Here is a 70,157-nt window from a genome sequence, read left to right as displayed (position 1 = left end):
TATAGGTTAAAAAAAAATTTATTATTTAATATTCATATTATAAAAATCGTAAAATTAATTACTTTCTGGTGGAATTGTCATTGATGACATTCTTAAATTATTATAATAACATAAGGGTTGAAGAATTTTTTTTAATAAAAAATTAAAAATTAAAAAAATAAAATTTAAAACCCCTTAAATTTATTTAAATATATTTATGATCAGATTAAATCTGTAAATATAATGATTAAAGAATTTAAAATGTATTATTATGAAATTTAAATTTTCAAAATTTAATCAAAGTTAAATCTACCATAATTTTATTAAACATGATTTATTAAAATATGTTATTAATTATATTCCATAATTAAATTAAACAAGTCATTATTATTTTAAATGATCTTAATTTAATAAAAAGAAATGATAGAACGCCGACGATTGGACATCCTAGACCTAGACCCACCAAGGATATGCAGATCCTTGTAAGCTTGAAATTTCATCTAACATGTAAAGCTTTCTAAAGTTGCTTGTCTTTTAAGTCCAAGGTTTCAATATATAGTCCTCTTTTCATAATTTCATCTCAGAATATTTCATATTTTATTTATGTCCAAATAAGAAATTCCCCTACATACCTCCTCCTTATTATTGAATTAATTATTTAAGTATTAAACAGTATATATATAGGCTGCTAATTAATATATACGATAATAAATAATTAACAACTTAATGATCATCACCCTGCTTTCACGTACCATTAATCTTTGTATAAAAATCAGTAAGTCAACTACTTGACACCATCTCTTCCTTGAATTCACGTGAAGCGATGATTTGTCATCCAAGTAACTGGTTAGTAGAGTCTGGTGGGTCTTAATCTGCATGTCCTTTCTCATTGCTCACATCAAATCCTAATTAAATTATTTTTATTACAACTTGCAGGATGATTAATTTAAGCTTATTCACGATGTTGACATTAATTAATTTCAATTAATTATCAAAACTCTACGCCAATCATGTACGTACTAATTTAATTAATCGTATATAGTTTAGATACAGTTTCTTTTGTCAACGCTAACTCTACTACTACATCTTGCTATAGAAATGACAAGAGAAAGAGAGAGATGGGCTTCACAAAGGTTTTCCGAAAAATTAATTATGGTGAATTTATATAAAATTTATAATAATTAATAAGTATAATATAATATAACTGTATAATCCTTTTATTCATTTTTATCGTTACTATATTTAGAAAAATACTAAATAACTCTTATTTTTTAAATTAAATCTTACATTTATTAATTTTTTTAACCTTTCAATTCTCTCTCTCACTCACTCTTTCATCGTTTCTTCTTCGGCCACCCTTCTCTCTCTCAACGCTTTCTTTTTCTTTTTTTTTTTAGCTATTCGCCTTCATAAGCCACTTAAATCATCGGTTGTCATCGCCTTCTTTGATAGTAATAAAGAAGAATGTGTTAATATATACATTGCAGTAACTTCAGCAATGTGGCAATGACAGCAACAACAACAGCTTCCAGTAGCTTCCAGCAACTTTCAGAGCTTATTTGCTGTTATTTTACAGTTGTAACATATTTCTCTTAAGTAGACTTCTCTCTAAAGGAGTTACAACTAATTTCTCTCAAGTTACTTAGCAATGAAGTGTTTCAAAACAACTGTTTAATTTATGAGCCAAATTTAGCGCCAATTCTGTTTTAATAGTTAGTTAGAATGGAAGATTCTGGATTAGTTAAGAGTTGTATAAATAGTAAAAGCAGGAGCTTAGATTGACGGGTTGTACAATTGTAATCATTTTTTGATCATTAATGAGAAATTCTTCATTTCTTCTCATAATATCAGAGCAAAAGCTTAGACAGTTTGCTTTGAAACTCCATTTCTTCTTCATATTTTTTGTTGCCTTTTGTGATCATTCTTGATCCTTGTGGATCGTGTCTGAGATAGCTTTCTTTGTGATCCTTGTTGATTGTATGAGATGGAAAATGCTACAAACCCTACTGCTGCAAATGTAACGCTTAATCCAGAGCTTAAATCAGCATTAACACTGTCAAATTCAGATAATCCTGGAATAAAACTGGTTAGTAATCCTCTCACTGGTCCAAACTACTTGTCTTGGACAAGATCCATAATAATTGCCTTAAGAGTCAAAGATAAGCTTGGATTTGTTACAGGCAAGATATCTAAACCTAATTCTGACGCTCCTGAATATAAGAAATGGATAACAGTAGATTCTATGATCATTTCATGGATTTTAAACTCAATTACTAGAGATCTATCAGATGGATTTCTGTATGCACCATCTGCTCATGATCTATGGAATGACATAGCTGAGAGATTTGGGGAAAGTAATGGTCCTTTATTTTTCCAAATCAAGAAAGAATTGGCTAATATAAGCCAAGGATCTATGACTCTTGCTGCTTATTATAACAAATTGAAAAGATGTTGTGATGAATTGTCAGTACTTTGTCCCTTGCCACCATGTGCTTGCGGTGTAGCTAAGGAATTAACTGCTTTTGAAGAAAGGGAGAGATTGATACAGTTTCTCATGTGCCTGAATCATCAATATGAGCATGTGTCTAATCAGATTTTGTTGCTTGATCCATTACCTTCTGCAAGTAAGGCATATGGAATGGTACAAAATGTAGAAAAACAGAAAGAAATTCAAGTAACATTTCCTGAATCTTCTGACATCACAACTATTATGGCTGCTCAGAGATTCAACAACTCTAGAAGGCAATCTTCAGGTGACAGTAAGTTTAATTCTAAGAACAAAGCGGACAGGTACTGTGATTTTTGTCAGACCTCTGGACACTTGAAGGAGAAATGCTTTAAACTCCATGGCTATCCAGAATGGTTTTCTGACTTCAAGAAGCAGAAATATGGAGCAAAATCCAACAATACAGTAGCCTTTAATACCATAGCTGAATCTCCTTTGGATACTGAAACTACTAATGCTCCTCATACTGTCACTGACAATATGACAGATAGTATCTCCAGAATAGTGCAATTTGAGATATCAAAGGCTCTTAAAGGGAAATCTATCCAGTCAAGTGTTGAGGAGGTTGCCACTACACATCATGCTTCAAGCTTTGCAGGTATTGCTTCTGTTAATTGCTCTAGCAACTTTAAATGTATGGATAAAGGAACCTGGATTGTTGACTCAGGTGCCACAGACCATATGTCTGGTGACCTTGCCCTTTTTGATTCCATTTCCAAGCTAAAAACACCTAGACATGTCAGACTACCAGATGGAAGAACAAAACTTGTTACCCACATTGGAACCATTCAACTTTCACCTAGAATTACCTTGTTCAATACACTTTACATCACAGATTTTCATTGCAATCTTTTGTCTGTGAATTACCTTGCCTTTACCTGTAAAATCTTTGTTACTCAATATCCTGACCACTTTGTGTTGCAGGATTTGCAGAGTAAAGAAGAAATTGCTGTTGGATTAGTTGTTGGTAGTTTTTATCATATCAACATACAGTCCTTTTCCATTACAAAAGTAAATAATGCTTGTACAACACATGAACCTCACTTGTTTCAGCTTTGGCATAGCAGATTAGGGCATCCTTCTACCAATAAAATGAGGCATTTATCTGTTGTACCCATCATTAGCAGTGATGTACTTCCTTGTACTGTTTGCCCAATGGCTAAACAAGAAAGACTTGTGTTTCCCTCCAAAGTTGAACATTCTCTCACTATCTTTGAATTGTTACATATGGATCTATGGGGACCATATAGAATTAAATTTGTGACAAGTGCATATTATATGTTCACCATTGTTGATGATCATTCTAGGTTCACTTGGACCTATATGTTAAATTTCAAAACTCAAGTACCTTCTGTGTTAACCCATTTCCTTGCTCATATTGAAAATCAGTTCAAAACTCATGTCAAAACTGTCAGAACAGATAATGGTTCTGAATTCTTAAGCAATGACTGTTTTTCCTTGTTTAGTTCTAAAGGTATTAGACACCAAAGGACATGCGTATATACTCCACAGCAAAATGGAGTTGTTGAAAGGAAACACAAGTATTTGCTACAAGTGGCAAGGTCCTTAATGTTTCAATCCAAGTTTCCTTCACATTTTTTGTCAGAAACTCTTTTAACTGCCACACATTTGATTAATAGACTACCATCGGAAATTTTAAAATGGAAAAGTCCATATGAGTTAGTTTGTGGTCATAAACCCAAACTTGATTATCTGAGAGTTATAGGAAGTTTATGTTTTGCCACAAATCTGTCTCCTGGCAAAACAAAATTTTCTGTCAGAGGTCTACCAAGTGTCCTATTGGGCTATGGTCCATAACAGAGAGGATACAAACTATATAATCTTCATACCAAACAAATTTACATTTCCAGAGATGTTAGATTTCATGAAAATGTGTTTCCCTTTCATCTCACTAACCCTTCATCTGTTACAGACTTCTGTTTGCCTGAATGTATAGTAGATGAAATGGCTATACATTCTTCCTCTATTCCTATTGAACCTTCTTTCAATCCTCTTACATATCAAATTCCCAATGCAAACGTCTCTGATATATCCTTGTCTTTTCCAACCCCATCCATGGGTTTGTCATCACCAATACATAATTCAACTCCTGTTGAACCAAATATTGAGTTAGAACCTTTATCTACAGAAATTACTATGCCTGAGTCTTCACTATCCCAACCAGTTAGGACAAGCACAAGAGTAAAACAAACACAAAAATGGCTAACTAATTTCATTGTTCCTTCCAATATATCCAACAGCAATGCTGCCTTTACTGTCTGTAATTCTGTAAATTCTGCTAACACTTATCCTCCCCATATTATTTTTTCCACTTCTTATAATGCTTTCCAGGCACAAGTGTCTCAAATCCAGGAACCTTATTATTACAAGCAAGCTGCAAAAGAAATTAATTGGATCAATGCCATGCAAATGGAACTTGATGCCCTGGAGAAAAATAAAACTTGGACAATGTCTGCCTTACCTAAAAACAAGAAACCTATTAGTAGCAAATGGGTATACAGAATTAAGTACAAGCCAGATGGATCAATTGATAAATTCAAAGCCAGGTTAGTGGCCAAAGGATTTACACAGTTGTTGGGACTTGATTACACAGAAACTTATTCTCCAGTGGCAAAGTTAGTAACTGTCAGACTATTACTTGCTGTTTGTACAAGCTTAAACTGGCATTTACATCAACTTGATGTTAACAATGCTTATCTTCATGGTGAGCTTGATGAAGAAATATATATGGTGCCACCGGAGGGTTATGCCAAAGCTTTGCCGGGTCAGTATTGTAAGCTTAATAAGTCCCTTTATGGCCTGAAACAAGCAGGCAGACAATGGAACAAAATGTTTACTGCTACTAAGCAGAAATTGGCTTTGTGCATTCAACTCATGATAATTGCCTGTTTATTAAAGGTAATGGAGATCAATTTCTGGCTTTATTAGTCTATGTTGATGATATATTGTTGACTGGACCAAATGAACATTTAATTGATGATGTCAAATAGTTTCTAGACAAGACTTTTACTATAAAAGAGCTTGGTTCAGCAAAGTTTTTTCTTGGAATTGAGATTGCAAGATCACAGCATGGCATGTTTATTTCCCAGAAAAAGTTCATTACTGATATGCTTTCTGAGGCTGATATGTTAGATTGCAAAGCTGTTTCTACACCTTTAATACAAGGCTTGAAACTTGTTCCTGAAATGGGGGCTCCAATTGATAATCCAGAAATGTATAGAAGGCTAGTTGGCAGGTTGATTTATTTGAGTTTAACAAGGGCTGATATAGCTCAAGGTGTTCAACAGCTTACACAATTTATGCAGAGCCCTTGTTTTGATCATTTGAAATCAGCACTGCATTTACTAAAGTACCTCAAAGGGACACTGTCGCGTGGTCTCTATTATCCCGTTGAATCAAGTTTATAGTTAACTGCATATTGTGATGCAGATTGGGCCACATGCACCATAACCCAGAAGTCGGTTACAGGCTATTGTGTATTTCTTGGAGATTCTTTAGTTTCTTGAAAAACCAAGAAACAAGCAACTGTTAGCAGATCATCTGCTGAAACAGAATACAGATCAATGGCAACTACAGTTTGTGAACTTCAGTGGATTAGTTACGTTTTACAGGATCTTCAAGTCCCTTTACACTTGCCAATTCCTTTGAAATGTGATAATCTTGCTACCATACATATTGCGGCAAATCCAATGTTTCATGAGAGAACAAAACACTTGGATATTGACTGCCATATTGTTAGAGAGAAATTAAAAGCTGGATTCATCACTACTTCTCATGTTCCATCAAAATTTCAGATAGCAGATATGTTTACCAAGGTTCTTCCTGCTGCTGCATTCAAATTTCTTGTTTTCAAGCTAGGAATGGTTCATATTTTCCCATTCCAAGCTTGAGGGGGGGGCTGTTAATATATAAACTGCAGTAACTTCAGCAATGTGGCAATGACAGCAACAACAGCAGCTTCTAGTAGCTTCCAGCAACTTCCAGAGCTTATTTGCTGTTATTTTACAGTTGTAACATACTTCTCTCAAGTGGACTTCTCTCCAAAGGAGTTACAACTAATTTCTCTCAAGTTACTTAGCAATGAAGTGTTTCAAAACAGCTGTTTAATTTATGAGCCAAATTTAGCGCCAATTCTGTTTTAATAGTTAGTTAGAATGGAAGATTCTGGATTAGTTAAGAGTTATATAAATAGTAGAAGCAGGAGCTTAGATTGACGGGTTATACAATTGTAATCATTTTTTGATCATTAATGAGAAATTCTTCATTTCTTCTCAGAATGCTAGTGTAGAGAGAGTCTCAAAGGATTGGCATGTGTCAAATCAAGTCAAAGGATAAATTTTTATAGACGGCAAAAATGGATTCAAAGATAATTTAATAGAGATAAAGTCCAAAATAAAGCTAAAGCCACGAAGGAGATGGTGATGAGTTAAGGTCGTAAATGAGGCAAACATAAGCTTCTACTATCTCATCTCTATTCACTGTCCACATGTCAATCTCAATGAAGCTCTTAACTATGTATTGTTTGATTTTTTGTTGAAATTTAACTTTTGATTTTTATTTTTGGTACGCTTTAAATTTGCTAAATTTTGAAATTTTGATTTGATGTGAGAATGTTATTATTGAGATCGTTGATTTATGCCTTTATTTAAGTTTTTAATTTAAAAGCTTGGAAGGTTTTTTTAGTTTTCTGCAAATAAGATTTTATTCTAGCGATTCTATTATAGCGAGTGAGATGTTGAATTTTTATTATGGCTAAACTTTGCAATGAGTTTTTATAAAAGAATTGGACATGTATATATATTTGTATTATTGAGAAATTTTCAATGTTGTATCCGCATATGTTAGCATTATGAGAGACATTGATTGTATTGAATATCTAATAGTTACTTGATGCATTAGCTCCTCATTTTACTTTGTGATAACAAATGTGGAAGACCGGAGATGAAAAAGTTTAAGTTTTATAAAAAAAAATATGGTTATTGAAGAGTGCAAAATTAAATTTTAAATTTTTTTTATTTTTAACAAAAAATATTGAAGGACTTAATTATTAATTATTTAAATATATAAAAAAAATTAATATATTTTTTAAAATTAATTTATTAATAATAATAAAATTTAAAAATTAAATAATAAATCTCTATTATATCGTATGCGGTAATTATTTGTTGATCTTCAAGTAGATAAACATCAAATCATTTCTAATACTAGCTAGAAAGCTGAATATAAAGAGTTAGAAAAAAATCATATCGAAGCTTGAATCTTGTTGCTATTCTCATGATGAGGGATCAAGTAACTCGTGCAAGTTCATTGTATGAGTGGACTTTAGAATTACTTTTGACAATTATGCAGCTTCTGGTTAGGGTTTTATAATCTTTTTCCTTATTATAATCAATACTCAATAGTTAAAATAATACAAAATAACTTAATTTTTATATGTTAAAAAGTAAAACAATAGTTAAAATAATACAAAATAACATTATACGTTAAAAAGTAAAAAATATCAATATTTATCTTTCAATTTAAAAATTTATTTTTCAAATGATAAGTGAAATAAAGTATTATTTATCGATATTTAAAGTACAAATTACACTCTTCTCAATTTATTTAGTCTTATTAGAATTTAAGTCTTATTAGAATTTAAATTTATGAGCTATATTTTTTTCAATTTATTTGCTCTTATTTGATATTTTAGTAATAATTCATGTGTAAATTTAAAGTGAAATATAAAATTTAATATTTTAACCTTAAAATAATTACACAACTTTTTTTTTAAACAAATTAAAATAATTATGCAGATTTAGCTCTGGTTCAAACTTTTTATTAATTATAAATGAGGTAAATTTTCTATAAAAATAATTGAACATATATTTTATGAAATAATAAATTCTATCAATCCCTTTAATTTCTTTTATAGTAAAAATATTCAAACAACCTTTGATAGATTCTCTTACCTCACTTGTAGTCATCAAATTAGATTATAAAAATTTAAGAAAATTACTGTTGTGATAAAAATCATGGTCAAAATTTGAAGTTGTAATTTTTTTTTTTTTGTTTTCTAAATAAAAAGACATTCAATTCAAGCAACTGTCGCTTTTGTAGTGAGAAATTCAACTATAATTTGGAAAGCTAAAAGTTGATGAAACAGTCTTTGTAATAACCGGCTAGACTCCGGCATCGGAATTCCTACCGTCCGGTGGAATTTCGGATGTCGGGAACCTCTAGAAGGGTAAAATATATTTTTTCTAAAATGTTTTCAAGTGTTTTAAGGTTTTAACTAAGAAAGAAATTGAGTTTTTGAAAGAAAAGCACCATGGAGGAAAATCCAGGTTCGACCGCCGAACTTGGTGGAGTTTTGGAGTCACCTTTGGCTTCAAAGGTGGTCTAGCCAGCCACCTATAAAAGGCCCCATATCCGAAAATGGGCGAGTTTCTCCTCCATTTTCGGACAAAAGTGAGTTCATGCCCTTCCATGGTTGGTTTTGAGGTTTTCCTTCAAATCCTACAAGTTTTTAACAAGTTTTAACTTGGTTTTGAAGATTTTGAGCTCAAATTGAAGTTGTGAAGCTTGGAGACTTCCGGAACTCATTTTCCCCAAATCTCCAAATTGGGTCACGCATTCTCTCGATCTTCAAGAGGTAAGCGTCGATCCTCACGTCTTTGATGTTTTGAGCATGTTTTGAGGGGTTTTAAGGGGTATTAATGCATGTTTAGACTAGTTGTTAAAATGTTAGGGTTTATGTGAGTTAAGTATGAAATGCATGATTAATGAGTTGCTGTGTTCATGTTTGTTGGGGTATAGGATAGTTTGAGACCCCTATATGCTTATGAATGTGTTTATGCATGTTTAGGAGTGTTGTGTTTGAGTTTGGAAGGTTTGGGAGGCAAAATGTGCATAAGGGCTGAGTTCTGCCACTTCTGGAAGAACTCAGGTTCGGCAGCCGAAGGCACTTTCGGCCGCCGAACCTGCCTGTGGAGGCAAGCTTTTGACTGTCGAACCCTGCCCCCGAAAGTTGAACTTTCGGCTCTGGAGGGGAGTTTCGGCCGCCGAAGGTGCATGAGTTTCGTCTCTGGAAAGGACTTTTGGCCGCCGAAAGTGTTGCCGAAAGTGGCTGAGTTTCGGCTCTGGAGGGACTTTCGGCCGCCAAACCTGCCGTCGAAAGTGTCCTGTTCAGCCTTCCTTTGCATGTTTTCTATGATTGTTTTAAGGTGTTTTAGGGGGTTTTTGGGGAGTTGTTTAGAGTCATGTTAGTCTATGTTTGGTCCCTCATTTTGAGTCCACCTGTGTAGGTTCGGACCCGAGGAACCGAGGACCCCAGCAGTGAGATAGCTGCTTCAGAGTCAGCCTGAGGTGAGTAGAATGAATCTTTATGTTGCAAGCAAATAAATTTTGAGCATGTTCATGCATCACGAATGCCATGATATATTTTAGGTTGTTGCATTAGAATTTCACGAATATGTTGCATTGCATAATTTGATGTTGATGTGGATGGATGTTGGATGACCCATTAGTTCTCGATATGATATGATATGAAAGTCCAGGTGTGGCCTGCACTACGCCCCTGTCACAATATAAGAGAAAGACCGGGTGTGGCCTGCACTACGCCCCCGGCACGATTGGATATGTATGATATGTTATGTGTAAGAGAAAGACCAGGTGTGGCCTGCACTACGCCCCCAGCACGATTGGATATGTATGATATGTTATGTGTAAGAGAAAGACCAGGTGTGGCCTGCACTACGCCCTTGGCATGATTGGATTATGTAGAGGGCTATTGGTGACAAGTCCATCCTTGATGTGATTTGTTTGTGATGTGATGCATTTCATGAAAGCATAGATTTTAATATAATATTTTACTATTCTGCTCACTGAGCTCTAGTAGCTCACCCCATTCCCTTAACCCCCAGGTTTGCAGGTACAGACTAGACCAGGAAGTCAGCAAGAGTAGAAGTTTAAGTGTGTAATAGTTAGTAGTGGACATGTATTGGAAAATGCTATAATGTTATGTAATGTAAAGAAGTGTATTGAGGATAAAATTGTGCTTGGCCCTAGTGTATGGTTAATTCCTTTTGGGTACATGATCTTTTTAATGAAATATTTTAATGATGTTTTTATGTTAAACCAAGCTTAATGTATGATATGTTACCCCATTGGAGCATTTGATGAGGGCTCCAGTGTGGGGTTTTATGTTCATAGTTATGTGCATGCACAGATTAAGCTTGGGGATGAAAGAAAAAGTTTAAAATTTTTATGTATATGCATGATCATGTATGGGATTTAACAGGTATACAGGATGTATGTTAGGCTTGCTATGGGTCTCGGCGACCTTAAGTCGATCTGGATCCTAGCACCGGTAGCGGTCCGGTTTTTGGGTCATTATAGATTGGTATCAGAGCCCTAGGTTCATATGGTCGGACCTAGAGAGTATCGGGCTCATAGATGTTCTAGAAGGGCAAGCACAATAGGAAAATCATGTCCACTAGGATAGAATGTAGAGTCCTGTCTTGAATGATGATGTGAAATGCCATGACTTTATGTATGTGCATTAATGTTATGCTATGTATGTGATGCGGGTTCATGTGTTTCCACATGGACCATTTGATGCTAATGTTTTATGTGATGTGTTGTTTTTCAGTAAGCAAGATGAGAGGTACTCGTCGATCTGCACGATTGACTGGAGTCCCACCAGAAAATGAGGGCATGGATGCCCGTCCCCCTACATTGCCAAGGGCAATGTCATGTAGATCAAGCAGAGAGAGAGTGTCAAGGGACTCTAGAAGGTCTTTTGATACTAGCAGAAGGGGAACAGATCTAGGAGGAGGATCTTCTGATGTGAGGGAAGTGATGGATGAGGATCAGAGAAGGGATGGAAATTTGGATGTGAGCATGTCTGAGAAGGGTACAGAGGAGTCTCAGGGAGGTGCTCAAGCCTCGGGGTTTGGTTATCCACCCTAGTATCCACCCTTTCCACAGGGCCCAGGGTATCCGATGGGGGTACATCGGATTACTCCAGCTTTAATCCCTACCCTACCTTCATGCCTTATCCACCTTGCTATCCACCATACCCCCAATACCCAATGTATCCACCCTCACCTTTCTATCCAAATGTAACAAACCCTAATCAAGGGAATGTTGCACCTCCTCCACCACCCCCTGAACCTGTAGCTCCTGAAGTCCAAATACCCAAACCTAGCTCATCTAGGGGGAGCAGAGTTAAGATGACAGATTACTTGAAGTTGGATGCTCCCAAGTTCAAGACGGGAGATGATCCTTTTGAGTACTTGAAGACAGTGAAGATGATTACAGATGACAGTAGAGCCATTCAGATGGCGGGGTTCACCCTTAAATGCAAGAAGGCCCGTGAGTGGTTTAAAAATTATGTGGACCTGAGATTGGACAGCTTGACTTGGGAGGAGTTCGCAAATGAATTTGCAGGATGGGCTTTCCCTGATAGTTCAAGGGAATTGAAGATGATTGAGTTTGAACAGCTAAGGCAGACAGAGGAGATGAGTGTAGATGAATTCACTAATAGATTCCTGGAGCTGTTGTCGTTTGCAGGGCAAGCTTTTGACACAGACCTGAAGAAGTCTAGGAGGTATGTCATGAAGCTCCACTCTAGGTATTCCTCTTTGATCCAATCAGCAGAGAGGGAGAGTTTCCATGCTATAGTGAATATGGCCCGGAAGATGGAGGCTAGCGCAATAATCGAAGGGAAAGTTAAGCAGTCAGTAGCACAGTCTTCGAGTTCCAAGAGCCCTGGCGGGGGAAGGTTAGACTCCTCTTCTCTGGATGCAACAATTTCAGGTGGAAAGAAAAAGTGGGACAGAGGCTCCAGGAAGCCTAAGAAGAATAAGTTCTGGAACAGGTTGAAATCAAGTCTGGGACTCGGTGGTGGCTCGAGTTCGGGTTCAGATGGTGCTGAATGTGTGAGGTGTGGCAAGCTGCACAAGGGAGTGTGCCGGTTTGGGACCACAGCCTGCTTCAGATGTGGGCAACAGGGACACATGGCACGGGAGTGTCCTAGGGCACCTTTCATGGCGCAGTCCCAGCAGACAGCTTTTGGTAGTGTGGCACAGCCAGCAGCTCCAGCCGTGGCTCAGGGCAGTGGTAGAGGCCGAGGGAGAGGGGCAGCATCTTGTTCAGTAGGTTCCCGAGGTGAAGGTCCATCAGCTCCAGCTCGGATCTTCACTATGACACAGCAGGAGGCGAACACATCCAACACCGTGGTGTCAGGTAATCTCATCATTAGTTGTTCAAATGCGTATGCTTTAATGGATCCTGGTGTATGCACAGGTCAAGCTTGGTAGAATGGAAAGTTTAAAATTTTTATGAAAATGTTTGATCATGTATGAGATTTATCAGGTATGATAGGTTGTATGTTAGGCTTGCTATGGGTCCCGACGACATTAAGTCGATTTGGATTCTAGCGCCGATAGCGGTCCGATTTCGAGTCGTTACAGTCTTTAACATTTAAGTGGGATCATATTCAAATGTGAGTAAATCAAAGTACTCTACTTTTTCAATGATTGCAATTCATTCCTTTTGACAAATTTCTTTGAAATCTTAATCCCAATACGAGAAATGGAGGCTCCATAGATTCTTACTTTTCTACTAATGTCCTTATCACAATTTCAAAACCACCCTTCTCTTATTTCTTCAAATCCCAAATGGTTGACTACAGGGATTTCAATTTCGAAATATCAAAATAAAAAATGGGTGTATGGTATAATTTTTCATATTTTTTTAGTAAAATTTTAGACGGCATACCCAATTTTTAAACATTTTTCTCTCTACTGTATTGTCCCTCAGTGAACATGTTTCAATACGTTACTGCCACTTTACAAAGTCGGACAATTCCCTACCTTCCCCAAGCCAAAAAATAAAAAAAACAAAAATAGAAAAATCAAACTCCATATTGGAAAAAAAAGATATAATTAGATGAAAATTGACACGTAACAAATTATTCAAAATGATCATAATGATGACAATCCTGTTTACTACCGACCATTTGAACTATACATATATATTTTTCTCACCTGGGATAAAGAAACGAGGTGGAAATTTAGATTTGACACGTACCCAAATTAATAGTCCAAGTCGGCAAACAAATAAAATCGTTGATTATTCAATTTTTTTTTTTTTTTAAATGAAAGTGTTGAATTGAATTGATAGATAGTTGCAATTAGTGGTGGGTTCAAAACTCCCAGAAATGGGATCGGCTGGAATTCCGGAAACCGTACTGGATTGCGACACTGTTATTCCCAAGTCTCAAATAATTGCAGAGATGTGGTCGTTACTTGGCCATTTCCTTCTTCCTCCCTTTTTTGATTCTTTCTCACATTTCCTTTTCTCCATCTGTCGGCATTTCTCCTGTTATCTCTTCTCCTCCGGCCAGCTATCACCATCAATTTCACTTTGAAATCTGGCCTTACTTGTTGCTATGTTTGCTTGCTATGATTATGGGCTCCTACATAATCAATGACCTCAATTTTTTAGAGTATATTTGTTATTTGTAAAATAAATAATAGAGATATATATCAATTTATTTATTATTGAATATATCTATACATAAAAATTATTAATTTATACATTAGAATATGAATATTTTTATCATATAGAAATCAACATAATAACTATTTTAATGATTATGTTTAATAATTTTATATTTATTATTATTTTTTATAATTTAAAATAATATATTAATATTAAACATTAATACAGCGAGCTAATTCAAATTGGTATCTTATTTTTTCTTTTAAGGTGATCAATTTGATTTGGGTTTGAATTTTTATTTTTAAAAATAATTTTATAAATGAAAATTTTTTTCGCGACTTCCAAATGATAATTATATCACTGCAACTCGTAGTAAATTTTAATTATAATAAATAGTTTAAATCCAATCATTTAATTAAATGATAATAAGTTGCTCAAACAAAGTTTAATTATATTTTAATTAAAATATATAATTACATATTATGAAAGTTTACTTTATAAGTTAAGCGAATTACTATCAATACAACACGTTCTTTCTTGTCACAATTAGAAAATACCAAACTCACATAATAATATCATGAACAATTTTATCTGTACTATTATTAGTTACTGTTAATTACTGAAGTAGTATTAGACAAAAATTTAGTAGTAAAAGAAAATTTATCATTTTTTGACATATTATAATTAATAATTAAATTTAATACGTGATAACACTCGGCCGTAATTAAATAAGATCTAGATGATTGAAAAAGATGATCAATAAAAATATCAATTTGTTATAACCAGTCAAAATAACAGAGTTATATCGTAATATAATTGATTGAATCGAATTGTATAAATTCAAAAACACTTTTTTTAAATATGTCCTAAAGTATAATTAAAGTCAGTAACTAAGGTTAGGGACAGAGCCACTCATGGCCAAGGAGCCATAGGCCTCCTGAAGTTTTTGAAATTTTTAAATTTTTTAAGGGTATATAAGTAATTTTTCTTACAACGTGAAAAATTATCATTAGATTCCTACATATTTAAAAAATTTACCAACTCATTCTTATTTCAAAATTATTTAATTAAATTATTATTATATTTTATAATTTCAAATCATTTAATCTATTTATCAAAGAAATTTTTACTATTTAGTTCCTATTTTCTATATTATTTTTCAAATTCAAAAAATTTACTTTTCCTTTTCAAGATTTTAAGTTCAAATCTCCACTTAAAATATTTTCTTAGTTATTCACTTATTATTTAATTTATTTTTATATATAATTTTTATTATTAAGTGATAATTTTTTTTATCTTACTTAATAATTAATCTATTTATGTGATTGAAATTATACAAAAATAATTTTTAATGGATTAAAATATTTATTTTAAAAATTAAATTTTAATAGTAAAATATATATTAAAATATTATATTATTTTAATATTTTTTTTATAAATTTGTATGTTATAAACATAGAGAAAAGAAAATTTTTTATAGTAAATATTATTAAAAATTGACTCTATAGTGATAAATTATAAATAATTGATCGATAACTTATATTGAAAGATATATTTATAAATACTAATAATAATATTATTAAAAATATTTTTTAATAAATAAAAAATAAATGAGAATGAATATAATTTAATTATTTTTATAAAAATTTATTTTTAAAAATATTTATTTTATATTTTCTTTATTCTATATTTTTTATTCATTTCAATTTTTCACACATAATTTATTTTATTAATTTTTTAATTACACTATTTTAAAAATATTAAATTTTATTAAATATTAAAAAATATTTTAAATAATTATTTAAAAAAATGATAATCAAGATTGATTTGAAAATAACATAAAATTGAATAGAATTATAATAGTGAATTATATATTTCTATAATAAAAAAATAACAATTATTTTAAAATAATAAAAATAAATGATAAAATAATAAAACAAGAGATATTTATTTAAATTGATTTTTAAATTGAATTTATGCACCCGTCGCTACTAAAAACCCTTTAAATCCAAATAAAATCTTACTAGTACTTTCTCATATCAAATTGAAAAAATAAAAAAATCTCGATATAACAAACCATTAAAAGTAAACCTATTCTAAAATTTAAGATAAAAATAGATAAGAGAATCATGTAAGATAGTTCGACAAATTAAATTTACGGAAACTCATAATGCAAAAAATTTTTAATTTGAAAAAAATCTAAAGAGACCATATATATTGTTCAATGTACTGTATGTATAATGGAAAAAGAAGAATATATAGATGTCATCTGGTATGTAAATGAATAACATATGAAATGTCTATAATTAAACTAGTACGGACATAGCTTAGCCAAGTAGTGAATAACCGTGGTACGACGTGATGGTTTTGTTCCAAAATTCTATGATCAATTAAATGAAATTCATGCAACTTTATGTATTGTTCATGGCACACGCCCTGAAACGGAAGGGCCCGCGTCCTCGTCAGTTGACACTTCACAAGAACATTGCACTTTGCATAGGAATCAACCTTTCCTCAACCTGATAAAGTTGCACTTCGCAAACCCTGTCATGTGGTGTTACATCCATGAATAATACTATAATAAATTATCATATTATTTAAATTTAATAGTAAAATCCATTTCATCCCTTATCTTGAATTTTATGGAAACCTAAATTCATATTTCTTATGCTTTTCAAGTAAAGTTACTTGGTCCAAGTTTAAATTCATGTATTCAAATCTATATATTAATTTTTTTTGTATTAATATATTTTTATTACTCATTTCACATAATAAAAATAGCTCTAAATAGTTTTGTGAATTCTTCCTCCATTATTAATTATATGTGATCGGTAACCAAATGACTACTTAGAAAATCACTAATATATAATTGAAGAAGAATTAAGGCATAGAAAATTTGTCAACCATTGAAAAGTATTTAAAAAAAAATAAATTTGATTGATTGAGGAGGTGGCTACACTACTACCATCAACACACAAGTTGACTGACAATGTTTAACAACTACCACTAGACCTCGGAGTTTCCTAGTTGATCACATTTCTGAAGAAACTCACACGAAACAGACACCGACGAACTTGAGAAAATTAAAAATAATAACAAATTGGTCCAATAATAGAACTTGCTTAGATTACACTCCCCTTGGCTTAACTACAACTCCACATCACATTTATTAGAGATTATCATTCAAACCCACAGGCCCCAACGCAGACACATCATGATCAAGTATTTTAATTAATTAAATTTTGCATTATAAATTTGAGAATTAGGTAATATTTAATAAAATGGAAAACCCATATAGAGACAAAGTGAACATAATACGTACACAATATATATATACTAATTTAGGGTTTTGATGGTGGAGAAGGTTAATTAAATTAGCAGCAACCTAGGTTTTTTAGTTCTAGAGCACTGTTAAAAGTGGAACCCACAAATAAACTAATTAAAAATTGGATTAAATTAATGATTGTATTTGAGGTTTATCCCAATTTTTTAATACAGATTTGGGAGTTTAGGTGAGTAATAGGACCAACATGAGGTGATGATGAGAGAAGTCTATGTTGTTAAGAAGCTTATTATATTACAACAGTATTATGATTATGTCTGTTAACAAAAACCATGTAAAATACTTCAAGTTGTACATGCACATGACAGGCGTGCTATAGAGAGAGTTTCTTGAATTAATTATTTTTTTCTGCTAACTTAACCTTAGCTACTGTTTATTCTGTCAACGTCACATAGATTAATCATTCATGGGTACTAATTGGGTTTCTGTTAAGGTTGCGTTTTGGGCCTCTGCTGTTGTCCCATGAGACCATCCAAGAAGTGCTACTTATCCAGAATGCATAGGCAGACTCCATCTTCGGCTTAAATAGCTAGGATTTGCATTAAATTTGATTCTGCTGGAATATATATAAAATAAACTTTATATCCTTTCTAAAAACCATAGCTGCATATTCATCACCTGCTAAGCTGCTGTACAGCTTCTTTTCTCAGATGAAGTCATATTAGTTTTAGATAAGTAGGCAATACAGTGGATAAGAAGACCAAAACAAAATGTGAAATATTGAAGATCAACTAGGAGAAGCAAATGCTCACCTTATCCATGGGAAGAGACATGTTTTTGCTCAGCATTTAGATTGAGAATGCTATGCAAGAGAAAGAAAATAGAAAGAAGCAAAGTGCAGGTGTAAAGACAGAAGCTATCTTCACCACAATCTGAACTTCAAATGAAGAGGGCCTGTGTACTGCATGCAACTGTGGAATATGCTTCCACATAGCCAAACCATATGCAGCTATTGAATTACTATTGGACGATATTTCTTTGATCTTAGTGAAATTTGACAAGCAAGAGAACCAGTCAATCATCTTTGCCAGATTTTATGAAACCAAATTGCATGAACCTCTGCATGGACAAGGTGATATCTCTATAGCCTCATATGGCATTCTAGTGAGAGTAAAATCAAAACCCTTTTCGGAAATTAGAGATGTACAGAAATTCAATTCAATTAAATATTATTAAAAATTACATGCAATTAGGCAACACGTGTACAACACAGATATAAAAAAAGATTTTTTTTTTTATCTTTTGTAAAAAGAGAAGAAAAGGCACAATTAAATATTGGTAGGATATTAATTATCATCCAACGATTAGAGAAAACATGAGTTCTCTTTGTTAAAAGGTAAAAAGTTCATTAAAAGGCCATGAAAAGCCCATTTATTACAGCCTAGAGTTAATAGTAATCCAAATAAAACAAGCCCAAAGACAAAGGAAAGGAAATAACAAACGTCCACTACCCTAATCTACCTAGGCCCAGCCCACACACAAGACAAGCCCTAGCTAACTAAAGCAGCAGTTCAGACAAAACAAATAAATAAAGCAGCTAGGCATTATATCCAAGGTCTTCATTTGGCTAAACAAGGCAGTAACTTCCTTGTGATACTCGTTTTTGACATGGCCTTTAAACATTTTCTTCCAGCTGGAGAATACGGGTAAGGAATTCCATCGAACATTTAGCAGGCATATTCCATTTTCTTGATTCTTTCAGTTTAATTCAATTTTTAACAGAAAATTGATTATAAACTAAACAAATTGAAATTGGGCAACAATTAATCCTAGTAGGCCCAAGTCATTTGCAGTCCAGTGAGCTTATCTACATGGCCATTTGAAGAAAAAGCTTTCTCATCTCTTCTCAATGTCTCGGCCATTTTCTTCAAAAATTGGTTAAAAAAGTTTTAATTCAAGTTTAAACTGGCCCAAAATTATAAAAATAGCTTATTGATTTTTTGATGTAATCAATAATTAAGAAATTTAGTAAAAAATTAAAAAAAAATTAATTACTAAGAAATTAAAAATTATAGTTCAGAGATTTTATTTTTAAACTTAAATTAAAAATTTAAACTAATTCAAATAAAAATTTCAAAATTTATCCAATTGAACTTCTTAATTTCAATTTCTTTTATGGAGAATTTTCAAATAAGTTACATATATTTTTAACTATAAAATTATTATTATTATTATTATTATTAGCCAATATAAAAGATTATATATCGAATAAAAAGGCTAAGGGACATTATAAAAATACAATTAGGCTTAGGGAAAGGTTTGCTAAAAGCCTAAAAAGAAAAAAATGAAGAAAGGCTCAAAGCCCATAACATCTAAACCTTGTAGATGGAAAGGACTAGGGACTATCGTTGCTACCTACAGTAGAGACCAACACCACCAGCCGACTATTGTCTCGGTTAAAAAGAATAAAGAAAATTATACAGAAAATATAGCAGATCGAAAGAATCGGGTCTCAAATAAAAAAAAAAAAAAAAAGGATTTTTATCTCTCCAAAATGTTTAGATAGAGACAAATGCGTTACCAAATTATTACTATTTCAATTGCTAATTCAACTAGTAATTCCCACGTGAATCACTCGCTCTCATTGTTGAGGGCAAATTCAATCCTGCCGCCCATCCCGATGAGAAAATCCCACCTCGCTTACGCCAATGAAGTTAGGGCATGAATTTTTTTTGTTTTTTTTCTTTTTCAGTAAAGGATTGATAAATTGGAACCCAATATTTGAGTCAAATGAACGATATCATTAATCATGGGATTAAGTGAGGTTAGGCATGGGACATGGTTTTCCCTTGATTTTAAAATATTTTAAATATGATTTTTTTTAGTTTTGTAAGAAAATAATATTGATTTTTTATATATAAAAAATACAGTTATAAATATTATTAAAAATAATATTAGAGAAAAAGTATAGTAATAATTAATATTTACTTTTAAAAAATTTAATTATATATTTGGATGTACTGAAAAATAATTAAAAAATTGGATGTATCTAATATAATTTCAATTTTATAAGAGAATGTATATAAAATTAAATATTTATATCATAATTTATATAGAATTAATTAAAATATTTATAAAAAAATTATAGTATACAATTTTAATTTCTATTAAATTTATTTTTTCCAACTAATTACTTGTTTAGTTTTCCTTTTTCATTATAATAAAAAAAGGAGAGATAATGAGTTTTAGTTTCTCCATTGAGATTATTTATTTGCTATGTTAAGCATTAATTATTCCACATAAATGGGGCCTCAATTAAAATAATTTTTAAAAAAATAAAGAAATTTATTTTTTTTATTTTTGAGACATGTCAAAATTAATATATATATTTTTCTAAATTTAAAATTCAATAATTTAATTTCTATATTTTAATGCTGTCAAATTGAAGATCTCTTAATAATATTTTTTTAGTTTAATAAAATTAAAATATAGGACTAAACCATTTATTTTTTAAAAATTTAAAAATATAAATATTAATTTTAACAAAATAATTCAGAGATATAAAAGTAATTTACTTAAAAATTAAAAAATAAATATATTAGGTGGAGTTTATATAATAACGGCTGCATATATTTGGCAATGGAAAATCGCACTAAGAAAAGGCATTTCACGTGTGGTTTATAAGAAAACAAAACAAAACAAAAGCCGTTCATCTCGATCAGAGAAGCAGTCAACGGTTACAGTGTATGAATAGATGAATATAGAAACCGCCGAAGTGAGATCGATGGAGAATGAATCAAACATCAATTTCTAAGGATTCACGTTCGCTGTCGGTGATGTAAGACGAACACCAACAACAGAATTCAGATGCCATCTTCAAATCTAAATCGATCAAAAAATATGTATAAAAGTAGTGCTCAAGGACCAGTCGCCACTGAACCACGTGCTTCACTGCCTTCAAAAAGCAGCTGCCCACTTCTCTAATTGGCCAACTATATCCACCAATTGCTTCATCCTTCAAACCAATTTCTCATTCCTGTCCACATTTTTTGTCATGGATCTTTCTCTTAAACTTAGATCCTCCCCCTCCAGCTTTTCTCTTACTTGCCGGAAATTTCACTCTCCGATTAACCATCCACTTAGACACCAACTACCCATTGTTCCTCCACCTAGTTTGAAACTCAAGCCCAGAACTTTTTTAACAGCTTCTGGAAATCGCCAGTTAACTGTCATGGCCAAGTTAAGCAAGTCCCTTGAAGGTGTTAGTCAAGAGCTCAATTTAATTGCTTCGCAGAATTTGGACCATGCGCCAGCTCGCAGACGGGTTCGATCGGCTTTCACTCAGGTGCAACAGCAGCTTCACCATCCTCTGTTGAAGGTTTGTTTGTTTTCTTGGTTTGATCATGATAGTGAAAGCTGTTTGATCTGTTGGATGCGGTCTTTTATTTGATTTTGAGCCGCCTTGTTAATTATTTATTATATTGATCAATGATCTTATGCCTTTTCTTTTCCGTGTTGATTTTTGAATTTAGTTGGCTCCTGCTGGGATTAAAACAGAGGAGGTAAGATCTTTTATCATTTCTGGGATTAAATTTTCTATATTTCTTGGTGGAACGGGAATGGAAAAGTAAATAAGTTATTGAATTTTGGTATTCTGTGAAATTGTAGTGAAATAGATGTTTGATTTCTGTTGTTAATATTCCGAGTTGTGTTGTCAACTAAAGAGAAACACAGATTTCTGCGGCCAATGAGTTAATATCTAAATTCTAAATTGCATTTGTAGTGGTATGAAAGGAATTCAAGTGGTTTAGAACTTTTTGTCAAAAGCTGGAGACCTTCATCCGGTATTAAAATTAAAGGTGCTGTGTTCTTTTGCCATGGATATGGGGATACTTGCACTTTCTTCTTCGAAGGTTTGTCATTTTATTTCTTCCTGTTCTTCATTGGAATATCATTGCATTTACATTGGGTTAAGGAGAGCTCACAAATCTCAGGTATTGCAAAGCGAATTGCTGCAGCTGGATACATCGTTTATGCTTTGGACCATCCTGGTTTTGGTTTATCTGAGGGATTGCACGGTTACATTCCAAGCTTTGATGGATTGGTTGACAACATTATTGAACGATATGCAAGAATTAAAGGTTTGTTGTCCACCATCTTGAAGTGAAAATAATCGTTAGCCCTGTTATTCTTTCCTATTTCATGTTCGTGAACATGTGTAGAATGTCATTTCTGAGGTTTCCCTTCTCCTGATAATGGCAGGAAGACCTGAACTAAAAGGATTGCCTTGCTTCTTACTGGGACAGTCGATGGGTGGAGCTGTTGCTCTCAAAGTTCATCTAAAGGAACCACAAGCATGGGATGGAATAGTACTTGTAGCTCCAATGTGCAGAGTAAGCACCTCCTGGATCCTAACTCAGAAATGGTTTAATTTCTTATCATCAATTTTTTTACACTCAAAGATGTAAGTTGTTTCCCGAGTTGTGCTTTCCTCAGTCCACTGAAGAACAAATTGTTAACTTGTACTTTGCAAAATGTGTAAGCTACTAAAACTATTTAGCCAGATGAAAGTAGTTCATTGGCTTCAAGTACAAGTTAATACTAGAAGGCAGGAATTTCTCAATAGAACTCTACTCTTGCTGTAAGTTACAACCTCGAGCAATCTGTTGAAAAGCATTAATTGCACCAGAAATTTGTTGCCCAAGCACTGACCTAATGTAGAATCTCTCACATCATTGTGCAGCATTCGTCTAAATTTGACAGTTTTATTAGTATTCCCTTTTCTACTCAACTTCTTACTCGGGTGTTTATGCTGCAAGCATATTTTATCTTATCTGCAGTAAGATATTTTGATTCACCTGCTTAAAATTTTTTCTTAACCTTGATGTTTTTGCTAAGATTGCAGAGGATGTGAAGCCACCACCACCAATTTTGAAGACATTAATACTTTTGTCCAGAGTCATGCCAAAAGCAAAGCTTCTCCCGCAGAGAGATCTAGCAGAACTGGGCTTCAGAGATCTTAAGTCGAGAAAAACGGTTTGTTCTTTGTTCTTTCTGATGAAAAAGCACTTACATGGTGTTATGATTGAAACCAATTTCTTTTGCTTGCTGAATGAACTTCATATTACTGACTACCATACAAAAACAGTGCCTATGGTTGCTGTGTGGTGCTCCTTTATGCTGTTGGATTTGTGTCCGGATAGATGATTAAATGACTATTGTGTCTGATACAGGTTTCTAGATGTAAATGCTACAGTATTCTATGACGTATTTATAGATAATGATCTTGCTTCTTTTCTATTGTAGGCAGAGTACAATGTAATCTGTTACAGTGATCGAATGCGACTAAAAACTGCTGTAGAACTCCTGAAGGCTACAGAGGATATTGAGGCAAAACTGGACAAGGTGAGTTTCATCTGTTTCTTTGGCATTCTTTTATTGATCATGTTGCATATAACCTTATGATCCTGAGGTATCTTAGGTTTCATCTCCATTGTTGATTCTTCACGGAGCTGCTGATAAGGTAACAGATCCTTTGGTGAGCCAGTTTCTCTACCAGAAGGCCTCTAGCAATGATAAAACGCTGAAGCTTTATGAAGGAGGTTATCACTCCATTCTCGAAGGAGAACCTGAGGACAGAATTCTTGCCATTTTTGATGATATTACTACATGGCTTGACTCCCATTGCTCAACAACATAAATAATTGTATTAGCTTTTTCATCCGTTGTAACTTCTAGCATTGGCTTCCTTTTCAATCTGAATAGCAAAAACAATAAAATCACAACTCATACCTTCAGTAAATCCATGGCCAAATCGTTGAGAGGGCGCTTCTATAAATCTGGAGACTGGTTAGAGGAAGAAAGTACTGCATGAGTCACAGCTTTCAGTTTAAGATCAGACCAAAAAATAAAATATTAATTTTATATTTTTAAATTTACAAATTATTTAATTATTTCAAAGAAAAGTAGAAAACAAGAAAAACTAACAGCCTACTGAACAATCGCAGAGGCCAAAGATCAACCAACTTATTATCTCAAAATTTAAATCCTTTTCTTTAAAAAGGAAGTTCATTCATTAATTTAATAATATATCTGATGATCTGAGATCCAATAGAGTAGGGTTTTACAAGGGTTTTTGTATTAAAAGATGAAACTTAAACTTTCTGGGGGGTTCCCCCTTTTATCCATTTCGCTATGCTTGCTGATGACGTGTAAAGGCCTTTCCATGATTGGGACACGCGTCTCTGATATACAGATTCGGATGTACGAGGGTATCAGCAGCCTGCTTCATGCGTAACGGCCTCTGATTCTCCTCGTGCGTACGTTCGAGCGGATCTGCTAGGCTGTCTGGGTATGGCTCTGAATACTGGGCTGGGCCAAGAGTCGGGCCGGACGCTGAGTCTGAGAGGAGAGGGCCTGCTGGTCGCGGACTGGGCCGATTTGGGTGAAGAAGCTTGGTTGAGCCCGGCCTTGAAGGTTGAATGAGCCAGGCTTGTTGTGCATATCAGGTGCGTGGGCCTTTCCAAGATGGGCTTTTGGCTATGATCCAGGCCCGGGCCAGGATGGAGAAATCCAGCGGTCATCAATTGCCCCTTCACCTTCTCGGTAGTTATTGCCCCTACTGCCGAGGGGGTGAATATCAAGAACCATTATGACCGCGCCTGTTCGTGGTCAGGTGCCTTAATAACATCCTTTCATCTTTCTGTCGTTGTGCAGTTTCCGAGTCCTATCTGCTCTTTCCCTTTTCTGGCTTTTCTTCATTCTTCGTGTTCTTTGCTGTCTTTGTTTTCCTGTCATCATTATCTGGACATGTCCTTTCTTTCCTTTTCCATGACTATCTTTTAAAATTCTGACACCGTTAGCTTAGAGCATAGCTCTGCTCCGTGCTAAGGTCTCAAGCTCTGGATGTATATCAACGCTAGCTTTTCTTCATTCTCAAATCTTCTGCTGGAACAAGAGGTTCTTCCTTTCCGTTTCTCTGCAAAGGATCCATTTGACGCCTTCTTCAATCGGAATGAGGTGAGCTTGAGTTTACATTGCTTTGTTGCCCCAAAGGTTAATCTTGCTTTTATCATCTTGATGGAGAATTGTTTCTGACTTGTCTCTGTTTTGAAACTTTTTGCAGTACCTGAGATAAGAATGGGTCAGTTCAAAATTCTTGAAAATTTGATGTTACCTCTAAGGAGTCTGGACGGTGCTTCGGAGATCCTGCTGGTAGGACGGCCGATGTATGGGATTACTCGGCAAGCTATGGAAACTGTTTTACCCAGGTTGTCTGGCCGACCTTCTCCTCAGTTTGCTGTCCGAGCTCCAAAGAGGTTCTGGGCCGATGAAAGGTCTGCTCCTTCTTCCAAGAAGAAAAAGGAAATTTCCTTAATGCCCCCGTCGCCTTCTTTTGATATAAATGGAAGTGGGGAGAATGATCAACTTATTGTTCCCTTTGATGTGAAGTACCAGTATTATGCAAGACTTTGGTGTGAAGTACCATTATTATGCGGGACTGAGATCTGCTGCGCTCAGTCAAGCTTCTGGCGATACCTTCGAATGTATGCTCAGCGATCTCCTTGGAGCCGTAACTTGAAAGCTCCTGTTTTCATGGTACATACGGACAAGCTCAGATATTATATCCTGTCCGTATGCATCGTGAATCACATCTGGGCAATCAGGATGTCGACCTATTATAGGGGAACAGTGAGAAATACTTATGGGAATCAACTTGTTCAATTCCCCTATGATAGCGAGACAGATCTTGGCCTTTTCTGCCAAACTCACATTCCGAGCTGCGAGAGTTCTTCCGAGCTGAAGATTAGAATAGTAGGATAGGTGAAATATCCGGACATGTAAATCCCTTAAGGATAGTCTTCCATTCTGTAATGTAGGCCCGGACATGTAAATCCTTTAAGGATAGTCTTCCATTCTGTAATGTAGGCCCGGACATGTAAATCCTTTAAGGATAATCTTCCATTCTGTAATGTACTTTTCCTTTAATGAAATTCTTGTTTTCCGTTCATACTTGAGCTTATTCTTTTCTTTGTTGTGGATGAAGTACTGGTACTGTTCTCTTCGTAGTTTTAACCAACTAAACTTTGTTTCGTTTCGTCCGAGTTGAACTGACCGTGCTTATGAACTCTCGCTTTTAATCAATGAGCCGAGCTTTGGACCTACTTAGCCAACTGGGAGGTCAGTTTGCTTTTCCGAGCTGAACCAACCGACCTGTAAGCTCGGCCCTTATTTGATGGATTGAGCTCTGAACCTCCTTAGCCGGCTGAGCTCTCAAGTTTCGTTTTCCGGACTGGACTGGCCGACCTGTGAGCTCTATTTCGGTTTGCTTTTTCCGAGCTAGAATACCGACTTGTGAGCTCTATAAGTTGAACTCAGAGCCCTTAGCTCTGTATGATTTCGAGGTGCCCTTATTGCCTCCGATCTCGCAGTATTTGTTCAATAACAATCGAGTCAGAACTTATAACTTTTTAAATAGTAAGCAGGTCTGACCTTTATCATACTTCCATCTGTGGGCTAAGTTGCTCTGATTGCCGAGTTGGGCTTGTGGACAGCAAATGGGCTCTTGAGTGATGGGTTGTTATCACGAATTTGGCCTTTAACGGATGTGGAGGAGTCTAGCGATTATCTCTTTGCCCCTTTACCTTCTCACCAGTTATTTATCTAACCGTTGAGAGGGTAAACTTCGAGAGTAATTAATGATCGCGCCGCTCCAAGACAAAACCGTTCAGATCAACGTTCCGTCTCATTATTGCCTTTCATTTCGAATTCCTTCTGTCTTCTGAAGAAACAAGTTCTTTTCTGCTCTCTGTCTCCCTGCAACTCCTTCTGCTTTTTTCATCTTATTGCATTTTCAGGTACGCTTCCTTGTTCTTCCATGGCCCTTTCAGAGCTTCCTGATGTTGTTAACATTGAATCACGTATTACTCCCTCCAACATAACTAAGTACATTTCTCGGAGGCTCTTAGATACTCCTCTGTATCTGATTCGAGCCCCCCTTTCAAACGAAAGGATAGTCCTTCCTTATCCTCCCCCTCCGGGTTTGGTGGATCCCCAAGAGAATCGTAGTATAGTGTTTTTCTTGAAGCAGAGAGAATTCGGTTTATCGCTTCCTTTTACCCCTTTCTTTGTTGAGGTTTTTGAATACTTCGGGGTGACTCCTCGGATGTTATCCCCAAACTATATTTTGTTCATGTTCTGTTTCGAGTCCATCTGCCTGAGTTGGGGTTTTACACCCACAGCATGTCTGTTTGTTACTTTTTTCTGTTTGGTTAAGGCGGTTCAAAACTTCTATTACTTTTCCCCCCGTAGGGGGTTATCTCTTCTCACGGGCTATAAGGATTCTATAAAGGGATGGGTAGAGAATTTCCTTGTGGCGGAGCTGAAATTAGGGTCCGCTCGGACGTGGGAGGTAGATCTAAGTTGGGGAGAGATTTATCCGGGTTGCAACGACCTGCCCCAATTGAGTCTTATTGAGCAAGTGGGGTTGCTTCGACTGACTTCCGGTGAAAGGAAGTATGATGTCGAGAAGTGTTTGTTCGTGTCCAATCGTAGGGACGTCCGGGCCATGGGTATAGCACTTTGTCCAGTTATTCTGTTTTCTCTTTGCCCGTAATATCAGAAAGTATGCTGACTCTTCATAATTTTGTATTTTTGCAGCTTCCGAAGTAAGAATGGACGACATAAAGTTTCCCAAGAACTTTGTCCTCTCTCGGGACAATATGCATGCAATTTTTGATGCCTTCGGGGATGGGCGTTCGGTAACTGAGATTGCTGCGGAGTTGGTTCAGGCTGCTTCCTCCAAGGAGGTTAGCCGACCTCCCGCCAAAGCTTCTTCTCAAGCTTCAAAGCCGAGCTCCCGCAGCACCAAGCCGTCTCGGCCATCTAGCCGTGGTGGGTCGAGCTTAGCTCTTAGGCCTGTTGAAGGGTCTAGGTCTGCTCCAGCCTCCTCAGAGGGCGTGAGGGAAGCTTCCCTGGCTATTGCGGAGCAGACCTCCGTTGTTGAACAAGTGGAGCGGGGTACTGCCCATTCTTCTGGAGAGGGATCGGGGGGAAAATCTAAGTCCCCTATTGAAGACAAAGAGGCCTCAGGGACAGGGCTGGAGATCGTCCTTATAGAGGACTCAGCTCCAGAGGTTCCTACCCAAGATGCCCCTGCCCCTGCAAGGACTGAACTTGAGGGTTCTGAGGGCGTTCCATCTAAGATCGGGGACAAGCGCCCAGCCCCTTCTGGAACAGCTGCCCCATCGCCTGCTCGGAAGAAGTCCAGGGCTGCTGCAGGGTCTTCTCCGGCTCTTCCTTCCATTGGGAAAGGAAAAAGTGTGGCTGCCGAGCCTCCGTTGTTTTCTTCTGACAATTCTCTGAAAGCATCGGACATTACCTCCGAGTCTCCGGCCAGTGCTGTTGCTGACTTTCTCAAAGAGCAAATGTTTGGTGGAGTTACAGAGGCTTCGGACCCTCGCCTTCTTGCCCTGACTGGTCTCTTAGCCAGTTCTACTAAGGAGCAAACATCCTTCCAGTCTCGCTCTCGTGAGGAGCTCGGATCCTCGATTAGGGAAATGCTTCTGATGGTAAATCATTTTGCGCCCCCCCCTTTTTTTTTTTTTTTCCTGACAGTTGTTCTCCTGTACTAGGTGACGGGCCTCCTTATGGAGGTGGATATCCGTGATCGTTCCCTCCGGGAGTCCATAGACCGCCGGATTGAAGAGGCGCGTCTGGAGGAAAACATATCTGCAACCAATGACGCGAGGGGGAATCTGGTAGCCGCTCGGGAGCAGATCCAGTCCCTCCAAGTGGAATTGCACTCTGCACTGGAAGCCCTAAAAAAGGCTGAGGGAAAAGCAGCTGAGACAGCAAAGCATACCTCGTTCTTAGAAGCAGAGCTGTCTCGGACTCGTGGGGTCCTCAAAGTGTCTGATGAGAGGGCAGCTGCCTTGGAGGTTCGCTGCAAAGGAGTTTCGGAGCAGCTGTCCTCTATGGCAGATGCTCTTCAAGAGAGGAATGAGGCTTTGAGCCAAAAGGCTGAGGTCCAGCGCCAGTATGATGCCTTAAAGGCAGATCTTGAAGGACTTCAGACTCGTCTGAATGAAGTGGAAACTCAAAGAGAGATGGCCCTAGCTCGGGTACAGGTACTTGAGCAGGAGTTGAGCACGAGCTCTGACCGTATCAGAGACCTGACTTCATCGGCTGAAGAGTCCAACCTTCGCCATCAACAGCTCAATCACGAAGTCAGGATCTTGGAGCGCAAGTGCTCAGCCCTGCTTGAGGTAGTAAAGCATTCTGAAGATAAGGCTCGGCTAGTGCGCGAGCAATGCATAGCGGAGTATCAGGAGTCTGATGAGCTGAAAAGGAAGATCGAGCAGGCCTGTGAGGCTCATCTGCAGGACTACAAAGACTCTTCTGGGTTTAAGGAATTTGTGGCTGAGGCCTGCGAAGCACATCTTAATGAGTATAAAGCCTTTGGTGAAATGGGAGCGGCTATTCTTAAGAAAGCCTTCCGCATGTATGTGACCGGCTATAATCGTGGTTTAAGAGAAGCCAGACACGCTCCTGATACTCCTTTGGCCGAGCTTCGCAAGTTCGAAGCGGACTCAGATGGCGAGCCAGTGTTGTATGGGGAAGATGATTTCCCTATGCCTCGAGGAGATTGCCGGAGGAATATATGCCAGCCAGCTGAGATTTCTTCGGAAGAGTTCGAGCTAGAAGGAGAGGACGTGGAAGTCCTAGGGTCGAAGGATGATGACCCTGTTTCTGAGGGGGAGAACCCTAACCTTGGGTCAGAGGTTGCTCCTGCTATTAATATTGAGAGCTCTGATCCAAGGGATACCGAGCTTCCTGCAGATATGACTGCCAATAGAGATAATGTAGGCGAGGAGGTTTTAACTAATGTAAGTCCTTTAAGGACTATATATCCCCCCACCTCGTCAGAGAGATAAACTGTAATAATTATTTCTAATGAAATATCAATTTTTCGTTTTTCTCAAACTTTTCTTGTTCTACGTATATCTTGGAATTTAACTCTACTTTTAATGTATGCCACGTATGCACAAACTTTGAATTGATCTTAAGTTACGGGCTCAGATCTTAGCTAATAGTCTGAGAAATCAAATTTCATACCTTTTAATGGCGATTAGCATGTCTGCCTTTTGCTTTTAGCCCTTTCTTCTTGGTTGTGAATTTGGATGTTTGTTCCAGATAAACAAGTTTCTTCGTTTATGAACCTTTTGAGAGAGGGAGATCGGCCTTTTGTTTTGGCTTTCATGCCTTGGGTTTTTTATGATGCAAGTCTATCCGAGCTGGGAGCTCGGCCTTTTGCTCGATAGCCAAACTTTTAGCGTTAGCATCTGTTTTGAGGTCGGCGCTTCTTTAACCATTGTGCCCCGAACCTCTTCATGAGGTCGGAACTGTGTTTTTATGAGTTTGTCCCTGCATGGAAAATTTTCATTTCGAGAGGCTTTTAAGCCCTTCCTCGACCATTTTTGTTTTCAGGGGATCTTACGAGATCCTGGCTGTTGTTGTTCCGGGGTGACCTCAGGGCCCTTCCCGCGGTTTTTTGTTTTCCCGGGAGTTCTGGGGGATCCCGGTCTTCTTTGTTTACCCGGGAGTTCTAGGGGATCCCGGTCTTCATGCTCTGAGAGGCATCTTTATGATCCTCACCGGCCGTTCCGGGGTGACCTCGGGGCCCCGCCGGCTGTTTTTTTGTTTTGTTTTGTTTTCCCGGGAGTTCTGGGGAATCCCGGTCTTCTTTGTTTACCCGGGAGTTCTAGGGGATCTCGGTCTTCATGCTCCGGGAGGCATCTTTATGATCCTCACCGGCCGTTCCGGGGTGACCTCGGGGCCCCGCCTGCTGTTTTTTTGTTTTGTTTTCCCGGGAGTTCTGGGGGATCCCGGTCTTCTTTGTTTACCCGGGAGTTCTAGGGGATCCCGGTCTTCATGCTCCGGGAGGCATCTTTATGATCCTCACCGGCCGTTCCGGGGTGACCTCGGGGCCCGCCGGCTGTTTTTTGTACCTTTTTGAGGTTTTGCGCAAGATTCAGACTCATTGGCCTTACTGTCGCTTCATCATCTCAGCTGGTTTTGGACCTAACTGAGGTCTTGTTTTTTCAAGGGATCTTTCTAAGCCCTGTTCTTTTCTTTTTTATGGAAGAATATTATTCATAGAGATAATCATGTTGAATAAACAATTTTATTTACTCATATTCATCAAAATACAATGTTTTTCTTTACAATTACTTCAAGGAAAATACCTCTTTAGGTGCTGGATGTTCCAAGCGTGGGGCTCGGGGTTTCCTTGCATATCTTCGATTCGGTATACCCCTGGCTTGACCACTTTTGTCACCTTGAAAGGACCTTCCCAGGTCGGTGCTAACTTGCCCGCGGCCACTCTTTTTCCTGTAGCTTCCAGGTTTCTTAGGGTCAGGTCTCCCACTTTTAAGCTTCTTTCTCTGACTTTTTGGTTGTAATATCTTGCTGCGCGTTGTTGATAAGCGGCAGTTCGGACTTGGGCTTCTTCCCTGACTTCCTCAAGAGCATCCAGGTTGCTTCTTAACTTATCCTCATTGGTATTCTCATCAGCAAATTGGACTCGATGAGTGGGGATCTGCAGTTCAACTGGGACTACGGCTTCTGTGCCATAAGCAAGTGCAAACGGTGTTTCTTTAGTGGGCGCTCTGGGAGTGGTTCGGAGTGCCCATAGTATGCTATTGAGTTCTTCTGCCCAATTCTCCTTTGCGCCATCCAGCCGTTTCTTTAATCCTTGAAGGATAGCTCTATTAGTGACTTCTGTTTGGCCATTAGTCTGAGGGTGAGCCACGGAGGAGAACTTATGCCAGATGCCTATGTTCGTCGTGAAGGCTCTGAAAACGCTGCAGTCAAATTGTCTGCCGTTGTCTGAGATAAGTACTCTAGGTATGCCAAATATGCAGATGATATGCCCCCATACGAAATCTATCATCTTGCGAGCTGTGATTGTGGCTATTGCTTCTGCCTCTGGCCATTTCGAGAAGTACTCCACAGCCACCACTACAAATTTCCTTTGCCCCGTAGTCTTAGGGAAAGGTCCCAGGATGTCGATTCCCCATTGTGAGAAAGGCCATGGACTGGATATGCTTGCTTGAGGAGTGGCGGGGGTTCTGATGGCATTAGCAAATCGCTGACATACGTCGCACCTCCGGACAAACTCTTCTGCTTCTTTTTTAACAGTGGGCCAGTAGTACCCTTGCCTGAATATTTTGTTGGCTAATGTCCCTGCTCCCTCGTGAGCCCCACATAGGCCTCTATGTATTTCCTCCATTACCTTTGCAGCTTCTTCCGGACTCACACACCGGAGCCATGGGCTGGACTTCCCTTTTCTGTATAGGGTTCCCCTTATTGCTTGGTAGTTGGCAACACGAGCTGCTATCTTTCTGGCTTCATTTTTATCTTCGGGGAGCTTGCCCTTCTCCAAGTATCTCAGGTATGGGGTCATCCAAGTTGGGCTCTGTTCTACCTGTAGTACCGTGTTTGTCTTTTTAAAAGCAGGTGTGCGGACATGCTGTATATATACTTCATTGGGAAGCTGTTCTAACTCCTCTTTGGTCAATCGACTAAGCAGGTCTGCTTCCTCATTTTCATCCCGAGGTATTCTTTGAAATCTGACGATAACTCCCCGACCCGTGAGCTCGGCTTCTAAAGTTTTTACTTTATCGAGATAATTCTGCATGATGGGGTCCCTAGCCTGATATACTCCCTTCACCTGGTTGATCACCAACTGAGAGTCGCTATTCACCTCGAGGTCTGTTACCCCGACCTCCGAAGCCACCAACATTCCATTTACCAGGGCTTCATATTCGGCCATATTGTTAGAAGCCGTGAATTCTAGACGCAAGGCATAACATACTTTAAAACCTTCTGGCCCCTTAAGCATTATCCCAGCGCCACTACCCTCAGCGCCTGATGCTCCGTCTACATACAGCTTCCAGCTAAATTCTTGGGGGGGCTCTCTCTCTTCCTCCGTTCTTGATAACTCTGAGGATGATCCTCCTTTCTCCTCATTGAATGCGCATTCTGCTATGAAGTCAGCCAGAGCTTGGGATTTTATAGCTGTTCGAGGTCGGTACTCTAGACAGTAAGGGCTAATCTCTACAGACCATGCCAACATCCGCCCTGAGGTTTCTGGCCTATGTAGAATTTTCTTTAAGGGTTGGTCTGTCATCACGACTCCTTGGTGGCCTTCTAGATAAACTCTGAATTTCCGGACTGCTATCAATAAGGCGTAAGCCAATTTTTCAATGTTCGAATATCTGACCTCAGTGTCTCTGAGTACCTTGCTAACGTAGAAAACAGGCTTCTGTTCTTCTTCTTCCACCCTTACTAGCACTGCGCTGATTGCTTGTTCTGAGGCCGCCAGGTACATCAGAAGTTCTTCTCCTTTTATGGGACTGCTGAGCACGTGAGGCGAGCTGAGATATTTTTTAAGCTCTACGAAGGCCTTTTGGCAATCTTCTGTCCATTCGAAATTCGGCACTTTTCTCAACTTTTTGAAGAATGGCAAGCATTTCTCTGCTGACCTCGACATGAATCGGTTAAGCGCTACTACTCTCCCGGTTAGTCTCTGAACATCTCTTACACAGGTCGGTTCTGGCATATTCAGTATGGCTTCCACTTTCTCCGGATTAGGCTCGATGCCTTTACCGCTCACCATGTACCCCAAAAATTTTCCTCCCCTAATGAAAAAGGCACATTTTGCCGGGTTCAACTTCATTCTGTACTGATCTAACACCCCGAATACCTCCCTCAGATCTGCTATGTGTTGTTGGAAAGTGGAACTTTTGACCACCATATCGTCTACATACACTTCCAGATTTCTACCGATCTGATTTTTGAAGATTTTATTCATCAACCTCTGATACGTTGCCCCGGCATTTCTCAATCCAAAGGGCATAGCCCTATAACAATAAGTTCCATCTTCAGTTATGAATGAGGTCTTTTCCTCATCCGACCTTTCCATTGGGATTTGATGATAACCCGACATAGCATCCAAAGAAGACATATAATCAAAACCGGCCGTTGAGTCGACCATTTTATTAATATCGGGTAAGGGATAACAATCTTTAGGGCAGGCCTTATTTAGGTCGGTAAAATCTATTCACATCCTGTATTTGCCATTGGCTTTCTTGACTAACACAGGATTTGCCAACCACTGTGGGTACATAACTTCCCTAATAAAGCCTGCCTCTTCTAGCTTCTGCACTTCTTCCCGGGTGGCCTGCTGCTTCTCTCTTCCCACTATTCTCTTCTTCTGCTTTACTGGTCTGGTCTCGGGGAGAACATTCAATCGGTGTGTCATCACTTTGGGGTCAATTCCCGGCATGTCTGAAGGCTTCCATGCGAAGGTCGGCGCGTGACTTCGGATCAAGGCCATGACTTCACCTTTTTGTTCTTTGGTGAGGCTGGCATTAAGACTGAAGACCTTGTTTGCATCTGCTTCTGACAAGGGGAAGGTCTCCAATTTTCCAACTGGCTCTGTCCGGGCTTCTTTTGTTTCATCCCTGACCTCCAGAACTTCCGAGTCGAGTGTTTCTTCAGTTGAGCTCGGCTCTGTTACTGTGGCCAAGTATACTGCCCGTGCTTCATCCTGGCTACCTCGAACCATTCCCACTCCTTCCTCTGTTGGGAACTTGAGTGCTAAATATCTGATGCTGGTGACAACTTCAAAGTTGAACAGCGCAGGCCTCCCCAAAATCGCATTGTAGCTCAATGGGAGTTTGACCACCAAAAACACCTCATGATGGGTGCGATCTCTGGGTGCTTCTCCCAAGGTAAGAGCCAGCTTCACTTTTCCCTCTACAAGAACTGGTGCTCCTCCGATCCCCTTGATTGATGACTGGTCCCGAACCAGCTGTTTCTCTGGAATTCCCATCTGCTGAAACACTCGGTATGGTAGCAAGTTGACTTTACTCCCATCATCCACTAAGACCTTCTTTACCCGATAATTATGAATGACAGCTTCAATGATAAGCGCATCATCATGGGGCATCTGAATACCCTGAGCATCTTCTGGGGAGAAGGTGATGATCATGGGAGAGTGGTTAACGATTTGCATGACTTCACTACTGCTAGTCTCTCCTTCCCGGTTTCTCTTCTTTCCTCGGCGGCTCATCTGTCCTCCCGTTCCTCCAACAATCATGTGGATGGTCCCACTGGACCCATCATTCACTGGTCCAGGTCCTATTCTTCGAGGCGTCTGAGTTGTCGGACTAGACTGAGGCCTCTGTCCCTCTGGTTTTTTCACAAAATTTTTGAGGTGTCCCCTTTTTATTAGCCTCTCAATCTCCGCGATTAACTGAAAACAGTTATTCGTATCGTGCCCATGGCTCCGGTGGTACTGACAATACTTGTCAGGATTTCTTTGATCTGCTTTCGACTTCATGGGTTTGGGCCACTGGAGGAACTCCTTATCTTGGACTGCCATGAGCACTTCGGCTCTGGAAGCGTTGAGGGGGGTTGGCTTCTCGGGAACCCAAGGAGGGAGCACTCTTGGTTCAAGAGCCCGAGGAGGAGGTGGAGGCCTTTGATCCCTTTTCTCCCAAGCCTGTTTGTACGGCTCAGGCCTCTTTCCATGTTTCTTCTCGTGTCTCTCCGGCCTTCTCTCCTCCGGGGCTTTTTCTTTTCCGGCCATCCCTTTAGCAAATTTGCTCGTCACCAAGGCGTCATCCTGCCTTATATACTTCTCCGCCCTCTTCATCAACTCAACCAGTGAGGTCGGAGGTTTTCTGCTCAAAGAACCAAAGAACTCGGCAGAGGTTGTTCCCTTTTGCATGGCCTCCACCGCTCTTCCTTCATCCAGCTCGGGAATCTGCAGGGCCTCCGTATTGAAGCGGGCAACATACTCTCTGAGTGATTCACCTTCTTTCTGTTTCACTGTTTCTAGATAGCTCGTCTTCCTATCAGCTGGCACCCCGGCTATGAACCGGCTGATGAAGCGAGTGGCAAGATCTCCAAAACTTCTAATGCTTTCGGCCTCCAGGCTGTTGAACCACGCCCGCGCCGGTCCCGAGAGTGTTGTTGGGAACACCTTACACATTAAGGCATCTGACAGGGTTTGCAACTCCATAAAGGTCTTATAGTTCATGACATGCTCTCTCGGGTTACCAGCTCCATTATAGGCCGCCATTGGCGGCATCATAAACTTCTTGGGAACGATCTCCTGCTGCACTATCTTTGAGAAAGGAGAAGAGATGGGCAAAGAGGTTTGGCTCTGATCTTTCTTACCTAGCTCGGCTAAGAGCTGCTCTTTCAACCTTTTCAGCTTTTGGTTCATTTTCTCGTCTTCCGGGCTGGATCCTTTGCCCCAGCTGTATTCCTCCTCCTCTGTTTCAGTTCTCGTTTCCCTGGTTGTTCCGGCAGAATAGTTGTCCGCCTCCTCATTTTCTATCAACTCTCTTGCCCTTCTCCCATGGATTCGGGCCTCCGGTTCTTCCTCTTCCCCGGCATCGTGGCTGTTAGTTTGGAGGCGGTCAAAGGTAGGTCGGGGTTCATTGGTTCTGGGTTCTTCCACTACTGGGAGTGCATTTACTGGGGTGCTAAGGCCCCTCTGTTGTATTATCTACCCCAACCAGTGAGCAGTAGTCTGTAGCTGGAGGGCCATAGTTTGAATGTCCTGGTTAGACAGAGTCATGGTGGGAGTATTCCCTGCCAAGCTTGGCGAGGGATTAAGAGGAATAGGCGTTTGGTTATTCAACGTGGTAGGGCTAGAGAAGGAGAACTGCTGCCCATCTTGGGCAGAGCTCAGGTCATTTGGAATGTTAAGGTTACTTTCTTGGTGGTTTGCCATCGTGGATCTCAATGGGTTTTGAAAGTGAAAACTCCGGTGATGAAAAGATCTCCTTCGTTTCCCACAGACGGCGCCAATTGATGATCTGAGATCCAATAGAGTAGGGTTTTACAAGGATTTTTGTATTAAAAGATGAAACTTAAACTTTCTGGGGGGTTCCCCTTTTATCCATTTCGCTATGCTTGCTGATGACGTGTAAAGGCCTTTCCATGATTGGGACACGCGTCTCTGACATACAGATTCGGATGTACGAGGGTATCAGCAGCCTGCTTCATGCGTAACGGCCTCTGATTCTCCTCGTGCGTACGTTCGAGCGGATCTGCTAGGTTGTCTGGGTATGGCTCTGAATACTGGGCTGGGCCAAGAGTCGGGCCGGACGCTGAGTCTGAGAGGAGAGGGCCTGCTGGTCGCGGACTGGGCCGATTTGGGTGAAGAAGCTTGGTTGAACCCGGCCTTGAAGGTTGAATGAGCCAGGCTTGTTGTGCATATCAGGTGCGTGGGCCTTTCCAAGATGGGCTTTTGGCTATGATCCAGGCTCGGGCCAGGATGGAGAAATCCAGCGGTCATCAATATCAATACAATTTATTAATTTTGATAATAATTTGTATTAATTTTGATAATAATTTATTAATTTGGGTTATTTAAATTTAATGTACGAGTTAAAGATATATTAGTAAAAAAAATCAAATAAATTATTATTTTTCTATATAATAAATATTTTATTAATTTATATAAAAATAAAAATACTCCACATGTTTATAAATTTTGTCATTTTTTATTTTTTTACATATTAAAAAAATAATTTTTATTAACTTTTTAATTATATCTATTTTTAAAATATTAAATTTTATTAAATATTAAGAAATATTTTTAATATTTATAAATAAAAATTTATTTTAGAAATAAAATAAAATTAAATAGTGTTATAATAATTATATAACGAAAAAAATATAAATAATAATTTTGAGATAATTAATAAAAAAATAAAAATTATAAATCAGATAAAATATATATATATTTTTTATGTAACAGTAATAATCTAAAAAGCATATTTTATTAATTCTGGATTAATTTGAGTTTTAAAAAGTTATGATAAATAGACTAGAAAAGAGAAATTAAGAAACGGACTTATTTGGATATCTTCAAAAACTATAGGAACCAAATTCAGCTTTTTCCTTATAAAAATCTGTATATATATATATAATAAATAAATAAATAAATAAAAACCAACAACAACAGCAACAACTCGCAAGGGTGGTACCTAATAGACTTGACCGTAGCGAGAATCGATCTGAGCAAGGGAAAATTTCCCTGTGATTAGCAGAGACTGCCCTCTCACTCTCAGTTTAAGCATCAATGTCACTCTTAAATCAACTCTTCAACAGAGGCGTTTTTGGTGCTAAATGGTCTGTTCATTTCTCTCTCGTTCTTTGCTCTTCTGTATTTTCCTTCCGATGGTCGATGATTATTTGATTTTGATTCTTAATTTACTTTTTTCACTTTAAACTTGCTATTGGTGAACGCATTCTAGGCATCTTAACAATCAATTTTTTGTGAGTTTGTTTAATATCGTATAGGAATTGTCTCATTTTTCATGTCATGATGCCTATTGTTGGTTTATGGGTTCCTCGCAGCTCAATGTTTCATGGAAGCATTAGTTTGATAATTTCCTGTGTAATTGTGGATACTCTAATCAAATTATCTTTGTTTTGGTGATTTGAAATTGAAAAATTGCATTATGGGTTGTTCTGCTTCTCCTGAATTATGATAACTGGCTTTTTGCAGCAAAACATGCTTGACATTGGCAATCTCTCGTATCAAATTGTTGCAAAACAAAAGAGATTTGCAGCTCAAACACATGCGAAAGGAAATTGCACAATTTTTGCATGCCGGCCAAGAAGCAATAGCTCGAATTCGGGTAACATTTCAGTTTTGATATCACTAGTGAGCTGCTTAATCAAGATTTTTGTTGCATATGCTGCCTCTCTGTTATTTGGATCTTTCTTTTCTTTTCTTTTTCTTAATTCTTTTTCTTTTTGTGCACATTTATCTTCTTGGTCAGGTCGAGCATGTGATTAGAGAACAAAATATATGGGCTGCTTATGAGATATTGGAACTGTTCTGTGAGTTTGTTCTTGCTCGTGTTCCAGTTCTTGATAGTCAGAAGTAAGTGTGTGAACAACAAGAATGTTTTTTTATTAAGATTAACATGCGAATTTTGATACAGAATAGCCTTTCTTGAAAATAGAGGCAGTATTGTATCCGTGCATCATAGTTATTTTATACGGATTTTCACTTTAAGCTTGTGTTTTCAAATATTTCCATGAGAAAAATGCTGCTACTCCCAACCTAAAGCCATCTGATCTTGTGTCTTGCCAACACTGATGGCACCTATTGTTTTTTTAGCACTTTAATATGTAACTCCTACCCAGTGCTTTGAACAAAATGCAAGAGAACTGCCTTTTTAAAACTCACTTGTCCAAAAGTAGTCGCCTCTGCTCCAGAGGACCATCTTTCAAAACTCACTTGTCCAAAAGTGATTGCAGATGAAGTGCTAAAGCCTAGAAAGTTTATTTGTCCGATTTGATGACATATATCTTTTACATCTATCATTGTGTAAAGCAAAAACATTTTTAAACAAAACATATACAATATCCATGTAGCAATTGCTATGTGGAAATGACAATTTCATTGAAGTTGTCATATATGACCTCCATACCTTGAACAAAAAATTTGTGGCTGTAAGTTGCAGATGCTTGCCTTGGATTGCCCTGCTGATGCCTACCATACAAAAACAATAGGATCCAAAACTAGTTAAAATACTCTTTTTAATTTATTAACTAAAGGGCAATCTTTTGGACTTCTTATACTGTATTGATGTAGGTATATGCTACAGAGATACTTATTTGTGCTTATAGCTGGGTGAAGTCTTCCAGTGCTTCTTTTGTCCGCATTGGTTGAGATTGAACATTTATGATTTTGAGTAATTAAAGGAACTTACTCCATGGAATCTCAGTTTGTGAAGTGAAGATTGATTAGAACTATGTTTCACTAGTCAGAGTATTTGTTTTGCTCTTTGGATAAGTACTTGGTACACTACACTGTCAGTATAAAATGCTTTTTAGATAAACTGAATTGCTTCCAAGACATTTCTGGATCTTTTCATTAGTGCTAGAATAGAGTTCCCCCTTCCTATTTGGGAGTTAAAACTGTAGCAAATAAGCGTCTGGCTTTATACTTGGTTCAAGCGAGGCTAAAAGTCATCTTTCATTCCTTGTGCATTGGCTGTTTCCAATTGGGTTGTGTTTTTGGTTGTTATTTTGGTTTTCAATAAGAACTTGATGTATGGCTACTTATCTGATTTCTAAAAATATGAGTGTACTGCCTACTGACGTGCCTGAATGCATGGATTTTAATTATTTCTTTTTGCTTCCTGACCTGGTGCAGTATTCTTTTGTTTACTTTTTATATTTGGGTTTAAGGGTAGGGAGAAGGCTTGTAAGAGGAGTTCATATCCTTGATTGTCTGCCTGCTCTATGGAGCAGGTCTTTGATTGCTATTGGCTTCATGGACTTTCTTTTTTGTTATATGATTTTGTCACAAGGGGTACTAAGCTAGTTTTTAATACCCAATCCTTATTTTGTATCGTGTTATGAAAATTGTAAATTAGGAGCTTAAATTGTCCATAACAGTTGATTCTTAAATTCAATTTTCAAGTTTGAAAGTTTTTATATTCTTTACCTTCGCTTTCAGGAGTAAGGAGTAAGGTTTTTTTTTTTTTAATTAATTTATTTAAGCTTTTTTCTGCAATGGGCTAACCTGTAGTGTTTTGAGTCTACTAATTTTAGTGGCTCTTTTTATTAAGTTCTGAAAGTTGTTTGACATCTTATCTTTTTAGTTTCATCTTTGGAGTCTAAATTCATGATGTAGACTAGCACACTGAAAACCTAATTGTATATATTGATGTAATCTTTTTCAATTGAGTAAGAATAATTTCAGACCTTTTTTCTTGTATTGGACTCTCTTTGGAGATTGTGTGGTGCAATCCTAATCCTAAACAGAATATGAGCAGGATCATGAGTATTATGTTGAAAGAGTTCTGAAGGTGAAACATAAAAATTTCTTTCCTTTCTTCAATTTTTCAAAAGACCAGGTTTGAAATTCATGTTAATTTTTACAAATTTTCTATTGAATATGCTTATTGATTCCATTATCAATTAGCATACAGAGAGCTTTACATTCCAAATTATATTCTGGTACCTACCATTTTTTTTTGTGGAAGTTCTGGTACCTACCTGATTTATACATTCAAATAACTTTAAATAGTAATCTTAATCCTTAATTTTGTTGGTGGTCCTACAACAAACTTGTTTTTTGTATGTTTGTTCTACATCGAACTTATTTTTTGGTATGTTTTTGAGTTCTTAGCCTCATGCACTGAGTTTCATTACTGTTGAGATGAGGTGGCAATAGCATCCAGTGCATGAGCAAGCAGAAATGTCCTTTCACATATTACCTTAACATTCCAAGTGCAAATGATTCAGAATGGTGCATCTGGACTGGTATATGTTGGGCCTATAGTTTTTCTGTTTTTAACTTCAGGGTTTGTGGATTGTGGTGGCTTTGTTGTTAGAATATGGGGCATTAATACATGTGTTATAATTTGTTGTATAAGCAAGTTAAGAAAAAGTTTTATTTGAGGAAAGTTCCTCTACTTATTGTACTTTTTTTTTTGTTCCATCGATGCCATGTGTTATTATGTACCCCCTGAAATTAATAGTGCCAGAAAGTTGCATTATTCCTGGCATAAGATGCTTAATTACTGTTTTAATATCTTGGAGGAGGTTGTTTTGTAATGTTCCTCATGGAATTTTTTGCCCCAAGTGCAATTTTGGTTGACTCTGGCAAGAACAATGTGTTTTGGATGGGAGAAACTTGATGTATTCAACTTGCTTGTCACAATCTCTAAACTATCCTTTGTATAATAGGGAATGTCCAGCTGAATTGCGAGAGGCTATTGCAAGCATAATTTTTTCTGCCCCAAGATGTTCAGAAGTGCCAGATTTATTGCAGATCAAGAATTTATTTTCTGCAAAATATGGGAAGGAATTTGTGATGGCTGCTTCTGAGCTTCGTCCTGATTCTAGTGTCAACCGTGCAGTTAATTGGCTTTAGTTTATTTTGTTTCTGCAAGTGTGATATTATACTGAAGCTGCTTGAAAATAAAGTATACTTGTGTCTTTTACCTATTCTTCTTATTGCTGCTTGTGCAGATAATCGAAAAGCTTTCAGTTGCTGCTCCATCAGCAGAGACAAGGCTTAAGGTTTTGAAGGAAATTGCACAAGAATATAACTTGGAGTGGGATTCTTCTAACACTGAAGCCGAGCTTGGTAAAAAGCATGAAGATCTGCTGGTATATTTGGCAATTTAGTTTCTGGTTTTATTTTTATTTGAGTTTTTCTTAGAACATTGCTCGGAGTTTTTTTTTCCTTTTTTTGGTTCATAATGGGCACTTTTGGCATTATATTTGTAGCTTTTCATATGCAGAAACTGTTTAATTATTAAACAGATATCTTATATATTGTGAATCCTGTTTCCTGAGCTTCTTGCAATCAAAATTTGAGGGCCTGCTTATGAAATTTGAGAAATGCTTGCTTCTGGAAATTTTCATTGAATGGACGTCCTTGTTACACTATTCAAATGAACTATATTGAAGGAGGTATAGAACCATCAGCAATAAACACCACGGTTTACTTATTTAGCAATGCAGTAGAAGTTTCATGCTTATTGGATGTTTGAATAGGTGACGATATTCAATTTCTGTTGTCTTAAGACAAGGCATTAAATTGACCTAGCTTTCGTATGCTATCATTCATACTTCATACATGTTTCCTATCCCATCTTTCTATCTTGGTATTGCTTTATATAGCCTCATGCATTGGCAAGGTTGCTTACCTTTGATTTATAGGTAAAAAATGCAAGTCACTGAAATAGCCTGCAAATGGAAAGCTGTGAGAAGTTATGTCTTGGACACACTTTTTAGCCTGTTGACTTGGGTTCCAGTACATGGTACTTGTTGCAACGGCACTGAAATTATTGTTATTATTAAGCTGTGCCAAATTTTTAATAGTTTTCAATAACAACAATAACTAAGCTTTAATCTCAAACTAGTTAAGGATCCCTTTCCACCATTTGATATTTTTAATAGTTTTCACTGTACAAAAAAGTTGCATGGTAGATTCAGAATCATATGTATTTACCTATTGTTGCATTGTTAAGTCCCGGGTAGGCTGTTGATTGTCTTGGGTGCATTATGAGCTCTGAGCTAGAAAGAATCTGTCCATTATGAAAAGAATATTATAGTTGTATATATTGACCGATTGGCTTCAACTTTCCATGCCTTTCTTTTCTGAAAAAGAATGTCTATCATTAGTGAGGATACAGAGATCCACCTTGTACTTGGCCTGATAGCTTTAATACTTAGAATCTCCGAGCTACTTGATCTTGGTCGATATGATGCTCATTCAATATTGTGGGATTAGCATACTAGCTCTATCACATGTTGGAGCGTGTGTAATTGTAGTTGTAGACATTCAATGACACTCTTTAATTGGATTTTATTGTTTTCTATTGAATGATCAAGATGTGAATTCATGCCCTTCTATGTTGTCTAGGCTGGATCAAAGCAAATAGTAGCTGAAGCTGCAGTTTCTCAAGCGCCCATGAAAGTTTCTCCTAAACCCTCACCTTCCAACGGGGCAAGCCCTATGATGAATACAGATATCAAGCCAGGGTTTCAGCATCTTCAGCCTCCTAGCCCCATGAGTAACACGCCTTTGGTGGATGCTAATGCAATTGAACCAACAGTCAGGAACCATAATACTGGTTCAGTTACTGATGCTAAAAGAGAGGCAACAGCACAGTCTTCTGATGTCTTGGAGAGAGCACGAGCTGCCATTGCCTCTGCAGAGCGAGCAACTGCAGCTGCTCGTGCTGCTGCTGAACTAGTAAATGTTGAATTTAGTTCATTGAAGCTAGAAGGGAGGTCATCATAGTGTGGATAATTGGTCTTCAACTAGGGTTCTTGTGATGCATTTCTCTTGCTACTCAAGATCACAGAAAGAAGCATGCAAAAAAAAAAAGTACGGATATGTACATTAACACTACATGAAATATTGTCGGATCAATATTGAAAGGACGTGAAAGGGAAAACACTATGTCGCTTTTTTTTTTCCCTTGAACTTTCTCTTCGCTGCCAAGAAAACCCGGCGTTGTATCTATCCTCATGTGTTCTCACTGCAATTATGTTCTCATGATTAAACGTTGCTTCTCTAATAAAAATCATTGAAGTGCAATTCAATGGTATTGGAGTTGGTTTTAGGAGCTTGAGCTCTCAAATTCAATTTTCATTCAGAATCCAATGACAATAATTCTTCCTCGGGGTTGCTTATTCGGATTATGTATGCCTTAGTTTTGCAGACGTAGCTGATGATGCACAAAAGGATTAGTCTCAACTGATTGAGGTCATGAAATAAAGTATCATCTCCTTCATTTTAGTGGAGCCGGTGGTTCTTTGGCTATCCATCATTATAAGGCAGTATTCCGAATACCGGTTATTCTGTGTGAAATAACTATAATATCATTATTTTTATTAGTCTCTGTAATATCAAAATAAAATTATTCAGGTTCTTATAATTTCAAAATAATAACCATTTAATTTTTTACAGAAAGGACTAAATAATTATGAATCTTAAAAAAAAAAAAAACCTATTTAGTACTTTTTTAATGATAGAAAGACTAAATAATTAATTTCATTAGACTGAACAATAATTTTTCTTCGGGAAAGTTAAACCTTTTTATTGTCTGGTACTAATCATGTACTTAATAAATCACTGCTAAAATAATTTTAGCAAGTGACGAGGTTTTTTTTTATTAAATTTTATTATAAAATACTATAACATTATACAATATTAAAATTTAATTTTAAATTAATTGAGATTGAATATATTAATAATTTTTCGTCATTTAACTATGTTTAAAACTAATTTCGCTAATTGTGTAGCATTCTAAAATATAAATTAATAAATATCAGTTAATATCTATGTCAAATGCTCCACGTAGAACGAGTATATGCAAGTATTTATACATATACGTGTGTATGTACGTAAAAAGTGGAGTCACATGCAGAGACGAAAAAGTTTTGTTGGTATTCCTAAAGAACCCGACCTAGAAACAGGCTAGAGAGCACGCAGGCTTAACCGTAGGTAGGTTAAATTATTATTTCCTAGTAAAAAGCTTAAGCTCTCACATTTCATGTACACAAGTGCTTAGATCCTTTGCACAGGCAAAGAATAGAGGAAGAGACAAATGTATATTTCTACAGAGATTAGAGAGAGAGAGAAGAGATCTGATCTCTCATGCAACTCGAACCCACGTCTGTTTCACAAAAGACACAACACCCATGCATGAAACTCCCATCAAAAACAAATCTGAAACGCACAAAAGAATCGTACACTAATATTGGCAGAGAATAGGAGAGGGTGATAAAGATGTATCTGTCTATAGTTAGCAGTGGAGTAAATAAGCCCAATAAAGAAAAACCTGTGTCGACGATGGCATCCCATAAGAGGGCATCACTTGATCAAAGGCGTGATCTTTACTAAGAACCCACTTTGATTTTCTGCAATTGATGGGTCGTTTTCCATCTTCTTGAATTTCGTTTTAGCCAAGGAGATGTTTCCATTGGTTGCTTCAGCACATCTCATGCTATATATGCTATGTATTCCTACCTATATCTCCTCTTCTCTCTGTCCTTTTCTTTTAATTCTCTCCTTTCTTTGTATCGCAATTTGGAAACTGATTTTTCCTTTTCTCCTTTTCTTCTGTTTTTTTTCAAGTAATTCTGAACTTTTAATACTAATAAAAATACTTCATTCATTATCCTTCTTTGCGATAAAATTATTCTGCATGTTAATTTTCACATTATAATTAGCTTAGTAATAATGTGGGTTTTGGTGATTAGTTTTAGATTACATGATGTTTTATCATGCTATTATTAATTGAATACATTATCTCAGTTTGATGAGATGACATTCAAGAAGCATTGAATAAGTTTCTATTCTAAAAGTATTAATTTCAGCAAGAAAATGGAAGCTATCTATTTTTTTAATCTTTTTTAAAAAAATAAATGGGAAACTTTATTAATTAAGAACAAGGAATCGATAATTAACCCCTTGAGCAGACAGAACTGTCCTGTAACCGAAGCACTACCCTGCAACCCTACTACCTAACAACAGGGAATATAATTGATAATGAAATCCATCCCTTAATGTTTGTTTTTTTTTTTTTTTTTTACTTCCTTTGCATCAAGGAACTAATAGCATTTGTGCGGAAGAAATAATATTACAGTATTATTGGACTGAGAAATTATAGCTCTAGGTTAATTAAGTGGGTGTGCACTGTGCAGTTTTGATTAGATTTTAGAGTATATTTAATGGGCTATGAATAGGTGGAAAGCTATTCAGAGATGGATGGAGGCTTTCCAGAGACATGATCGTATTATCTTTTTTCTTTTATAGTATAAAGGATATAAAAATGGAGATCTGAAAAATGTAAAAAGGCAAGAGAGATAACTAAGACAATCAATTGAGAATAGAGTGAGTGACAGAAAACCCAGGACGTAAAAAGCTGCTAAACCTGGCGTAATTATAATATTGTGGAGGAACAAGACAAATTAAAATAGGATTATCTAAAAAAAGGTTGTAATTAAATTAATAAAAAATGAAAGTCATAATTAAGCAGCAGCTTTAAACATTCCAACCCCATTTTTATTTCAAAAAATGAGCTGAATCTACACTGTTATAGCCGTCTGCTTTTGTGCCTCTAAATATTGAGTTGTGTTTTGCACTCTTCCCCTCAAATTTTTCAGTAATGGCAGTTATATGTCCTGCAACTTCTTTAATGTAGTTCTGCCTCTGTATACACATCAAAAACACTATTTCTCTCTCTCTCTCGCTGGTGTTTGATCCCGAGATATATTCGAGAAAGGTACGGGCCTGTAGGTTGACAAATATCCTATGTAGCTAAACAGCTGATATTTCTACTATTGATCTCTCTCTTTGTGTTGCCAGAGATCCTGCTTCGTTGGTTTTTTATTGAACAAGGAGCTATGGGTATTTTATTGCCTTAACAACAACCCTAACTAGTTCCACTTCCACATGCTATCTTGGGTTATTGCCATCGTCTGCTCCAAGCTCCTCTAGATTGGGAATTCATGGTCAATTTTTTAATGGGTAGTATTAATTTTGTTTAGCAAATCAAGTGTGAGATCTTCTGCACTTGATTTACTTAAATGGTGCTTAAATATTTTAGTTCACCTGTCCAGACTTGGCCTAGATATATATATATATATATAGATATGGCTACTAAAAAGAAGCCAAACTTGCAGTCATCTCCTCCCTTGTTTAGTTATTTCCAAATGACCAAAAAAAAAAAAAAAAATACTAAAGCTTCTATATATGAAATGAAACATGAGATATGTTTCTGTGTCCAGCTGGGTAACCAGTTTAGGTTAAGCAATAGCAGCATGTGGGGCACGATATAGCTTCCGTGGTTGGTATCACAATTACAAGCAAAGTGGTGGCCAGTTGCAGCATAACCTATCGCTTGAGTAGTCTGTACATGCTGGGGCTACGGCTAGGGTTTTACTTTCACTTGCTTCTCATAAACAATCTGTCTCTTGTATAGCTTCTAATGTTGAAGCTCTGCTCATATTAGATTGCGGATACAGGCAAAATTTCAGCCAAAATCATAGTCTATCATTCTTCAATCTCTCATAAATTTTGCACTTTTAAGCACCTGAAACTCCTCATCATATTGACTATTCAAGTGCAAGATTTTTTCGACACAAAATTTATCAACCTTTTCTTTTAAGTCCTTACAGGCTTCATTAAATTTTTCTCAGTAGGTAATAATAAACAATGGCTTTTTTCTCGTAGAGTTTCTTTTACCTAGCTTTATAGAATTGTATATATATATATAAAAAAAATGTGAACAGTCCAAGACAGAAAGAAACAAAAGCAATTAATTGGAACAAGGAAAATAAGAATTCAAAAATCTGAAATGGATTTTGCAAGTTGAGATAAAAAGTTTTATTCAGGTTATCATGATGTGGACACCTAAAGAAAATCCATGATATTTTTAACATGAAACAAAAAAATTATTTAATAATGTTAGCTTATAAAATTATATATATGTTTCCACTTAGTCTCAATCTCAATTGTCCCTAAACTCCAACAAAAACAATTTTGGAAAGCCCAAGCAATCTCAAATCCTTAATTTTTTTTATTGAGCCTCTTCCATTTTTATTAATTTGAGTCAGAGATAGAAACTCATCGATCGAAGTCATAACTCGAGATACTTCAACCTTTCTACCAACAGCCTCAACACTTATCTCGAGGACCTGTCGCAAATTGCAGTGGCGAGACTGGTTGCCTCACAATAAGGGAGGCCCCCAGGACCGTTTGCTCCATCATGTTGCTTCGGGGATCATGTTGCTTCTCAGAATCATGTTGCATCGATTATGGTTAGGACAATTAGTTTGTTGGGACTTGTGAAGGACTATTGTTTCCTTACATTTATGGGTTTTTTCTTTTTTTGGTTCTGGATGGTGAAATTAAGGAAGCTTCTCGTGGTGAAGCATCGTTAATGGGCATCGATGGCGGTAGTAAGCTTAGGTCTGTAAATAAATCAAGTTACTCCAAAATTATTTAAAATTAAAATTTAGCTTGATTCAATTTGTTTTTCAAAGAAAATAAAGTTAAAATTTAATTTTTATACTCATTTAATAAATTAATTAAATTTAAACTTATAAATATTTTACTATTAAAATTTAAAAAATAATTTATTTAATAAGTATGTAAGATGACTTATCACTATAATTACAGAGTTGAACTTTTCTTAAAAGTCATTAGAGTGATAAATTAATCGAGCTTATTATAAATTATTTGAGAATTAACTCGATAAATACTCACCTCAATTGTTTTGGTTTTTTTTTAAATGAACTAAAGGTTTTTTTGTTGATTTTTTACTTAAATTTAAAACGAGTGAGTGAAGTTCGAATTCATTTAACAACACAAATTTAAACTCTTTAAAATTTAGCTAATTTAATTCGGCTCAATTCATAATTTACACCCCTAAATTTGTTAGATTTTTTTACGGTTTTAAATGGGGTTATTTATTGGATCTCCCTCTTACCCGTTTGACATGAATGATTTTGTAAGAAAAGAATTAAAATAAATTCTTACAAAATTATTAATAATTTCATTTCTATACATGATGTAAAATTTTCAAGTTAAACAATTTTAAAATTTTTTTTTATTCTGAACAAAAATATTTAAAATTTTTTTTTATCTGAACAAAAATTTTATAAAAAAAAATTAATGAAATTAAATTTTTATAAAATTTTGATTTCAAATGAAGGATCAGACAATGATAGAGGAACAGGAGATGGATGGATAAGAGCTCTGAAGCTATTAGATGAAAGTTCTCTAAGATTTTAAGCTATTTTTGAGATTACTGGTTAAAATTGTTTGCCTCTCTCGTTGTGTTCATTGTTGCAATTTGAAGAGGAAGTAATAACACACTTTGTTACTCAAATTAATTCTTAAAATTTTTAAGACCTTCGTCGACTAATTTAAATTATTAATTTGTTAAGGAAGATTTACAATTTAGTTTCTAGATATTGTTATTATTAACAAGTCAGTACCTACACTTTTAAAAATCTATTAAAATGTTTTTATCTTTTCTCTTCGTCAACGAAATAGTCTTTCCGTACTCTTTTCCGTTAAAAATAGATAAAAGATGAGAGTGAAAAATTTTTAAATCTAATTTTGCTCTCAAATAAAACATTTTATTTGGTTATTGGATATTACTATTATTAACAAGTCAGTCCTTATATTCTCAGAAATCTATTAAAACGTCCTTATCTTTTCTCATATCTATTAAAATGTCCTTATATTTTCTTATTTTTATTAAAACGTGTTTATCGTTTTTTTTCATCAACGAAATAGTCCCTCTTATATCTATTAAAACGTTCTTATCGTTTCTTTTCATCAACGAAATAGTCCCTCCTCCTCCTCGAAAAAGAAGAAAGAAGATGATGATGATGATAAAGAAGGAGAACAAGAAGAAAAAGAAAAAAAAAAAAGAGAAGAAGAAGATGATGATGAAGAAGAAAAAGAAACCTCCGTAAAAAAAAGTAAAAATAAAAATCAAAAAATAAAAAAAAAATCAAAAAATAAGAGAAGGAGGAAGAAGAATCAATGAAGAAAAAGAAGAGGAGGAGAAGGAAAATGAGGATAATTTGATTTTTTGCTATATTTTTAACGATAAAAATAAATAAAAGGACTATTTTATTGACGGAAAAAAAATAAAAATATTTTAATAAATTTTTATTATAAAAATTAATTTATTAATAATGATAATATTAAAAAATTAAATTATAAATCTCTCCTTTACTAATTTTGGGCTGGAATTTAGTTTTGCATAATTGGGTGTCATCAAAAGTGTTTATTGCACTGAAACAAATATAAAGTTTGGCCATAAACTGTAAAATCCATCAAGCACTTTTGGCTTGTTGAGCTGCCCAAAAAAAAATAAATATTTGGATTTAGTTCACCGTGACTCAATGTATAAAATCATATGGAATTTATATCACTTGAATTTAAGGTGGATCAGTTGATTTAAAAATTTAAAAAAAAATGAAGAGTTAAAAAGAACAAATTTCTAGGAAGAGATCCGCTGCTCTTACAGACTTTTCTTGACCGTTTGTGATTGTTTCAGGAAAGTCGAGAAACATCTCAGCAGGAGAAGTGTTGACCGGTGAACCAACCGCTTTTTTAAAGTCTTATTGAAATTAATCTATTTCTTAGAAATTATATTTATTTTTTTCATAAGTTAAAATATTATTATTATTATATTATTTGATAAATTTAATTATATTTACACTCCATTTATTTTGAAAAAAATATATTTTTAGAATAGAAAATATTTTTACAACAAAATAATTTATTTTTTATTATTTAAATTCATAAAAATCTTAATAAGATTTTTAAAATGTAGAAAATATTTTTTTAATAATTTTATTTTTTATTAACTAATTTTTCTAAGCATTGGAAAAGCCAAAAATTATAAAAAAATATTTTCCCTATAACAAATGCATCCTTAAGAAAATTGCAACTTATTACGAGACTCACTTTATATTTGCGTTACTCTCCCAAAAATTTGTTTAACAGTGCAACCCGAACAATAGAATCTTAGGGTCAAGATTCACCAAAATGGGAACTGAATTTTTTTTTTTTATAATTACAATCATCTTTAAAATTCATTGAATTGAAATTAAATCCTCCCATTTAGTTTAGTAGTAGAATGCACACTAACTATTTTAATAAGTACTGGGAAGTGTTCTTTGGTCAAGATAAAATTTAAGATTGGAAAAAAAAACACTGGATATATAAGAAAGCAAAAATATACTGTTAGAGAAAAATGATAAATTACATTGCCATGCAAAACGAAATCCAAATGCAAAAAGGGGTTAGGAACTTTCAGTTGAAATCTAACTCGTTGTCCCACTCACAAGCTCTAGTCCCCTTCTACGCACAGTTGAATAGTACAATTACACAAACACCAAACACAAACCCCCTCCAGTCCCTGTTGCTCCAAGCCAAACTAGCTGAGAGTGTCAATGCGCTCAGAAAGCTGCCCCAATCCCTGTACAAAAACCAAAAACTTCTCTCCTTCTTGTATGACCCCATTTGTCAGTTTGTTAGGTCCCTCTGCTCTCTCTCTGCTTGCCGTGTCAAACCAGATAAATATTTCATTCATAACTATCTTGAAAAATAAAATTAATTAATAACACAATCCTTTAAAATCCATCTTGAAACCGATTGATCGATGGAGGAGCATCCAAACGCTGCTGCGATCCAGTTCCCCCTGCGCCGTAGCAGCTTCTTTCCCAATTCAAACCTTCCTCCTGATTGCTCACTGACCCGTCTCTGCCACTTGCCTCCGACCCGCGGCTCGAACCTGGACCAAACCCACCGTGTCCTACTGGTGCACCAATGCAAGTGTAGTTCGATTCTTGACCGCCAATGTTGTAGTTGCTTTGGCATGAAGGGTATGCTTGTAAACTGTTGTTGAGGACGTGGCCAATGCAGTAATCGTTAATTGGTTGTTGATGAAGGTATTGTGAGGAATAGTGAGGGAGGCGAGAAGGAGATGTGTATAGATATGGTTGATGAGGTGGTTGTGGTGGTGCCGGAGTCAAGATCGTCGAAGGTGATCCAGAGAATAGTCTCGGCGGGTACACTGATCTGTATGGATCTCCAATGCCTGATGGATGGTAACTTCCTGGCGCCATGGGATGACAGCTGCTAGGAACATTAGAATGTTTCACTTCCTTTTAGTTTGATCAAAGAAGAAGAAGAAAAAGAATTCACCAAAAAAAAACAAGAACAAAAAGAAGAAGAAGAAGAAGAAGAAGAAGAAGAAGAGGGATTATCTTGGCGCGGTGATGTTAGTGACTCTTAAATCGAACACAAGATACTGTAACAAAGCAAGTATAGTATGTCCTTGGGTGCAACAACAAGAGGATCAAGTTTAACAAAGTAGAAAGATGAAAATTTATTTATTTTTAGTAAAAAACAGCAAATGGGTCATTTGGTTTCATTATTTATTTTCCTTCTCTGAGAAAAAATCTCAAGAAAATAAGTGAATGGTATACATGTGCATTGTTTGATTATGCGTACCCTAGGTGACCTCCTTGGGCGGCTAGGTTATCGCTGCTGAAGACAAGCTGGCGAGCTCGGTTCAGAGTTTCTGTCTCCCTCTCTGAGCAGCCAACGACACAAGTCCAATCAAAGATCAAATCGAAGTAACAACAAAATAAACAGAAGCGAAAAGAAAAGAACTCAACCCCAAAAATCCTGTCCACCAAGAATTTCAACAATATACCAACTTGGTTTTCCTCGAGATTGATATGACCACGCTAACTACTAGAATTTCATGGCAAATCATTGTAAATAACAACCACTGCCCATTCTATAAAAGAAAATATTATAAAATTAGACAGTTTATTTTTGTTGAACAACATATGTTGATAGAAGAAAGAAATAACTTGCCTTGTCTGTGTCGGTTCATGTGCCCTCCAAGAGCTTGAGATTTGCAGAACTTGAGGGAACAAAACCTACACTCATAGACTTTATCACATTCATCCTTCCCATCCTTAGCGCCGCTTTTCTTTTTCCTACAGCCTGCAACAAAACCAACCAATTAAAGCAACTTCGATGAGACCATTCTTAGCCCCTAAAGCCGAACCCTAGTTTCCCAAATCGTGAATAAAGGTGCAGCAATTCAAACCCACATTTCTTTTATCTCCTGTTCCTTTTCTTCCTCTAATTTTTCATTTCAAGCTTCATAATGCCAAACAAGAATGAAATTAATCTGCACTTATCATAGAAAAAAAAAAAAAAAGCTTAGCTAGCATTTGAAGACTGCATTTTTCTCCCCTTCCAAAACTTTATCTTTTCCTTATAATTTCTTCATTATATTTAGTCTTTCCCTTCTTTTATTAAAAAGATCAATTTTGTTGTCCTATTTTAACGAAACATGAAAAGGAAAGGACAAGAATAAAAAATTATACTTACCAGAGGAAGAGCTGTCATCAAAAACTTGTTTACCATCTCTAGAATAATCATCGGGCAAGTTGTTGAGGTCTAACGGGTTCCTTTCAGGTCTCCTGGAAAAAAAAGAGAGAGAAAGCAATGTCATAATAGAAAGTTGAAAAAGGAGAGAGCACACTGAGATGCAGTAAAGGAGAAAGAAATTAATAAGAGAGAAGCAAGCAGGTGATGAATGAAGGGAGGTGGGGGAGACCTACATGGTACCGACAGAGAGAGAGACAGAAGAAAAAGAAGAAGAGGAAAACAATCTTTCAGATGGGAAGATAACTAAAGCTTTAGAAAATTATAAGACTTCAGTTTGAGACTGCAATATAGAGGCTAGTTGAGTGAAGGTGGAGAAAAAGAGCTTTGAAAGTTCTCTATCAGTTTCTCTGCCAAACCCTCTGGACTCATCTCTCTTTCTCTCTCTCTCTCTCTCTCTCTCTAATTGAAAGGGAGCACAGCAAGGGACAATGAGGTCTCGTGACTTTAAAAAGGGTGAAGTGGGTTCATGGGAGAGGCTAAGGCAGGTGAGCTGTGTCATTTGGTTAGGTTTGAGACACAAGCAAGGGAACGAGAGGGACGTTGCCTTAGTTTTCTGCCTCACTCAAGGAAGCTAGCTTAGGTCTCTATTGCCCTACAACTAATAGTTTCAGTGTTCAATCATGTGTAATGAAATGCGTTTAAATAGTTTATAAGATTTCTAGCTCAGACATAAGAGATTGCAATCAAACACTTGTGTCCTTTGCACATCTCTCCGCATTAAATATATATGTGCATAGGCATCTTCTTCCTGCTCTTTATGTTGATATATAGAAACCCATGCCACAAGTTTTATGGTCCCCATTGCAGCTTATGGCTGTTCATGTGCGTCATTGTACCGTGGACTTAATTGCCATGGCTCATGGAAGTGTTACAATCAAAATCTATTTGTTAGGGTTTTGTGAGATCTAAGTTGGAATATAGTGATCTCAACCCGACACAGTTGTTGTTTTATTCTTTGGAACATCGATCCTAGTTTCTTCTTCATTGTCATTATCAATCAATCTGGGATTCTGAAACAAGCTCACAAAAGCCCCTTCTCTTTTATTGTCTGCAATAGTATCTTTAATTAACATTTCAACTCTCTTGCGTTTAATGATCATAATTATAATCTTTATCAATGATCTAAACTCTTCTAAACTTCATTTCCATATCCATGGAACATCAAAATTTATGCCATAGAGTCAAACCGGATGGTTTTTGTCACATATATACTCACTACTCACTCATATAAAATTTCATTACTATCCTTTCCACAGTCGAGTCAAGTTGAATTGGATGTTAAATATCGGATGAGAGACTCCGATACCATATTAAATTTGGATCAAATCTAACTCATCTCAAAAACTAGTTTAAGGAGAAGGAGCTTCAATAGCTCACATAAGGGCACATTCCACAAAACGCCGTAGGATTCAACCTTAATCAATTAAGAGAACATGAAATTATTAATATAAATGAAAACCAATAGTCAATTAATATTGCAGTATATAAGGGGAATTCCAAAAATAAAGCATAAGGAGAGATATAAAGCTAATTAATGATTAAGGCAGGCGAGCTAATTTAATATTTGTGAAATTACCTAATGAATGTAATATAAATATTAATTTTTCAATTATTAATTATACATTATCAAACTTACCCTAATTTACCTATTATAAATATTATCAGTAATTGGCCGCATTATAGTGATATTTTTTTTATTGGTAAACGGTAAGAATTAGCTATGAAATTGCAAACGAAAATTTGCATATAGGTAATTACTGCAAGTAAAATTTTAGACTATAAATTTTAAAATTACCGACATTAACTAGTGATCAACAAGGTATTATGATTTTTAGAACTTAAATTAACCACAAAAAATTATATATAGCTTCGGTAAATTTAATTGATTTTCTATATATTTACCAACAAAGCTTAGAAAACAAAACTAGATTAAACACTTAGGATTTATTTGGAAGGCTGTTTTTTCTTATAAAAAAAAATCTCCTTTTTTTTTCAATTTGAGAAAATTTGATACTTTATTAAAAAAATTGTTTACCCATCCCAACACACTCTTAACTATAATTTTCAAAAAGAAAAAAAAAACTCCCATTAGTTGGATTGAATATAGTGATGATAAAAAATTTAATAACAATGTTAATTCACATTCATTAATTTTTTTTTTAAATATGTTAATGACTGAAGTTGTATTATGACTTAATTTTTTTTTTTTGCATTTGCATTTTAGAATTAACCAAGTATACCATCCTCAATAAAATTGAAGAATTCTATATGAAGAAAAAAAGTCTCTAATATGGTCGACTGACTTCAAGAATAATTAGAATTTTAGGATATATTCTACTAGATAATTATATTATTTTTTTTCGTATAATTAGTTCTGATTGAAATTTAAACGCGATATTTTAAAGTTTTAAAAACGATTCCATTACCAATAAATTAAAATATATTAATACATCCCTATACTATATTTAAAAAAAATAGTTTTAAAAGATTTTCCAGGAAAGTGAAATTCTAATTAGAGAAAAAAGAGAGTTACTGTCCTTATCAATTGCACTAACCCTAATGTATATAGACATAATGATATGACTATAGTACAATGATCTTCAAAATATAAATATTAAAGTTTATAAATGTCAAATGTGTAACTACCGTTGCATATCCTTTGCTAGAGGTACATACAGATATTTCACAAAAAAAAATTGAATAATTGACCTCATATTGTATAACTATTTTTGCACTTAGCTAGAATTTGGAAAGATTAATTAGTTTAGATGTTGGATTCCAAGAAGGTATAAAATGAAAATTAAGAAAAAAAAAAAAAAAAAAGAATCCAATTTCATATGATAAAGCAAGAGAACTGCATATGGCAATGATGATTGGACCCAAAATTTAAGGATGCACAAGACAAGACTATAGTTAGAATGTGGTTCTCTTTTGGCAGTAGACTTAACATATATTTTTTTTCCATATGAATAATTAATTATATTTGCTTTTAAAGGGACAAGCTGACTATTCTTTCTGAGATTGAAAACTTGTCTAGTGAATTTGTGCAGTTTTTATTTGCAGAGTGAGAATCTAAGGCAGATATTTGTGAAAGCTGCCTAAATTCAAATGTCTTTATGCATTTGGAAGTGGGTGGCTGTGTGTCTTTATTCTCTTTATTTCTGATGATCAATTGCATAGTTGTAATGTAGATGATGAGAGGTTGTCAAGTTTCATTCAAAAAAGAAGAGCAATTTGTTGAGAGGTACCATCAAAGAGAAGGCTTCATGAGTGTAATTTCTCACATGCACTACTCATGAAAAAGGTCAATCTGCTTTCTAGTTTCTTCTCCTTTTATAAACTCTTCCATGTCTCTACTCTCTGTTTTCCTCATTTGATGGCTTTGTTTTTGTAGTTTTCCAATTACCTTGTACTTGGTTGCTCATGCAGGTGGAGCTTTTACTATACCTATTTTCTGTTTGCCACACCCCATTTATATATCTAAGCCTTTAAATGGCTTAATTTACATTTTTTTATTTGAAAATATTTATAAACTTCATACATTTTATTTTAGAAACATTTCTTATATTTAAATCTAAAAATTTAATAATGACATCACAGGATATATTTTTTTCCTATTTTACTTGTAGGTTTATTGGTACATATAAATAATTAAAAATCTATTTAGTTAACTTGTTTATTTATTTATTAATACTTGAAATAAAATATAATTACTAAAACTTTTATAATAAATAAAATTTTTATAACATGATCGTAAAAATATTAAGTATAAAATATATTTTTGCTTCTATATATATATATATATATATATCACAACGACTAGTTTTGCTTATAAATCCTAACTTGATCCAAACTCAATTTCAATCTGATGGAGTTTTTTCTTTTTTTTTTTTTTTTTTTTTTTGAGTTTGAAATTCAATATTACGTGTTCTTATATAGTTAGATTATACTTGATTTATAGACGGGAAATTTTTAGAGCTTATTGGGCTGAGACTGGTTTGGCTTTTTCAGGCGGCCTGAGGAGAGATTCTTTAAGGCAGCAGCTTGGGGGATTTGAAGCTAATGTAGGGTGCTACTATGTCCTTCCGGTGGAGCTATGGGCGATCCGAGAAGGGCTGCAGTTGGCGAAGAATTGTGGTTTGATGCTTAGATGTGAATGATCCTCCTCATGGTCTTCTACCTTTGTCACTGATTGATGTGTGTGGTGCAGAGCTAGGCTATTAGGATTTTTATGTAATTTTTTACTGTGTTTGTTGGAGTGGTTTTATAATTTTATTTTAAAGTGGAGTAAAATTGAGTAGGTTTTTCCCTTTTTACTATAAACGCGAATAGCTCATACAGATAGAAAGACTCAAACTCAAGATTTCATCTACTCTCTGCACTTTAAAAAGTGTAGAAAAATCAATACATCAATATAATAATATTATAATATATAAAATATTAAAAAAATAAAATAAAAATTCAATCTATATTTTTCACTTTTTTTTCAATGCAAATGTCGAAATATAAATTAATTGTAGTAACAATCAAGAAATTCTCTTTAGTAATATAGGGTAATTCTATAGTTTCTTTTTTTTTTTTTTTTTTTTTTTGTCTTGTTTGATTTTTTTATATAAAAAAATAAATAAAGGGCTGCCCATATAGCCTTGACTTGACCCAACCCAAATCCAGCAGTCGATCAAGTCTTCGTTTCGTGCTAAAAGTGCCATTGGTGCTTAATAAGGGGGAAATCAGCTTCTCCTCTTTTTGAGTTATATGACGTGAAAACACTTCAACACTTATAGATTTAGAAATTTTGAAGAGAAAGTTTTTGCTAAAAATTTAAGAAACTCTAAAGGAGAGGAAAGAAATCCTCATTAAAACAAAGAGGAAAAGTCTGTGAATGGAAAAGCATGTTGGGCTTTCTTTAGCCCAACATATATCTCATTATTTCTTTTATTCTCCGTTTATTATACAGTTTATTTAAAAAATAAATTAATAATAATAATAAAAATAAATATACACATTAAATTTTTTTTTAAAAAAGACTTTTTGTCAAACACTTATCATTTTTTAAAATTTATTTATATAGAACTAAAATAAATTAAAAGAAAATGGATTTAGTTCAAAAAGTTAGAGAATGAGTAGATTATTATTTAGTGGTTTAATAGTATTAAATATTTTTCTTAGAAAATTTTTGTAAATTGATTTTTTTTTAGAGCTTGCGAAAAGCTAAAGATGAGAAAAAATCATGAGAAATTTCTCTTTCAATTCAACTACAATGTCATTTAGATATATTTGGTGCATTCCATCAGGAAAAGCAAAAATTAGAAAGTGTTTCAATACAAATGTGCACATTAGACATTGCAAAACTAGCAAGAAAAAGGAAAAGAAAATAGAAGTTTTGAATTGCCCTATGCTCTGTTCACAAACTAACAATTTATCGCATAGGACCTTTTATAACAGAACAGAGATGAACATCCCTACGGCTGCCTCCTCTTTGTTCCCTTCCAAATTCGCTCTCATTATGGTGCAAATTTCGATCATCATTATGGTCTTTCTCGTTGTTGTCCCACCACATCAGCTCCATTTAAAGGAAATTGTCCTCGTGCCATGGATTGATATGAATTGGAAAGCTAGATCATGTACCGATGGGTTGGAAATTGGAACTATGGAAGTGCGATGGGTTGAGTTGAGGGTGGGAGAGAGCGAAACAGAAAGTGAGAAGTGCTATGTGTTTGATTATGATTAATGGTTAAATTCTCGATCTACTTTTAAAAATATGAGAATAAAATAATTAATAGTAATTTTTTAAGTAAAATTTGTTGTCAAAATATTAAAAAGGCAAGAGATCTAAGAGATTAAATTACATGCATATAGAGAACCAACTACAATCCAAAGTAAAGTTTATATAATATCCAACTTGGTAAAATTTAAGGAAATGCACTGTCTATTTTTTCCAAATCTCTTGCTGACAGTATAGACTAAAACTGAACCAAAAACACTATTTCTTGGCAGTAATCAAAAGCCATAAATAACATATTTGAAAAAAAATATCACTATTAACAAGCAAGTCAAAGCTAAATTTATTTAGCAAATGAATCAATAATACAAAAATCATCAGAAATCACATACAATGCTAAATTAAGTATCGGTAATGAACGTTGGACAATTAAAAAAAAATATATAAATTTTATAATCGAATTCAAGTTCATCAAAATCAAATGGAAAGCGGAGATTATATATTGAAAAGATTTAGTCTCCTTGCAAGACTTTAGAATCAACAACAAGCAAAAACTACATTTATATAATCTGATATATTAATTTTTTTAAGAAATTATTATAATTACTACTCTTTAAACTATGTAAAAAACGAATAAACAAAGTTAACAATCAAAACACAATAAATTTAATTAAAATTTTCATTTTACTGTTCAACACCAATCTATTTGAAAAATAATTAAATAATAATTATTTATACACAAATCACCCCATTCAAATAAGAAGATAATCCACTTCAAAAAAAAAAATCCAATTACTTCTATCAAAATAGAGAAAGCCATGTCAGAAAATAAAAGTCTAAAAGAAGGAAAACACTAAAGGGCGAGAAATCTCTCTATAAAATCGTCTTGGAGAGAGAAAGCACTTAAGCTTTTAATAAGAAATTGAGGGCGCAAAAACCTGAACAGTAAATAATAGACATGAGATAAAAAATAGTAATAATTAAAAAATAAAAGATAATAATAAGCGAGGGAGTGATTTGGAAATGACAAGCAAGGGATGCGTTTGGGCTATTGCCCTATCCATATTCGTCTAATTTCCTGGAAAATAGAAACCTTCGACGTACACTCTCTGCTTCTATCTTCTCCATGGCAGCAATCCTCCCCCTCTCTTTAAATCCTTCTCTCAAACCCAAACCCTACCTCCATCATCCTTCTTCCCCTTTCAAAGGGAATTTGGCAAATTTGAAGTTTAGGGCCTGCAACTTCATTCCTCTTAAGCTCAACTTCAAAACCAATTCAAATGGAAGACCGTCACTAGTAGTTACCAATCAGGCAGCTAGTGCTGCTGTTGCATCTCCAGCTTCCAATGTGAGGTTCAGGTTGGACAATTTAGGCCCACAACCGGGGTCGAGAAAGAGGGGAAAGAGAAAGGGGAGAGGTATCTCTGCCGGACAAGGCAATAGTTGTGGGTTTGGTATGAGAGGTCAGAAATCGCGTTCCGGTCCTGGTGTTAGAAAAGGGTTTGAAGGTGGTCAGATGCCCCTCTACCGCCGCATCCCCAAATTGCGAGGAATTGCTGGAGGTATTTGGCAACACTTTTGGGCTTGTCATGTATTCTTTTTTGTTGGATGATGATGTGGGTATTTTACATTTCATTATCCATTTAATTTGAGCCTTATTTGTGTTTGATAAAATGCCGATTCGTGCATTTTTTTTCCCGCTTTCCTAAAGTTTGTTGGGACATGTGTTGACATTTGATTAATTTTAGCTTGAAAAGAAGAAAATGACTGCAAAAATTGTGTTTTTTCCAAAAGGGAGACAAATAGGCGTAGGCTGTGAAGTGCTTCAATAGCAACGACCAAGGAACATGAACCCCTTCTTTTCCTTCGCCGTCGAGAACTTAGACCTTGTTAAAATTGGGTACAGTCAGTAGCTGTCTTTTTTTGTTTCGATTGTTTGGTAATTTGTACAAGTAACTGGAAGCACTATAGAATTCAAAGTAAAATGCTCTTTATTCTAGTTTTTCTGTATCTCAAAGGAGATGTCAATGCAAGTTAGGGTATTTACCATCGTGTCTAAAATTTAGTGTTTCAGAATTTGCTATCTTCAACTCATTTATCAAATTTGAAATAGAGAAGCTTCTGGGCAATAATTTTTATCATGCTTGAATTCTATTAGTAGCTCTATCCTATGAAATTTCTGCTAGATTTCCTTTGAATGACATGCATTCGTACACCCTGTAAGAAATGAGAAGTTCACTGAGGACATCAGATTTAATAAGTAGCAGATTGGCTTTTCAATTGACAGTGTTATCAGTTGCCCCTTTTATGGTGAATTTAAGACTTTGCCCTTGAATACTATTTTCAAGTCACAGTTTGCATGACCTGAATTCTTTCAGCTGATACTGAACCTCAGTACAGAGTGCTGGAGAACATCTATGCATCATATAGACGGACTGTAATTTATGATTCCTTGCATTATGTTGTTGGCAGCATTCAGTTAAAAATGTGGGTATACTTAGCATTTCTGCAAGAGCAACAAATTTTTTAGGAAACCAAATACTTTAGTGGAGCACAAGTAGATGATCACATGTAGAGTTTTGCTTAGGACTTCTTCCTTTTACTACTATTGATCATCTCAGTATCCCATCAAATTAACAATCTTATTATCCCATGATTGGTATGGAGAATCTGTTTTCTGGATTCATAAGATACTTTATTTCGGAGTTTCAGCCATGGTGAAATTAGCGAGCATAAATTAGTCTGAATCTACGAAAGTTCATATTTTCCAAGTTAGGTTTCTTGTTTTGAACCAAAATAAGGGGTGGCCCAGAAGCATGTTATTGAACATCTGTAGAAATTTATTTGTGATTCACCAAACCACGTGATTGATGACCTTCTGGTGGAACTCTTGTAAGGGGAAGTATAAGTTAATTGACCTTCTATGTGGATTGCTTTCGATGTAAAAAGGCTTGGAATTTTGTTTATAATTTCACTCGAAACTTGATGATAACATCTATTTCTTGGTATTGTAGACATTGACGTAAAGATTATATAAGATATGATTTAACCATAAGAAGGATACTAGAATGTCTTTTTTTTTTCATGTTTGAAATCATTATCAAGTTTGTTGAATCAATGGACTCTGAGAAACAGCTTTATGAAATATATGTCATGATACAAATTTCCTTTGACCACTTTTTATGTTGGTGAAGTGGTGAAGAGTCCTCTATAGAATTAATACCAGCTGCTTTAGGTACCAATGTACTATATAATAAAGTTTGTATTTTATGGGCATAAAAGTGGTGAAGAATTGTGTGAATTGACGTTTGACGATGGTCAACTCGTTCCTTCTTGGGACAATTTACATGAAGCTTCTTGAATCTCGATTCCTATATTGCCTCTTTGTTTGTGCAACTTGCATTCACTATATACATCTTGCTTGTGCATACTTTTAGATTTGTGCTAATGTCCTCCTTGCATCTTTATTTTATGAAGGTATGCATGCGGGTTTACCCAAATATGTCCCTGTCAACTTAAAAGACATAGAAGCAGCAGGATTTCAAGAGGGTGAAGAGGTGTCATTGGAGACTTTGAAAGAGAAGGGCTTGATCAATCCATCCGGAAGAGAAAGGAAACTCCCTTTAAAGGTATTATTGATTTCTATATTCGAATGGCAATGTCAGGCGTCATATTTAACCTTTCACATCTGTTATTCTAATTTTATTTTTGACATTATAATTTCTTTCCTGATTTCAGCATCTGTCACACAGGAAACTGAAAACCTCAAAAGCTTGTGCAATAACTCTATTAGAATCATGTTTCTAATGCCTGGTTTATATCGTCCATTAAGTCCAAGTATATTATCTGACGTTATTCACATTCTATCAGCTTATCTAATTAGAAACATGGAAGTATCTGAATAAAAATTAGAGCTGCTGTTATGATCAGCATCACAATATGAATGTCGAAAGGTGCAGTTATATTTGGAGTTTGCTTATTGTTTTGATTTGTTTGGATTTAGATTCTAGGAGATGGGGAGCTAAGTGTGAAGCTGAAATTTAAGGCTCGTGCCTATTCGGAATCAGCGAAGGAGAAGCTTGAGGCTGCTGGTTGCGCTCTAACTGTATTACCTGGGCGGAAGAAGTGGGTGAAACCATCAGTTGCTAAGAACCTTGCTCGAGCTGAGGAATATTTTGCAAAGAAAAAGGCTGCAGCTGCTACATCTGAGGCCGAATCGGTCTCTGCTTGAAACATTGTTCATTAAATTTTATGTATTTAAGAAAACGTAAAAAAAGCACGTAGAGATACACAGCAGGAGCAGGGTGCTTTATTATTATTATTATTATCTCTGTTAGATTTGTTAGGTGGCTGTACCAATTTGTAATTTCTTGCTTTTGCATATTTCAATTCATTGAAGCCTTTCTATACAATTTGTTTTAAATTTCTCATCCACCCCTTCTCCCATGGTATACAAGCATTAATCGCTGAGGAACCTATTTTTAACCTCTGGTTGGAATGATTAATTTAAAAAAAAATGTAAATAAATTGATTTTTTTTTAATTTTTTTGTTTGACAAAGTTAAAAAGTTAAAATTAAATTGTTTTAAATTATTGTCAAAATTAATTTTAAATTAAGGATAAATCTTAACCATTTAAAATGGTCAAGATTGTGCAAAAAATAATTTTAATTAAAATTGCTTATATTAAAATTATTTAATTAGTCTTTGATAACTTCATTTCTTTTTTCTTCTTTTATATTTTATTTATTATTTATTTTAACTTTAAATTTACTTGTATTTTTTAATTAATAACTGTTTTTTTAGAATTTAATTTAATATTAAGTATTAATATTTAATGTATTTGTAATTGATATTAAGAAATTTATTATATTATTTTATTAATTTTTGAAAAAATAGAGTCTAGTTTAGTTTATATTTTTTTTTAAAATTATGTAAAGTTTAGATTTTAAATAATGTGAAAAAATTGATAATAATGTTAAAAATATTTTTAATGTGATAAAAAATATTGTTATTTATAAAATTAAATATTTATATTTAATTTAAAATTAATAAGGATAACAAAAGATATAAATCAATTTAAATTTATCATTAATTTATTTAAATAAATATATTCAATGGAATTTTAATATCTTAAAATTTATTTAAAAAATAGTACTTTTATGATTTCAAAGAAGGATTTCAACTTTTATTTTTTAAATTATGAGTAGGTTGAAGTATGACTTTATTTTTAGCTAAAAATATCTACTAAACAATATTTTCTGTATCTTTAACGAAAAAGATTTTCTCAAATATCAGGGAAAATACTTTTTAAAAAATAAAATTTTAAAAAATAAAAAATTATTCTCTAAAATATTAAAATCGTATATATACCTCCATATATAAATTTATTAATTTATAATTCATATTTTAATGAAAAAAAATACTATTTAATTTATTTAATATAGGAAATTTTATTTATAGGAATTAGATTATAAAATATTAAATAGTTAAAATTAACTGAATTAAGCAAATCAGATATCCAAACAATTTAATAAATAATTAAGGGTACACCAACAATTTGATATACATATGGGTTTTAGTATATTTACTGAATAAATATTAAGTTAAATTAGAATTAATTAATGTGTTTTAGCAAATTTAATAAATAAAATCTCAAATAAATGATTTTATTTAGTACAAATAATTTAGAATAGAATCAAATCATATGAATTTAATTTAACTTTGTAACTAAATTAGTTTAGTTTAAAATATCTCAAAAACCATCCTAAATCAGACCACTTCTCGTGAAAATCCGCACTTTAATTTAGTATTATCCAAATTGATTGGGCATCTTAAAAACTAATCTCAAATTAACACTACACAAAGTTAATGGATGAATTGGATTTGGTGTGTCAAATCATAGTTTGCTTATTTCAATTTTCCACTGATTCTATCGATCGATTAGGACAAACACAAATTCAAGAATGCTTAAATATTTTAGTGATGACAAAATAACTTTAAATTAATGAAATGTGTCACTTGTTAATTGGGTGAGAGTGTTGCAATTAGGCCTTAATAATTTGGATTATTCCAATCTTTTTGGGCAACAATCAAATCCATCAAAGCCTTGCTGCTTATAGATAAGTGAAAATCACACCAACCCAGCTAATTACTTTCTTACACAACTGCTAATTCCCAACTTAATCAATGTGGTTAGGACATCCGTCGCTTATTTAACGAGACACTGAGAGATGCCCATCTCCGCTCCCTCCGCTACCGTCACCGACCATTCATTTATTGAAACTATATCCTCAATTAATTTCATTTTTTTTTAAAATTAACCGTTGTTATTATTTATTTTGAGATAAAATCAATTTATTTTATTTAATTGTAATTGTGGCTTGACAATTGACATGGCCCTGACCATTAAAAATAAATTAAAAAATAATCACGTGGAGGGTGACGGACAATAAGCTGTCAAGGTTCCCATTCTGGGAATAGAAAGGACATATTGGCCACGTTTCATCCATCAGTGCCGTACAATTTTTCCCATAACAAATTTGATTTTGATGCTCTCTCTTCTACAACTTGTCAACTGCCCTTGGATTTCAACCAACCATTTTCCTAGTAGTTAGCCGTCGGATTATCTGATTTCATCCTCAACCACTCGATTGCTCCTTGATTTTTCCCCCTAGCTCAATTTGGGGAAAAGTAAATAAGCTGTCAAAGAGCGTGAATACGTAAAATATAAGGATCAAGCTCTTTAAAACTTTTTGTTATATTTTCATTAAAGAAGATTTTAATACATTTATTTTAAAATTAATTAAAGCTATTAGATCACATAAACATTTAAAATTATAAAAATTACATTATAGGGATACATAAATTAAATAAAAATAGTATTTAACTTAAATTAGAATAATTAAATAATTTAATTTCATAAAATAAAGTAATACTTGAACTGTATTTGTTTAAAAAATTAACGATAAAAATAATTAATATTAATAAATGTAAAGAAGTAGTAATAATTAATCCTAATATTTAGTACAAAGAAGTGAAGTGACAAAAAAAATCCAAAGTAGTCAAAATTAGATGGGAAGATATTTTTGCAGAAATCGGGTACATGGTTTGATGCTTCAACGGTTCATGTGCAAGAGTTTCAGAATAATAATAATAATATAATTAAAGAGCTGAAAAGTTTCAGGCTCATGCCGACCACGTCCCAAGCACTAACCACATCTTTAGATTCCACGTTTCAACGAGAGGCAGCTAACGTGCCTGTGATCTACACGACCATCCTTTTTATTTTCACTGATTTTTATTCCTCGATTTTAATGCTATCACTTATAAAAATATTTGAATATTAAAAGAAAATAAATTTAGTAATTATTAAATTAATTTATTATATAATTTTTGTAAATATTTATTTTGATAATTATTAATTAATTCTCAAATAAATATTTATGTTTTTTTTATATTTTAATGATAAATATTTGATTAGTATTAAACAGCTTTGAGTCTGAGTGCCAAAACCGAGGGAGATTTCGCGGATGGCACCGCCTGCGTGAAGGAATAAAAAATTACTAAAATTAAATAAACGCAAAGAGAGATTAGAGAATACTGAAAGCGAAAGAGAGAGAAAAGTAGTTGGTGGTCCTTCCCTCTCTCTCTCTCTTTTTCTATTATTATTTTCTGTGCTGTTGCCCAATACCCAAACGATTTTTCCTCTATTTATTTTTCTTTTTTCTTTTTTCTTTTTTCTTTTTTCTTTAAGCTGATTCTCTTCCCTCTCTCCTACCTTCTATAAAACCAAACTGGACCGTCCTCCGCCTCTTCTTTCTGCATCGACCTCTCTTCTTTCGTCTCTCTTAGCAATACACACACACAGATATACTTGAGAAGTTCTCCTTTGGAGAAGCGTTGTACAGTTGAGTTCTATGTCTGCTCTTCCCCCCTTCTCTTTCTCCCTCTGGTGTTGCTTCTGTAAATTTTCATCTCTTGAGGACTTTTTGGTCGAATTGGTTCAGATCTACGACGGTAGCTATATTTGGAAAAGCTTTTAACGGATCTTGGTTTTTGTTGTCCGTGAATTAAGTGAAAACTCGTTCCTTTTTTTTTCCCCTTCAAAGTTAAAAACTTGCTTGCTTTGTAAATTAAATTTTGGGAACGTGTCAAGTTGGCAAATCCTTATCTTCGAGCTAGCTATATCTTTTTTTTTTTTTTTTTTTTTCTTTTTGTGAATGTTTGACTAGATCTCGATGTTTTAACTGTTCTTACACGCGTTAGAACTGTTAATTACTATATAATAACCTCCAAAAGCTAAATTTTTCTCCTGCTTCTTCTGTCCAGGAATTTTCTTCACAGTTTAGAGCGAGATTTAAAAGGGGGAAAAAAAAAAAGATGAACCAGTGTGCGATCCATCCAAGCGCTTTCTCTACTTGCGAAGAGATAAGGAGTCCCGTCTCGGACCGGAGAGATTCGGTTGTTTGTCCTAAACCGAGACGTCTCGGACTGTTGAACGTCACCGCTAACGACCACCCTGTCAGGTCTCTCAGATGGCAGATCAGGTAATTTCTTCTGTCCTTTTTCCCTCTTTTTTTTTAATTATAGATCCTTTTTTTTTCTTTGCTAATAAAAAGTCGTGGGAATTTCAGCCACCAAGCGGAGCTTTGTGATTCAAAAGCAGGAACTGATCTTTTGGAAATAATCCTGACAAAGGTAAAGTTGTTATCTTTTCTTTTCTCCGTTTTGTTCTTCTTTAGTTTTTGGTTTCATTTTTGCGCGTATGGTAGTCGATAATTTAATTTTATGTAATGAATTATTCTGGTATATAAACAATCTGGAAGTGGTCCCTGTGACTACCGATATTTCCACAAAAAAAAAGAAAAATTTCTATCACATCTTGGTACCATCCATAAATTTGAGGTTGATTAATTCTGTGAGCTTGAAGAAAGAGATTTGAATTACTTGTAAAATAGATCTGCTTCCCTTTCAACAGTACATGTTATTATAGATTATTAGCTTCTTAATAGCTTATTTATTCCAGCTTAATTAACTTGTTATGGGGGTAAATATTTGCAGGGTGGTTGTGGTGTGGAACAATCCTATACACAAGTAGCCTCGTCGCCCCCTTTTTTTTGCGGGTCGCCGCCGAGCAGAGTAGCTAACCCATTAATTCAAGACGCTCGATTTGGGGATGAGAAATTCTCCCCTATATCGCCACTCATGCCCATGCCGATTCTTCCTCCTTCGGGTTTATCATCATCTCCGACTTCCTCTACAAGGAAAGGAGGCTGCGTTCGGTCAAATTTTGGAAACAAACCAGCAGTGAGGGTCGAGGGGTTTGATTGCTTGGACAGGGATAGCAGGAATTGCAGCATCCCTACTTTAGCATAGAAAACCCCATTCAATTATACAAAAAGGTACATAGTTTAAAAAAGAGGAGCTAAACAAACAATCCGTCGAACAACTTTTGCAGTGAGGAATTTTGAAATTCTCATGAGAGGGAAAAGTGAGGGCAGCTTTCGCTAGTGTAAATATTAAATATGCTGTAAGGGTTCTTTTGTATGTAATTATGTGTCTCTGCAAGTCATAATCAGTGTGTGTTGGCAAAAATAATTAAGGGTTATTAGAATTTTGTGTTTTAGGAAGATCAGTAGGAGATGGGATTGAGTTGAGCAGAGAAAACACTCATGTTCCACTCAATCCTCTGTGTTATTATAGAAAGTAATGAGAGTTTCAGGCAAGAATGTGAAAATTTTTCTTTTTGCATCTTTTTGGGTCTTGGAGTTGAAATCAGCGGCTTATGAAGGGAAATCTGTACAGAAATCAAGTCGGCATGGAGTCTCTAATGTAGTCATTTACAATGTAAATATTACCCTTTTTTAAATTTTTGTTAAATGGAATGATTCTGTTTTGTTGTCCAATCGTCACGATCTTGCTTTTTCCTTTTATCCATCGACCTGCAAAAGTGAAAATATTATGTGATGATGCATTTGATATTCGCTTGTGATTCACGCCAATGGGCAAAAGAAATGGGCCCTGGTGAAGCCGAATTGGTTATCAACTGTTCCTTGTCTGTATCCAATCTTTATGATGAAGAGCCTACAGGATCTTTGCTTTGTCAAACAGCATCTGTGGTATGGAAAAAGATGATCTCTCTCTTTTCTGTGCGATTTTTAGCAATTCCTCTGCTCTGATTAGAGATTGAGGCCTTAGGCTTTGGGCAGTGTTTCTTGTGGAGTGACATTCTTACGATCAAACGTACTGCAATGGATATTTAGTTCAGATTTTTGAGATGATGTCCAAATCGTTTGGTCTGTTATGTAGGTGATTATACTAAATCAGATCATAGGCTGTGCCAATCTAACGATGATGTGCCAATCTAACGATGATGTACCAACTATGTCGAACCATTTTTTGTATGTTAATTAAGGATGGTAATTTAGTTTCCAGTATTTATTATACAAAAAGGGCTTTTTTTTCTTAATTTAATCAATAATTGGACTATTAATTACTATTAGATATTTTAATTGGAGGGTAATATAATTTTTTTATTAAAATTTAATATATTTATTATTATTATTATCTTTAATTTAT

The 70,157-nt window shown here is 35.2% G+C and overlaps 6 protein-coding genes across 13 annotated transcripts; 5 read left to right on the top strand and 1 right to left on the bottom strand.

Moving 5' to 3' along the window:
• The first annotated feature begins 20,948 nt into the window (after positions 1-20,948).
• Positions 20,949-24,081, top strand: LOC110630720 (caffeoylshikimate esterase). Of its 2 annotated transcripts, XM_021778271.2 has the most exons (8): positions 20,951-21,657; positions 21,812-21,841; positions 22,063-22,192; positions 22,274-22,420; positions 22,542-22,672; positions 23,178-23,315; positions 23,586-23,684; positions 23,761-24,081. In XM_021778271.2, exons 1-8 carry the CDS (start codon positions 21,334-21,336, stop codon positions 23,977-23,979), a joined length of 1,218 nt encoding a protein of 405 aa, XP_021633963.1. In that variant the 5' UTR covers positions 20,951-21,333; the 3' UTR covers positions 23,980-24,081. The 2 variants fall into 2 exon arrangements, with proteins under 2 accessions (XP_021633964.1, XP_021633963.1); XM_021778272.2 differs by lacking the exon at positions 21,812-21,841 and having other exon boundaries at positions 20,949-21,657.
• Positions 24,082-25,505: 1,424 nt separating this feature from the next.
• On the top strand, positions 25,506-30,497 carry LOC122721776. The gene is made up of 7 exons (XM_043950683.1): positions 25,506-25,735; positions 27,939-27,966; positions 28,070-28,849; positions 28,913-29,407; positions 29,690-29,804; positions 29,925-30,166; positions 30,474-30,497. The coding sequence occupies exons 1-7, from the start codon at positions 25,506-25,508 to the stop codon at positions 30,495-30,497; spliced, it is 1,914 nt and encodes a 637-aa protein (XP_043806618.1).
• Positions 30,498-38,315: 7,818 nt separating this feature from the next.
• On the top strand, positions 38,316-44,473 carry LOC110600097 (IST1-like protein). Its single transcript, XM_021736824.2, has 6 exons — positions 38,316-38,498; positions 38,878-39,010; positions 39,155-39,258; positions 42,081-42,252; positions 42,366-42,506; positions 43,768-44,473. Exons 1-6 carry the CDS (start codon positions 38,449-38,451, stop codon positions 44,146-44,148), a joined length of 981 nt encoding a protein of 326 aa, XP_021592516.1. The 5' UTR covers positions 38,316-38,448; the 3' UTR covers positions 44,149-44,473.
• Positions 44,474-51,604: 7,131 nt separating this feature from the next.
• LOC110600383 (zinc finger protein JAGGED) lies at positions 51,605-54,441 on the bottom strand. 3 transcript variants are annotated; one of them, XM_043950238.1, is made up of 5 exons: positions 54,030-54,441; positions 53,797-53,888; positions 53,272-53,403; positions 52,900-52,981; positions 51,605-52,524 (listed from the first exon to the last, which is right to left on the bottom strand). In XM_043950238.1, coding segments are annotated over exons 1-5 (816 nt in total). In that variant the 5' UTR covers positions 54,032-54,441; the 3' UTR covers positions 51,605-52,016. The 3 variants fall into 3 exon arrangements, with proteins under 3 accessions (XP_043806173.1, XP_043806172.1, XP_021592922.1); XM_043950237.1 differs by having other exon boundaries at positions 53,797-54,441; XM_021737230.2 differs by having other exon boundaries at positions 51,605-52,521; positions 53,797-54,271.
• Positions 54,442-60,599: 6,158 nt separating this feature from the next.
• On the top strand, positions 60,600-64,012 carry LOC110630651 (50S ribosomal protein L15, chloroplastic). 2 transcript variants are annotated; one of them, XM_021778165.2, is made up of 4 exons: positions 60,600-61,140; positions 63,056-63,207; positions 63,317-63,415; positions 63,582-63,735. In XM_021778165.2, exons 1-3 carry the CDS (start codon positions 60,705-60,707, stop codon positions 63,383-63,385), a joined length of 657 nt encoding a protein of 218 aa, XP_021633857.1. In that variant the 5' UTR covers positions 60,600-60,704; the 3' UTR covers positions 63,386-63,415; positions 63,582-63,735. The 2 variants fall into 2 exon arrangements, with proteins under 2 accessions (XP_021633857.1, XP_021633856.1); XM_021778164.2 differs by lacking the exon at positions 63,317-63,415 and having other exon boundaries at positions 63,582-64,012.
• Positions 64,013-67,318: 3,306 nt separating this feature from the next.
• Positions 67,319-69,484, top strand: LOC110600264. Of its 4 annotated transcripts, none has more exons than XM_021737073.2 (4): positions 67,319-67,496; positions 67,906-68,125; positions 68,213-68,276; positions 68,640-69,484. In XM_021737073.2, exons 2-4 carry the CDS (start codon positions 67,959-67,961, stop codon positions 68,952-68,954), a joined length of 546 nt encoding a protein of 181 aa, XP_021592765.1. In that variant the 5' UTR covers positions 67,319-67,496; positions 67,906-67,958; the 3' UTR covers positions 68,955-69,484. The 4 variants fall into 4 exon arrangements, with proteins under 4 accessions (XP_021592765.1, XP_021592766.1, XP_043806688.1 ...); XM_021737074.2 differs by having other exon boundaries at positions 67,322-67,485; positions 67,908-68,125; XM_043950753.1 differs by lacking the exon at positions 67,319-67,496 and adding an exon at positions 67,517-67,652 and having other exon boundaries at positions 67,908-68,125.
• The last annotated feature ends 673 nt before the right edge of the window (positions 69,485-70,157 follow it).

This window comes from Manihot esculenta, chromosome 14 (genome assembly GCF_001659605.2).
Source record: "Manihot esculenta cultivar AM560-2 chromosome 14, M.esculenta_v8, whole genome shotgun sequence".
Lineage (NCBI taxonomy): Eukaryota > Viridiplantae > Streptophyta > Magnoliopsida > Malpighiales > Euphorbiaceae > Manihot > Manihot esculenta.
Note: the sequence above shows the minus strand (reverse complement) of the source record. Positions and strands in the feature narration are given on the sequence as shown.

Coding starts and splice junctions, on each gene's coding strand:
- LOC110600264 (XM_021737073.2), top strand. CDS start 67,959: ATGAACCAGTGTGCGATCCATCCAAGCGCTTTCTCTACTTGCGAAGAG. Junction 68,126..68,212: donor TCTCTCAGATGGCAGATCAG/GTAATTTCTTCT, acceptor TGGGAATTTCAG/CCACCAAGCGGAGCTTTGTG. Junction 68,277..68,639: donor TGGAAATAATCCTGACAAAG/GTAAAGTTGTTA, acceptor AAATATTTGCAG/GGTGGTTGTGGTGTGGAACA.
- LOC110600097 (XM_021736824.2), top strand. CDS start 38,449: ATGTCACTCTTAAATCAACTCTTCAACAGAGGCGTTTTTGGTGCTAAA. Junction 38,499..38,877: donor GGCGTTTTTGGTGCTAAATG/GTCTGTTCATTT, acceptor GGCTTTTTGCAG/CAAAACATGCTTGACATTGG. Junction 39,259..42,080: donor CCAGTTCTTGATAGTCAGAA/GTAAGTGTGTGA, acceptor TTTGTATAATAG/GGAATGTCCAGCTGAATTGC.
- LOC110630720 (XM_021778271.2), top strand. CDS start 21,334: ATGGATCTTTCTCTTAAACTTAGATCCTCCCCCTCCAGCTTTTCTCTT. Junction 21,842..22,062: donor CTGGGATTAAAACAGAGGAG/GTAAGATCTTTT, acceptor TTGCATTTGTAG/TGGTATGAAAGGAATTCAAG. Junction 22,193..22,273: donor TTGCACTTTCTTCTTCGAAG/GTTTGTCATTTT, acceptor CACAAATCTCAG/GTATTGCAAAGCGAATTGCT.
- LOC110630651 (XM_021778164.2), top strand. CDS start 60,705: ATGGCAGCAATCCTCCCCCTCTCTTTAAATCCTTCTCTCAAACCCAAA. Junction 61,141..63,055: donor ATTGCGAGGAATTGCTGGAG/GTATTTGGCAAC, acceptor TATTTTATGAAG/GTATGCATGCGGGTTTACCC. Junction 63,208..63,581: donor AAAGGAAACTCCCTTTAAAG/GTATTATTGATT, acceptor GTTTGGATTTAG/ATTCTAGGAGATGGGGAGCT.
- LOC110600383 (XM_043950237.1), bottom strand. CDS start 53,920: ATGACATTGCTTTCTCTCTCTTTTTTTTCCAGGAGACCTGAAAGGAAC. Junction 53,404..53,796: donor TGATGACAGCTCTTCCTCTG/GTAAGTATAATT, acceptor GTTTTGTTGCAG/GCTGTAGGAAAAAGAAAAGC. Junction 52,525..52,899: donor GCCCAAGGAGGTCACCTAGG/GTACGCATAATC, acceptor TAATGTTCCTAG/CAGCTGTCATCCCATGGCGC.
- LOC122721776 (XM_043950683.1), top strand. CDS start 25,506: ATGTATGGGATTACTCGGCAAGCTATGGAAACTGTTTTACCCAGGTTG. Junction 25,736..27,938: donor CCCTTTGATGTGAAGTACCA/GTATTATGCAAG, acceptor GTATTTTTGCAG/CTTCCGAAGTAAGAATGGAC. Junction 29,408..29,689: donor TGGCCCTAGCTCGGGTACAG/GTACTTGAGCAG, acceptor TCTGGGTTTAAG/GAATTTGTGGCTGAGGCCTG.